Source organism: Triticum aestivum, chromosome 1D (genome assembly GCF_018294505.1).
Source record: "Triticum aestivum cultivar Chinese Spring chromosome 1D, IWGSC CS RefSeq v2.1, whole genome shotgun sequence".
NCBI lineage: Eukaryota > Viridiplantae > Streptophyta > Magnoliopsida > Poales > Poaceae > Triticum > Triticum aestivum.
Genome location: NC_057796.1, coordinates 47,678,043 through 47,749,220, shown reverse-complemented (window position 1 = coordinate 47,749,220; position 71,178 = coordinate 47,678,043). Strand labels below are relative to the sequence as shown.

The 71,178-nt window shown below is 44.5% G+C and overlaps 4 protein-coding genes and 1 long non-coding RNA gene across 10 annotated transcripts in view; 2 read left to right on the top strand and 3 right to left on the bottom strand.

Moving 5' to 3' along the window:
* Positions 1 to 31,395: 31,395 nt before the first annotated feature.
* LOC123180203 (disease resistance protein RPM1) lies at positions 31,396 to 35,241 on the top strand. Of its 3 annotated transcripts, XM_044592180.1 has the most exons (3): positions 31,396 to 34,481; positions 34,571 to 34,637; positions 34,747 to 35,241. In XM_044592180.1, the coding sequence occupies exon 1, from the start codon at positions 31,465 to 31,467 to the stop codon at positions 34,306 to 34,308; it is 2,844 nt and encodes a 947-aa protein (XP_044448115.1). In that variant the 5' UTR covers positions 31,396 to 31,464; the 3' UTR covers positions 34,309 to 34,481; positions 34,571 to 34,637; positions 34,747 to 35,241. The 3 variants fall into 3 exon arrangements, with proteins under 3 accessions (XP_044448115.1, XP_044448114.1, XP_044448116.1); XM_044592179.1 differs by having other exon boundaries at positions 34,571 to 35,241; XM_044592181.1 differs by lacking the exons at positions 34,571 to 34,637; positions 34,747 to 35,241 and having other exon boundaries at positions 31,396 to 33,733; positions 33,840 to 34,151.
* Positions 35,242 to 36,213: 972 nt separating this feature from the next.
* LOC123180200 (uncharacterized) lies at positions 36,214 to 40,176 on the bottom strand. 2 transcript variants are annotated; one of them, XM_044592176.1, is made up of 7 exons: positions 39,890 to 40,176; positions 38,787 to 38,947; positions 38,609 to 38,678; positions 38,417 to 38,522; positions 38,208 to 38,306; positions 37,838 to 37,960; positions 36,214 to 37,764 (listed from the first exon to the last, which is right to left on the bottom strand). In XM_044592176.1, exons 2-7 carry the CDS (start codon positions 38,920 to 38,922, stop codon positions 36,496 to 36,498), a joined length of 1,803 nt encoding a protein of 600 aa, XP_044448111.1. In that variant the 5' UTR covers positions 38,923 to 38,947; positions 39,890 to 40,176; the 3' UTR covers positions 36,214 to 36,495. The 2 variants fall into 2 exon arrangements, with proteins under 2 accessions (XP_044448111.1, XP_044448112.1); XM_044592177.1 differs by having other exon boundaries at positions 36,214 to 37,758.
* A 54-nt stretch (positions 40,177 to 40,230) lies between these two features.
* Positions 40,231 to 42,050, top strand: LOC123180202 (uncharacterized). The gene is made up of 4 exons (XM_044592178.1): positions 40,231 to 40,481; positions 40,561 to 40,651; positions 41,347 to 41,475; positions 41,660 to 42,050. The coding sequence occupies exons 1-4, from the start codon at positions 40,342 to 40,344 to the stop codon at positions 41,762 to 41,764; spliced, it is 465 nt and encodes a 154-aa protein (XP_044448113.1). The 5' UTR covers positions 40,231 to 40,341; the 3' UTR covers positions 41,765 to 42,050.
* An 11,224-nt stretch (positions 42,051 to 53,274) lies between these two features.
* On the bottom strand, positions 53,275 to 54,039 carry LOC123164866 (uncharacterized). Its single transcript, XM_044582471.1, has 2 exons — positions 53,645 to 54,039; positions 53,275 to 53,480 (listed from the first exon to the last, which is right to left on the bottom strand). Exons 1-2 carry the CDS (start codon positions 53,940 to 53,942, stop codon positions 53,455 to 53,457), a joined length of 324 nt encoding a protein of 107 aa, XP_044438406.1. The 5' UTR covers positions 53,943 to 54,039; the 3' UTR covers positions 53,275 to 53,454.
* A 1,410-nt stretch (positions 54,040 to 55,449) lies between these two features.
* LOC123164855 (uncharacterized) overlaps positions 55,450 to 71,178 on the bottom strand; it is a 16,751-nt gene continuing 1,022 nt past the window's right edge. Inside the window, exons 3-16 of one of the 3 annotated variants that reach the window (XR_006482662.1) lie at positions 71,078 to 71,178; positions 70,815 to 70,858; positions 70,212 to 70,316; positions 68,478 to 68,620; positions 68,265 to 68,357; positions 67,698 to 67,800; positions 67,347 to 67,572; positions 60,619 to 60,747; positions 59,933 to 60,068; positions 59,687 to 59,843; positions 58,750 to 58,874; positions 57,106 to 57,442; positions 56,901 to 57,005; positions 55,450 to 55,855 (exon numbers count right to left, since the gene is read on the bottom strand). The exon at positions 71,078 to 71,178 is cut by the window's right edge and continues 77 nt beyond it. This is a non-coding gene — a long non-coding RNA (uncharacterized lncRNA). The remainder of the gene's footprint in view (positions 55,856 to 56,900; positions 57,006 to 57,105; positions 57,443 to 58,749; positions 58,875 to 59,686; positions 59,844 to 59,932; positions 60,069 to 60,618; positions 60,748 to 67,346; positions 67,573 to 67,697; positions 67,801 to 68,264; positions 68,358 to 68,477; positions 68,621 to 70,211; positions 70,317 to 70,814; positions 70,859 to 71,077) is intronic. The other 2 variants (XR_006482659.1, XR_006482660.1) reach the window with 2 other exon arrangements.

The following is a 71,178-nucleotide window of genomic DNA, read 5'->3' as shown; positions in this document are numbered from 1 at the left end:
AGTTGCATAAGGTGGCTAGCGGGTGTCTGTCTCTCCCACTTTAGTCGGAACGGATTCGATGAAAAGGGTCCTTATGAAGGGTAAATAGAAATTGGCATATCACGTTGTGGTTTTACGTAGGTAAGAAACGTTCTTGCTAGAAACCTATACAAGCCACGTAAAAACTTGCAACAACAATTAGAGGACGTCTAACTTGTTTTTGCAGCATGTGCTATGTGATGTGATATGGCCAGAAGATGTGATGAATGATATATGTGATGTATGAGATTGATCATATTCTTGTAATAGGAATCACGACTTGCATGTCGATGAGTATGACAACCGGCAGGAGCCATAGGAGTTGTCTTTATTTTTTGTATGACCTGCGTGTCATTGAATAACGCCATGTAAATTACTTTACTTTATTGCTAAGCGCGTTAGCCATAGAAGTAGAAGTAATCGTTGGCGTGACAACTTCATGAAGACACAATGATGGAGATCATGATGATGGAGATCATGGTGTCATGCCGGTGACAAAGATGATCATGGTGCCCCGAAGATGGAGATCAAAGGAGCAAAATGATATTGGCCATATCATGTCACTATTTGATTGCATGTGATGTTTATCATGTTATGCATCTTATTTGCTTAGAACGACGGTAGTAAGTAAGATGATCCCTCACTAAAATTTCAAGAGACGTGTTCCCCCTAACTGTGCACCGTTGCGAAGGTTCGTTGTTTCGAAGCACCACGTGATGATCGGGTGTGATAGATTCTAACGTTCGAATACAACGGGTGTTGACGAGCCTAGCATGTACAGACATGGCCTCGGAACACATGCGAAACACTTAGGTTGACTTGACGAGCCTAGCATGTACAGACATGGCCTCGGAACACAAGAGACCGAAAGGTCAAACATGAGTTGTATAGCAGAAACGATCAACATGGAGATGTTCACTGATGATGACTAGTCCATCTCACGTGATGAGCGGACACGGCCTAGTTTGACTCGGATCATGTATCACTTAGATGACTAGAGGGATGTCTATCTGAGTGGGAGTTCAATAATCAGATGAACTCAATTATCATGAACATAGTCAAAAGGTCTTTGCAAATTATGTCATACGCTTTAGTTCTACTGTTTAAGATACGTTCCTAGAGAAAATTTAGTTGAAAGTTGGTAGTAGCAATTATGCGGACTGGGTCCGTAAACTGAGGATTGTCCTCATTGCTGCACAGAAGGCTTATGTCCTTAATGCACCGCTCGGTGTGCTGAACCTCAACATCGTCTGTAGATGTTGCGAAACATCTGGCATACACGTTTTGATGACTACGTGATAGTTCAGTGCGTATTGCTAACGGTTTAGAATTGTGGCACCAAAGACGGTTTTGAAACGTCGCAGAACATATGAGATGTTCCGAAGACTGAAATTGGGATTTCAGACTAGTGCCCACGTCAAGAGGTATGAGACCTCTGACAAGTTTCTTAAGCCTGCAAACTAAGGGAGAAAAGCTCAATCGTTGAGCATGTGCTCAGATTGTCTGAGTACCACAATCGCTTGAATCGAGTGGGAGTTAATCTTCCAGATGAGATAGTGATGGTTCTCCATAATCACTGCCACCAAGCTATTAGAGCTTCGTGATGAACTATAACATATCAAGGATAGATGATGATCCTTGAGCAACTCGCGATGTTTGACACCGCGAAAGTAGAAATCAAGAAGGAGCATCAATTGTTGATGGTTAGTAAAACCACTAGTTTCTAGAAGGGCAAGGGCAAAAGGGATACTTCATGAAACAGCAAATCGTTTGCTGCTCTAGTGAAGAATCCCAAGGTTGAACCCAAACCCGAGACTAAGTGCTTCTGTAATGAGGGGAACGGTCACTGAAGCAAAACTACCCTAGATACTTGGTAGATGAGAAGGCAGGCAAGGTCGACAGAAGTATATTGGATATACATTATATGAATGTGTACTTTACTAGTACTCCTAGCAGCACCAGGGTATTAGATACCGGTTCGGTTGCTAAGTGTTAGTAACTCGAAATAAAAGCTGCGGAATAAATGGAGACTGGCTAAAGGTGAGATGACGATGTGTGTTGGAAGTGTTTCCAAGGTTGATGTGATCAAGCATCGCATGCTCCCTCTACCATCGAGATTTGGTGTTTGCGTTGAGCATGATTGGATTATGTTTATCGCAATACGGTTATTCATTTAAGGAGAATAATGGTTACTCTGTTTATTTGAATAATACCTTCAATGGTCTTGCACCTAAAATGAATCTCGATCGTAGTGATACACATGTTCGTGCCAAAAGATATAAAATAGTAATGATAGTTCCACATACTTGTGGCACTGCCATTTGAGTCATATTGGTATAGAACGCATGAAGAAGCTCCATGTAGATGGATCTTTGGACTCACTCGTTTTTGAAAAGATTGAGACATGCGAACCATGTCTATTGGTATATATGCATGAAGAAACTCCATGCAGATGGATCGTTTGGACTCACTTGATTTTGAATCACTTGAGACATGCAAATCATACCACATGGGCAAGATGACTGAAAGCCTCGTTTTCAGTAAGATGGAACAAGAGAGCAACTTGTTGGAAGTAATACATTTTGATGTGTGCAGTCCAATGAGTGCTGAGGCATGCAGTGGATATCGTTATGTTCTTACTTCACAGATGATTTGAGTAGATGCTGAGTGTATTTACTTGATGAAACACAAGTCTGAATTATTGAAAGGTTCAAGTAATTTCAGAGTGAAGTTGAAGATCGTCGTGACAAGAGGATAAAATGTCTGTGATATGATCATAGAGATGAGTATCTGAGTTACGAGTTTGGCACACAATTAAGACATTGTGGAAAGTGTTTCACAATTAATACCGCCTGGAACACCATAGTGTGATGGTGTGTCCGAACATCATAACTGCACCCTATTGGATATGGTGCATACCATGATGTCTCTTATCGAATTACCACTATCGTTTATGGGTTAGGCATTAGAGATAACCGCATTCACTTTAAAAGGGGCACCACGCAATTCCGTTGAGACGACACCGTTTAGAGAAACCTAAGTTGTCGTTTCTTAAAAGTTTGGGGCTGCGATGCTTATGTGAAAAAGTTTCAGGCTGATAAGCTCGAACCCAAAGCGGATAAATGCATCTTCATAGAATACCCAAAACAGTTGGGTATACCTCCTATTTCAGATCTGGAAGCAAAAGTAATTGCTTCTAGAAACGGTCCTTTCTCGAGGAAAAGTTTCTCTCGAAAGAATTGAGTGGGAGGATGGTGGAGACTTGATAAGGTTATTGAACCGTCACTTCAACTAGTGTGTAGCAGGGCACAGGAAGTTGTTCCTGTGGCACCTACACCAATTGAAGTGGAAGCTTATGATAGTGATCATGAAACTTCGGATCAAGTCACCACCAAACCTCGTAGGACGACGAGGATGCGTGCTACTTCAGAGTGGTACGTGATCCTGTCTGAGATATCATGTTGTTGGACAATACTGAACCTACGAGCTATGGAGAAGCGATGGTGGGCCCATATTCCGACAAATGGTTAGAAGCCATGAAATCCGAGATAAATGGATCTTTGAGAAGAAGACGGACGTGGACGGTAATGTTACCGTCTATGAAGCTCGACTTGTGGCAAAGAGTATTTCCACAAGTTCAAGGAGTTGACTACGATGAGATTTTCTCATCCGTAGCGATGCTTAAGTCCGTCGGAATCATGTTAGCATTAGCTGCATTTATGAAATCTGGCAGATGGATGTCAAAACAAGTTTCCTTACCAGTTTTTGTAAGGAAAGGTTGTATGTGATACAATCAGAAAGGTTTTGTCGATCCTAAGGATGCTAAAAGGTATGCTAACTCCAGCGATCCTTCCATGGATTAGAGCAAGCATCTCGGAGTTGGAATGTACGCTTTGATGAGATGATCAAAGTTTTTGGGTTTATACAAAGTTTGTTAGAAACTTGTATTTACAATAAAGTGAGTGGGAGCGCTACAACATTTCTGATAAGTATATGTGAATGACATATTGTTGATCCGAAATGATGTAAAATTTCTGGAAAGCATAAAGGGTTGTTTGAAAGGAGTTTTTTCAAAGGAAGACCTGGATAAAGCTGCTTACATGTTGGGCATCAAGATCTATAGAGATAGATCAAAACGCCCAATGATACTTTCAAAGAACGCACACCTTGACATGATTTTGAAAGAGTTCAAAATAGATCAGCAAAGAAGGAGTTCTTGGCTGTGTTACAAGGTGTGAGTATTGACTAAGACTCAAGACCTGACCACAGCAGAAGAGAGAGAAAGGACGAAGGTCGTCCCCTATGCTTTAGACGTAGGCTCTACAGTATGCTATGTTGTGTACCGCACATGAAGTGTGCCTTGCCATGAGTTGGTCAAGGGTACAATAGTGATCCGGGAATGGATCACGTGACAGCGGTCGAACTTATCCTTAGTATCTAGTGGACTAAGGAATTTTCTCGATTATGGAGGTGAAAAGGAGTTCGTCGTAAAGGGTTACGTCGATGCGAACTTTGACACTAATCCGGATGACTCTGAGTAGTAAACCGGATTCGTATAGTAGAGCAATTATTTGAAATGGCTCCAAATGGCGCGTGGTAGCATCCACAAGATGACATAGATATTCGTAAAGCACACACGGATCTGAAAGGTTCAGACCCGTTGACTAATAACCTCTCTCACAAGCATAACATGATCAAACCAGAACTCATTGAGTGTTAATCACATAGAGATGTGAACTAGATTGTTGACTCTAGTAAACTCTTGGATGTTGGTCACATGGTGATGTGACCTGTCGGTGTTAATCACGTGGTGATGTGAACTAGATTATTGACTCTAGTGCAAGTGGGAGACTGTTGGAAATATGCCCTAGAGGCAATAATAAATTGGTTATTATTATATTTCCTTGTTCACGATAATCGTTTATTATCCATGCTAGAATTGTATTGATAGGAAACTCAGATACATGTGTGGATACATAGACAACACCATGTCCCTAGTAAGCCTCTAGTTGACTAGCTCGTTGATCAATAGATGGTTACGGTTTCCTGACCATGGACATTGGATGTCGTTGATAACGGGATCACATCATTAGGAGAATGATGTGATGGACGAGACCCAATCCTAAGCCTAGCACAAGATCGTGTAGTTCGTTTGCTCAGAGCTTTTCTAATGTCAAGTATCAGTTCCTTAGACCATGAGATTGTGCAACTCCCGGATACCGTAGGAATGCTTTGGGTGTACCAAACGTCACAACGTAACTGGGTGGCTATAAAGGTGCACTACAGGTATCTCCGAAAGTGTCTGTTGGGTTGGCACGAATCGAGACTGGGATTTGTCACTCCGTGTAAACGGAGAGGTATCTCTGGGCCCACTCGGTAGGACATCATCATAATGTGCACAATGTGACCAAGGAGTTGATCACGGGATGATGTGAGTTACGGAACGAGTAAAGAGACTTGCCGGTAACGAGATTGAACAAGGTATCGGGATACCGACGATCGAATCTCGGGCAAGTACCATACCGATTGACAAAGGGAATTGGGTATGGGATTGATTGAATCCTCGACATCGTGGTTCATCTGATGAGTTCATCGAGGAGCATGTGGGAGCCAACATGGGTATCCAGATCCCGCTGTTGGTTATTGACCGGAGAGTCGTCTCGGTCATGTTTGCATGTCTCCCGAACCCGTAGGGTCTACACACTTAAGGTTCGGTGACGCTAGGGTTATAGAGATATTAGTATGCGGTAACCCGAAAGTTGTTCGGAGTCCCGAATGAGATCCCGGACGTCACGAGGAGTTCCGGAATGGTCCGGAGGTAAAGATTTATATATGGGAAGTCTTATTTTGGTCGCCGGAAAAGTTTTGCACTTTATCGGTATTGTACCGGGAGTGCCGAAAGGGGTCCGGGGGTCCACCAAGGGGGTCCACCAGCCCCGGGGGGCCACATGGGCTGCAGGGGGTGCGCCTTGGCCTATATGGGCCAAGGGCACCAGCCCCAAGAGGCCCATGCGCCAAGAGATAAGGAAAAGGGAGAGTCCTAAAGGGGGAAGGCACCTCCGAGGTGCCTTGGGGGGGAAGGACTCCTCCCTGGCCGCACCCTTCCTTGGAGGAAGGGCCAAGGCTGCGCCCCCCCCCCCCCTCTCCCTTGGCCCTATATATAGTGGGGGGAAGGGAGGGCAGCAATCCCTAAGCCCTGGCGCCTCCCTCTCCCTCCCGTGACACCTCTTCCTCCCCGCTTGCGCTTGGCGAAGCCCTGCCGGGATCCCGCTACTTCCACCACCACGCCATCGTGCTGCTGGATCTCCATCAACCTCTCCTTCCCCCTTGCTGGATCAAGAAGGAGGAGACGTTGCTGCTCCGTACGTGTGTTGAACGCGGAGGTGTCGTCCGTTCGGCGCTAGGATCATCGGTGATTTGGATCACGACGAGTACGACTCCATCAACCCCGTTCTCTTGAACGCTTCCGCTCGCGATCTACAAGGGTATGTAGATGCACTCCTCCCCTCTCGTTGCTAGCATCTCCTAGATTGATCTTGGTGACGCGTAGGAAAATTTTGAATTTCTGCTACGTTCCCCAACACCATAGGAGTTGTCTTGATTTATTTATGACCTGCGTGTCAACTGGAACGTCATGTAATTACTTTACTTTATTGCTAACCGTTAGCCATAGTAGTAGAAGTAATAGTTGGCGAGAAAACTTCATGAAGACACGATGATGGAGATCATGATGATGGAGATCATGGTGTCATGCTGGTGACGATGATGAACATGGCGCCCCGAAGATGGAGATCAAAAGGAGCAAAATGATATTGGCCATATCATGTCACTATTTGATTGCATGTGATGTTTATCATGTTTTACATCTTATTTGCTTAGAACGACGGTAGCATAAATAAGATGATCCCTCGCTAGAATTTCAAGAAAGTGTTCCCCCTAACTGTGCACCGTTGCGAAAGTTCGTTGTTCCGAAGCACCACGTGATGATCGGGTGTGATAGGTTCTAACGTTCACATACAACGGGTGTAAGCCAGATTTACACACGCAATACACTTAGGTTGACTTGACGAGCCTAGCATGTACAGACATGGCCTCAGAACACAAGAGACCGAAAGGTCGAACATGAGTCGTATAGCAGATACGATCAACATGAAGATGTTCACCGATGATGACTAGTCCGTCTCACGTGATGATCGGACACGGCCTAGTTGACTCGGATCATGTATCACTTAGATGACTAGAGGGATGTCTGTCTGAGTGGGAGTTCGTTAATAATTTGATTAGATGAACTTAATTATCATGAACTTAGTCTAAAAATCTTTACAATATGTCTTGTAGATCAAATGGCCCACGCTAATGTTGCCCTCAACTTCAACGCGTTCCTAGAGAAAACCAAGCTGAAAGACGATGGTAGCAACTACACGGACTGGGTCCGTAACCTGAGGATTATCCTCATAGCTGCCAAGAAAGCATATGTCCCTGAAGCACCGCTAGGTGATGCACCTGTTTTCCCAGCAACTCAAGATGTTCTGAACGCCTAGCAGTCGCGTAATGATGATTACTCCCTGGTTCAGTGCGGCATGCTTTACAGCTTAGAACCGGGGCTCCAAAAACGTTTTGAGCAGCACGGAGCATATGAGATGTTCCAAGAGCTGAAAATGGTTTTCCAAGCTCATGCCCGGGTCGAGAGATATGAAGTCTCCGACAAGTTCTACAGTTGTAAGATGGAGGAGAATAGTTCCGTCAGCGAACACATACTCAAAATGTTTGGGTTGCACAACCGCTTGTCTCAGCTGGGAGTTAATCTCCCGGATGACGCGGTCGTTGACAGAATCCTTCAGTCGCTCCCACCTAGCTACAAGAGCTTTGTGATGAACTTCAATATGCAGGGGATGGAAAAGACCATTCCTGAGGTATATTCAATGCTGAAATCAGCGGAGGTGGAGATCAAAAAGGAACATAAGTGTTGATGGTGAATAAAACCACTAAGTTCAAGAAAGGCAAGGGTAAGAAGAACTTCAAGAAAGACGGCAAGGGAGTTGCCGCGCCCGGTAAGCAAGCTGCCGGGAAGAAGACAAAGAATGGACCTAAGCCTGAGACTGAGTGCTTTTATTGCAAGGGAAACGGTCACTGGAAGCGAAACTGCCCCAAGTACTTAGCGGATAAGAAGGCCGGCAATACCAAAGGTATATGTGATATACATGTTATTGATGTGTACCTAACCAGCGCTCATAGTAGCTCCTGGGTATTTGATACTGGTGCGGTTGCTCATATTTGTAACTCAAAGCAGGAGCTGCGGAATAAGCGGAGACTGGCGAAGGACGAGGTGACGATGCGCGTCGGGAATGGTTCCAAGGTCGATGTGATCGCCGTCGGCACGCTACCTCTACATTTACCTACGGGATTATTTTTAAACCTCAATAATTGTTATTTAGTGCCAGCTTTGAGCATGAACATTGTATCTGGATCTCGTTTAATGCGAGATGGCTACTCATTTAAATCCGAGAATAATGGTTGTTCTATTTATATGAGAGATATGTTTTATGGTCATGCCCCGCTGGTCAATGGTTTATTCTTAATGAATCTCGAACGTGATGTTACACATATTCATAGTGTGAATGCCAAGAAATGTAAGGTTGATAATGATAGCCCCACATACTTGTGGCACTGCCGCCTTGGTCACATTGGTGTCAAACGCATGAAGAAACTCCATGCAGATGGAATTTTGGAGTCTCTTGATTATGAATCATTTGACACGTGCGAACCATGCCTCATGGGAAAAATGACCAAGACTCCGTTCTCCAGAACAATGGAGCGAGCAACCAACTTATTGGAAATCATACATACTGATGTGTGCGGTCCAATGAGCGTTGAGGCTCGCGGTGGCTATCGTTATGTTCTCACGCTCACTGATGACTTGAGTAGATATGGGTATGTCTACTTAATGAAACACAAGTCTGAGACCTTTGAAAAGTTCAAGGAATTTCAGAGTGAGGTTGAGAATCAACGTGACAGGAAAATAAAGTTCTTACGATCAGATCATGGAGGGGAATATTTGAGTCATGAATTTGGCACACACTTAAGGAAATGTGGAATTGTTTCACAACTCACGCCGCCTGCAACACCTCAGCGTAATGGTGTGTCCGAACGTCGAAATCGCACTCTATTGGATATGGTGCGATCTATGATATCTCTTACCGATCTACCGCTATCATTCTGGGGTTATGCTTTAGAGACTGCCGCATTCACTTTAAATAGGGCTCCGTCGAAATCCGTTGAGACGACACCGTATGAATTATGGTTTGGAAAGAAACCTAAGCTGTCGTTTCTTAAAATTTGGGGATGCGATGCTTATGTCAAGAAACTTCAACCTGAAAAGCTCGAACCCAAGTCGGAAAAATACGTCTTCATAGGATACCCTAAGGAAACCATTGGGTATACCTTCTACCTCAGATCCGAAGGCAAGATCTTCGTTGCCAAGAATGGGCCCTTTCTGGAGAAAGAGTTTCTCTCGAAAGAAGTAAGTGGGAGGAAAGTGGAACTTGATGAGATGACCCCTCTCGAACCAGAAAGTAGCACAGCACAAGAAAATGTTTTTGTGGTGCCTACATCGACTAGAGAGGAAGTTAATGATGACGATCATGATCAAGTTACCACTGAACTTCGTAGGTCCACAAGGACACGTTTCGCACCAGAGTGGTACGGCAACCCTGTTCTCGAAATCATGTTGTTGGACAACGGTGAACCTTCAAACTATGAAGAAGCAATGGCGGGTCCAGATTCCAACAAATGGCTTGAAGCCATGCAGTCCGAGATAGGATCCATGTATGAAAACAAAGTATGGACTTTGACAGACTTGCCCGATGATCGGCGAGCGATAGAAAATAAATGGATCTTTAAGAAGAAGACGGACGCGGATGGAAATGTTACCATCTATAAAGCTCGACTTGTCGCTAAGGGTTATCGACAAGTTCAAGGAGCTGACTACGATGAGACCTTCTCACCCGTAGCGAAGCTGAAGTCCGTCCGAATCATGTTAGCAATTGCCGCATTCTACGATTATGAGATATGGCAAATGGACGTCAAAACGGCATTCCTTAACGGCTTCCTTAAGGAAGAATTGTATATGATGCAGTCGGAAGGTTTTGTCGATCCTAAGAATGCTAACAAAGTATGCAAGCTCCAGTGCTCAATCTATGGGCTGGTGCAGGCATCTCGGAGTTGGAACATTCGCTTTGATGAGATGATCAAAGCGTTTGGGTTTACGCAGACTTATGGAGAAGCCTGTGTTTACAAGAAAGTGAGTGGGAGCTCTGTAGCATTTCTCTTATTATATGTGGATGACATACTATTGATGGGAAATGATATAGAATTCTTGGAAAGTATAAAGGCCTACTTGAATAAGTGTTTTTCAATGAAGGACCTTGGAGAAGCTGCTTACATATTAGGCATCAAGATCTATAGAGATAGATCGAGACGCCTCATAGGTCTTTCACAAAGCACATACCTTGACAAGATATTGAAGAGGTTCAATATGGATCAGTCCAAGAAGGGGTTCTTGCCTGTATTGCAAGGTGCGAGATTGAGCATGGCTCAATGCCCGACCAGGGAAGAAGATAGAGAAAAGATGAGTGTCGTCCCCTATGCCTCGGCCATAGGGTCTATTATGTACGCCATGCTGTGTACCAGACCTGATGTAAACCTTGCCGTAAGTTTGGTAGGAAGGTACCAAAGTAATCCCGGCATGGAACACTGGACAGCGGTCAGGAATATCCTGAAGTACCTGAAAAGGACTAAGGATATGTTTCTCGTTTATGGAGGTGACGAAGAGCTCGTCGTAAAGGGTTACGTCGATGCTAGCTTCGACACAGATCTGGATGACTCTAAGTCACAAACCGGATACGTGTATATTTTGAATGGTGGGGCAGTCAGCTGGTGCAGTTGCAAGCAAAGCGTCGTGGCGGGATCTACATGTGAAGCGCAGTACATGGCAGCCTCGGAGGCAGCACATGAAGCAATCTGGATGAAGGAGTTCATTGCCGACCTAGGAGTTATTCCTGATGCATCGGGGCCGATGACTCTCTTCTGTGACAACACTGGAGCTATTGCCCTTGCCAAGGAGCCCAGGTTTCACAAGAAGACCAGGCACATCAAGCGTCGCTTCAACTCCATTCGCGAAAATGTTCAAAATGGAGACATAGATATTTGTAAAGTGCATACGGATTTGAATGTCGCAGATCTGTTGACTAAACCTCTTCCACGAGCGAAACACGATCAACACCAGAACTCTATGGGTGTACGATTCATCACAATGTAACTAGATTATTGACTCTAGTGCAAGTGGGAGACTGTTGGAAATATGCCCTAGAGGCAATAATAAAATGGTTATTATTATATTTCCTTGTTCATGATAATTGTCTATTGTTCATGCCATAATTGTGTTATCCGGAAATCGTAATACATGTGTGAACACATAGACCATAACATGTCCCTAGTGAGCCTCTACTTGACTAGCTCATTGATCGATAGATGGTTACGGTTTCCTGACCATGGACATTGGATGTCATTGATAACGGGATCACATCATTAGGAGAATGATGTGATGGACAAGACCCAATCCTAAGCATAGCACTAGATCGTGTAGTTCATTTGCTAAAGCTTTTCTAATGTCAAGTATCGTTTCCTTAGACCATGAGATCGTGCAACTCCCGGATACCGTAGGAATGCTTTGGGTGTACCAAACGTCACAACGTAATTGGGTGGCCATAAAGGTGCACTACAGGTATCTCTGAAAGTGTCTGTTGGGTTGGCACAGATCGAGACTGGGATTTGTCACTCCGTAAGACGGAGAGGTATCTCTGGGCCCACTCGGTAATGCATCATCATAATGAGCTCAATGTGACCAAGTGGTTGGTCACGGGATCATGCATTACGGTACGAGTAAAGTGACTTGTCGGTAACGAGATTGAACGAGGTATTGGGATACCGACGATTGAATCTTGGGCAAGTAACGTACCGATTGACAAAGGGATTTTTATACGGGATTACTTGAATCCTCGACATCGTGGTTCATCCGATGAGATCATCGAGGAGCATGTGGGAGCCAACATGGGTGTCCAGATCCCGCTGTTGGTTATTGACCGGAGAGTCGTCTCGGTCATGTCTGCGTGTCTCCCGAACCCATAGGGTCTACACACTTAAGGTTCGGTGACGCTAGGGTTGTAGAGATATTAGTATGCGGTAACCCGAAAGTTGTTCGGAGTCCCGGATGAGATCCCGGACATCATGAGCAGTTCCGGAATGGTCCGGAGGTAAAGATTTATATATAGGAAGTCCAGTTTCGGCCACCGGGAAAGTTTCCGGGGTCACCGGTATTGTACCGGGACCACCAAAAGGGTCCCGGGGGTCCACCGGGTGGGGCCACCTATCCCGGAGGGCCCCATGGGCTGAAGTGGGAAGGGAACCAGCCCCTGGTGGGCTGGTGCGCCCCCCATGGGCCTCCCCCTGCGCCTAGGGTTGGAAACCCTTGGGGTGGGGGCGCCCCACCTGACTTGGGGGGCAAGTCCCCCCCTTGGCCGCCGCCCCCCCCCCCCCTTGAGATTAGATCTCTAGGGGCCGGCGCCCCCCCCCCCAGGGCCCCTATATAAAGGGGGGAGGGCTGCGTACCCAAGCACTGGCGCCTCCCTCTCCCTCTCGCTGAGCTTGGCGAAGCCCTACCGAGATCCCCGCTGCTTCCACCACCACGCTGTCGTCCTGCTGGATCTCCATCAACCTCTCCTTCCCCTTGCTGGATCAAGAAGGAGGAGACGTCTCTCCCAACCATACGTGTGTTGAACGCGGAGGTGCCGTCCGTTCGGCGCTAGGATCATCGGTGATTTGGATCACGATGAGTACGACTCCATCAACCCCGTTCTCTTGAACGCTTCCGCTCGCAATCTACAAGGGTATGTAGATGCACTCCTCTCTCTCGTTGCTAGATGACTCCATAGATTGATCTTGGTGATGCGTAGAAAATTTTAAATTTCTGCTATGATCCCCAACACATTATTCCACCCTTCAAGCTAAACAACACAACACTCAAAATTCCAAAGCTTAGTTGTTCAAATATGATTGTGATATGATACTGATATTAGTTAACAGACACATTTAATTGGTTAGCTAAAGGTCCCACTTGAGTTTTCAAATGCATGTCATGACATATAGAGAGATAGCAGAATTGCATTTCTTTGTCACTTGTTGACTATACTTTCTTGTCCATACCAAATCTTAGTTGTTATTTCAAAGCAAACATCGGTTGCTAACTACCCTTTGCGCGGTTTGCAGCTTCAGATCTGCCATCCCACTGCCACAGTCAACACTATACTCATCATGCTTACGGTTTCCCCATTTTATGATGACCACGATCAGCCTATGTGGTACGTGTCGTAATAGCACTTCTCCACCCATCAAGCTAAACAAACTTAGGTGAACAAATTCAAATCTGATATTATGCTGATATTAGTAAAACTGAGAGATGTTTAATTGGTCAGCTAAATGTTCCTACTTTAGTTTCGAAATGCATGTGAGCCACATATGGAGAGACCGGAAGGAATAGTATTTCTCTGTGCGCTCTGGTTCATCATGGGTGGGCAACCGACATTGTATAGAAAGACTTGTAATATCTTCAATCTGCTTGCTCTTTTGCTGTTCTTTAAGATAATCCTCTTCTCTTCTTTAATAAGTATGTTCCTTGTTGGGAAGAGTAGCAGAGACATTTGCGGTCGACTAGTCAGGTCAGTTGTTCTCCCTTAGTATATTTTGAATCTGTCAGGTTACGTCGACTTGTTCTTCTTTACTATATGTTGAAGCTGTCATCTACGAAATATCATCAATTCTGGAGCTCTCATATTTTGAGTAGTAGGCCACATTATATTAATGCACACACCAAATTATAGCATGCATGGCATCTCTCAGAAGAATTGCAGAGATAGCACAAAGGGGTTTAGAGGGAGGCAGTATTGGATTAGAATCACTTCTGCATTACAAAGATAATCTCACTTGTTTTTATGTTTTCATGCATGTTAGGTATTGAACATTATCAAAATGAATATGAGAATGGGCGCACCAGAGGAATATTGCGGAACAATCCACTTGCTAACAAACTTGGCATGGTGGAGGATGGCATATCTTATTCACCCATCAAGGTGCTTCTCTAACTTGGCAAGGTTGTATTGGTCGCACATATTTTGCGTCTGACCTCTTGCATTACTTCTACTTTGTTACACCATCTGCTTAGTTTAAGCATCATATATGAGTATATGCAATACCTATCCATTTTCTGTACCTATTCCATGTGTCGTCATACTATGTTTTTCCAGTCAAATGTTGTTCTTTCGTAATAGATGTCCAAAAGGAAGAGGGTGAGTGCAGATCCTCAAGGAGTACAAACTAGGTATTTGGAAAAGGTAGTGATACCTGATAAATCAGATAGATCAGCAGCCACAGAAAACACAGGCCCAACTGTACCACACTTTACCCCTACTCCACTGGCCAAACCCCTATTAGAACTGTTGAGAGCCCAGCGTCAGGTACTGTCTATGATATCAATTCAAAATTTGAACTTCTAAATTTCTGCACGTGCCTTACCATCTCTCTTGTATGAAAACTAATTTCAGATGAATCTCCTTGCTCTAAGGATCATAGGATCTCACAACAATACTGGGCTCTGCATTTCTCTTGTTAGTACCTCTTGCCCTTTGTCAGCATACTTACACTCATTGCTGTTTGATTGTGTAGCATCACTGTAAATGTTCGCTTCTTTATCCTCCCTTTGCTTGAAATTATAAGATCTATATTTACTCTACGATAAATGTAGAATTAACACAATGGTTAGGAAGTTTTGGATTGCTCATGTAAGTACCTGTTGTCATGTACTCCCTCTGTACCGAATTAATTGTTGATCAATTGGATGTATTTAGAACTTAATAGTGCTAGATACATCCATTTGAGAGACAAGTAATAACGGACGGTGGTGGTATTACTGTACTTGCATCGCGAGATAGTTGATTGTCTAGCATTACTCTGCATCTTATCTGCCCTTCCCTCCACTTTCTCCTAATTATCATATCTACATTTACTCTTACCAAAATGTTGAATAAAGCCAATGCCACTGCACACGTTGATGTCTGCATTCCGTGTTAACATGTAATGTAAGTTCATCCTTCTCAAGCCTTCAAACTTTGTTCTAGTATAGAGTTGGATAGGCATCATTTCCTCCACTGTTGTTTACTTTGCTGTTTACATCTGATTGGATGTTTGCAACAACTACCAGTTTAAATTGTAGTTGTAAAAACATGTTCCTCATGCAGAACAGATCCATTTATTTGCTTATATAATTTTGAAACCTGTTACGTGTCTCCTTGTTTCTCTTTCAGAGTCGTATCTCTTATGCCAGGCAGAACTTTCGGGAAGATAGTGAGCCAAATCATATTGAGGACAGCGAGATGACCCCAAGGTCTTGTCTTGATGAAGACAGTGAGTTGAAGCTACTCACCAGCAGGTGTGAGACAACCTCAGTGCAGTCACTGCCTCAATCAGTTCGACTGCTTCAGTCTCAACTTAAAGCGGAAAGGCTTGCTTCAGCTCAGCTCCAACTTGAAGTCAAAGATGCAAAGAAGATGTCAGAGGACTGCCATGGGCACTATCGTGCCATACAGCTAGGGATGGAGCATCTATCGTTGACACAACTGAGGTCGCATCAGCTTGTTCGGCTGCTTGTGGGGCCCGTCCTGGCCAGGCCTAGTGCCTTCTGAAGTGCTCTCAGTTTTGTATATTCTTTTGTCGGCGTGTTTATATGCATTGGTGGCGACCTTTGATGCCCAGTGTATGTAGTCCGTGGTCACGTTGCGCTTTATTATCACCGGTAGCGAGCTTTGATTCCCAGTGGATGTAATATGCCGTAATTTCTTTATTGTATAGTCTATGTTTATTCTTTGGTCGGTATGCTGTAATTTGGGCCAGAAGGATCAGTGGATCTCAGTGTTGTCGGTCTTCAGGCCGGCCCATTACTCATATGGGCCAAAACGTGGGCCTATAATCATCTTGGGCCATTAGCAGGTCTAAACCTATAGTAGTTTCCCGCCTTTAACAAGCCGAGTAAAGTTCTAGCCAGCTGGGCCAGAGAATACCATGGGCTTTTAACAGGTGAAAACCTAGATTGGGCCAGCGTTGGACCAAAAAGTTCACGGGCCAATACAGGCCGAAACTGCCTAAGGCCCATGTTTGGCCCAAATAGGACGAGCAGTTAATAGGCCAAAATATATCTCGGGCTTGTTTGGCCCGATAAAATTATGGGCTTTAAGCAGGCCAGTATCCACGCAGGCCATAGGCCCAAAAGTGTCACGGACCATTATCAGATGGGTTGTAAGCAGGCCGGATTCAACACGGGCTGTAATTAGGCCCAACTGTTACATGGGCCATTAACAGGCCAATAGGCCTGTTGGGCTGAAATTTATCCACAAAGACTACGGGCCATTAAGAGGCCTAAAGTTACTTCAGACAAGAAATAGCCCAGTTTCTGCATGGGACGTTAAAGAGCCTAAAGTTAAACTGGGCCCACAACGTCCCAGATGCACCACGGGCCGCTAACAGGCCGAAACTATTATCGGGCCGAACTGGTTAACGGGCATTTAACAGGCTGAAATACAAACCTGTCTTAGAATGGGCCCAAAAGAACAGTGGCCTGTTAACGGGCCTGATCTGATATGGGCCGTAATTTGTCCCAAAACACGGCAGGCTATGAACGGGCCTATCTGCTATGGGCCTCAGTTTGGCCCAAAACATGGCAGGCTGTTAACGGGCCAGCTCACTAGTGTCTGAAAAAACGTGGTGGGCTTTTAGCTAGGCCAGCCTTTTCACCGGAATGGGCCTCTGTTGGGCCGTGCCACGTGTCGACGTATCATAGGCGCCTCTTGTCCAATGAGTGGATGACATCTGTCCCAACGGTGAGCAAACACGTGCTTCCTCTGGCCAATGAGAATTTTACATGTGGAAAATCCCCATTGGTCCGGGTTGTTAACGGGTTATCCGATCAAAAACTGGACCCGATAGCTTAACGGCGACCCGTTACACTCGATGCCACGTGTCGGTCACCCTTGAAGATAGCACTTCTATGACGCGGGATTTATCGTCATGGAAGTGGACACTTCCTTGATGATAATTTTGGTAATGTCATGGAACACTTCTACGACAGCACAGGTATGACTATCTTGATTCTGTCATAAAATCATCATGGATGTACATGCATGACAGAAAACGTGACCTACTGTGACAAACACGTATCATCACGGAAGTGTATTTTTTTTGTAGTGCTGCCTGGTGCATGCTACTTCTTGAGCTTGCGTTGGTTTTTCCCTTCAAGAGGAAAGGGTGATGCACCATAGTAGAGATAAGTATTTCCCTCAGTTAAGAACCAAGGTATCAATCCAGTAGGAGATGAACGCGCAAATCACTAATACATGCACAAACAATCAAGCACTTGCACCCAATGCGATAAAGGAGTTGTCAATCCCTTCACGGTCACTTGCAAAGGTGAAATTTGATAGACATAGATAAATAAAATTAAACAAAATATAAAATATTTTTGGGTTTTTTGGTTCATAGATCTGAAATAAAAGATTGCAAAATAGTACTCCCTCCGTCCCAAAATTCTTGTCTTAGATTTGTCTAAATACGGATGTATCTAGTTACGTTTTAGTGTTAGATACATCCGTATCTAGAAAAATCTAAGATAAGAATTTTGGGACGAAGGGAGTAGATCGGAAACTAATATGATGGAAAATAGACCTCAGGGCCATAGGTTTCACTAGAGGCTTCTCTCTTGAAGGCAGATAATACGGTGGGTGAACAAATTACTATTGAGTAATTGATAGAAAAGCGCAAAGTTATGACGATATCCAAGGCAATGATTATGAAATGTAGGCATCACGTCCATGTCAAGTAGATCGACTCCTGCTTGCATCTACTACTATTACTCCACACATCGACCGCTATCCAGCATGCATCTAGAGTATTAAGTTCATAAAGAACGGAGTAATGCCTTAAGTAAAATGACATGATGTAGAGGAATAAACTCATGCAATATGATGTAAACCCCATCTTTTTATCCTTGATGGAAACAATTCAATACGTGTCTCGCTACCCCTACTTTGTCGCTGGGTGAAATCACGCAAGATTAAACCCAAAGCTAAGCACCTCTCCCATTGCAAGAAAAACCAATCTCGTTGGCCAAACCAAATAGATAATTCGAAGAGAAATACAAAGATATCAAATCATGCATATAAGAATTCAGACAAGATTCAAATAATATTCATAGATAAGCTGATAATAAATCCACAATTCATCGGATCTCGACAAACACACCGCAAAAGAAGATTACATGGGATAGATCCCCAAGACCATCGAGGAGAACATGGTATTGAGAATCAAAGAGGGAGAAGAAGCCATCTAGCTACTAGCTATGGACCCATAGGTCTGAGGTAAACTACTCATGCTTCATTGGAAGGGCAATATGGTTGATGTAGATGCCCTCCATGTTCGAATCCCGCTCCGTCAAGACATCGGAAAAGTCCCCGAGATGGGAACTCACGGGAACAAAAGTTTGCGGCGGTGGATAAGTGTTTTCGCGGATGCTTCTAGTGGTTTGGGAATATATGTGATTGTATAGGAGAAAGAACTAGGTCAGGGGGGTCACAAGGGGCCCACAAGGTAGGGGGTGTGCCCTCCACCCTTGCCGCCGCATCGTGGCTCTTCTGACTTGAACTCCAAGTGTCCTAAGTGTCTTCTGGTCCAAGAAAAATCATCATGAAGTTTTATTCCGTTTGTACTCTATTTGGTATTCCTTTTCTGCGAAGCTCAAAAACAAGGAAAAAAACAGAAAATGGCACTGGGCTCTAGGTTAATAGGTTAGTCCCAAAAATAATATAAAACAGCATATTAATGCATATAAAACATCCAAAACAGATAATATAATAGCATGGAACAATAACAAATTATAGATACGTTGGAGACGTATCAGTGCAGCATTGGGTATGGTCTGAATTTGTATTTTTGCTATTATTGTTCTGATGAAGTATCAATCCAAGGATTGATCCATGGCACCTTGCTGACAATTTTTTTGAAGTGCTTGTCTATTGGAGTTCTAAACAGACGCGTGCAAAACGATCAAGGTTGTCGGAGAAGTTTGGCTGGTATAACTTTCCTCCGCTAAATTGGCATCTCCATGCATGTGGAACAGTTGACAGCCGGGACTTGAAAATTTACCTAACCATGACTTGTGACTGATGTATTCTTGGCGGGAGTGAAAGGATCTGATGCTGAGACAATTATCTGTTGGGGTTACTGACGACCGACTTCCGTGCCGGCTTGCATCAAGTGGTTGCAGCTGAAGAACTCAAGACGTGTATGTGATGCAGCTATTCATGTCTCACGATGGTGACCGATGGCTGAGCAGCTAAGACTGCCAGGATGTTTCACACCTCCTCTGGATGGGAGATCCGACGTCCGAAATCTTGGAGATGGATCATACGCGATGGTGAAGTTGCTTAGGTTAGGCAGTACGTAGAAATGCTTCAACTGAGATGAAGATTTTGTCAAACCTAGTGTTGGAGCTCACGAGGGGGAGAATGGAGTTTTTGTGCCGCGTTTAACCGCATAGCTTTTCTGCTCCATTGCTTCTTATTCAAAGATTACAGGAAAACTAACTGGAAACAAAAAGCTAGGCACGTCTAGGTCGTGAGCACCGCCATCCAAGCGCTCCCCGCACGTCGCCCGCAATGCAGTCGTGACCATCTACTTCGTGCCATCCCACGATTAGGTCAGGGCCGTGAATACAGCTAACAAACTACGACCGAGTCGTATCTCAGCTTATTTCTGCTAACTGATGGAAAACATTCTACTAACGAAACTAATGGAAAGAAAGCAAACAACTAAACCTGACGAAACTGAAACTTGCTTCAGCAGCTGTTAACTAACATTCTCCTCCTTAATCAGCTATGGATGTCGATCATGCCCACCTTCTCGTGCAACTCCTGGAACTTCACCCGTGGCGAAGCCTTGGTCATTATGTTAGCTAGTTGCTCGCCGGTGTGGACGTGGTCGACGGCGATCCTTCCATCCCGCACATGCTCACGGTTGAAGTGAAACCGCGTCTCGATGTGCTTGGTTCTGTTGTGGAAGACATGATTCTTGTAGAGCTGAATCACAGATTCATCGTCGATGAGGAGTGGTGTCCCACTGCCTGGATCTCCCAGCAGATCACTGAGCATCCGCCCGAGCCAGACGACCGTGCACGCGGTTGTGGTCGTCGTGATGTACTCGGCTTCGCATGATGAGAGGGTGATCACTTTCTGCTTCTGCGACTGCCGGCTTATCGCACTCCCCCCAAAGACGAACACCAGCCCGGAGGGGCTCTTCCTGTCATCAACATCACCGGCGAAATCCGCTTTGCTATAACCAACCAGCCGCGGCTCCGGCTCTCCCTTCTTGTATCTGCACCCGTAGTTCAGAGTACCTGCAACATACCTTATCAGGTGCTTGACAGCCGCCCAGTGCTCTGTCGTGGGTACCTCCATGAACCTGCTGACGAAGCCAACTGTGAATGAGATGTCCAGCCTCGTGTGCACCAGATAGCGGAGGTTGCCAACGATGCTGCGGTAAAGCTTCCTGTCGACAAGCGAGCTCGTGCTCTCCTTGCTCAGCTTTAGATGCGGCTCCATCGGATTGTGCACTAGGTTGCACCAAGTCAGCCCGGCCTTGTCCACGATCTTGGCCGCGTAGCTCACCTTGTTGAGGGTGATCGCGTCGGTCCCCTGGTGCACCTCGATACCAAGGTACTAACTTAGCAACACGAGGTCACTCATGGAGAAGACAGACTGCATTTGCTCTTTGAACCGAACGATGACCTCCATGCTCGAACCGATGAAGACGAGATCGTGGACGTACACCCCCAGCAACATTCATTCATCGCTATCGCACTGCATGTACACAGCATGCTCCAATGGGCCCCTCTGGAAACCGAGTGACACCAGTGTGTCGTCTAGCTCGATGTTCCAAGCGCGCAGCGCCTGACAGAGCCCGTATAGAGCTTTGGACAAGAGGGGCACTTTCTCCCCCTTGTCGGCATGCTCAAAGCCAGGCAGCTACACGACATACACCTCCTCCTGCAGCTCTCCATTGAGGAATGTGGATTTAACGTCGATATGATGTACCTGCCAGCTGGCCTGAGTTACGATCGTGAGCAGCAGACGCACAGACTCGAGCCGCGCCATGGGAGCAAAGACCTTGTCATAGTCCACACTTGGTGATGGAAATATGCCCTAGAGGCAATAATAAAGTTTTTATTATTATTATTATTATTATTATATTTCCTTAGTCATGATAAAGGTTCATTATTCATACTAGAATTGTATTGATCGGAAACTTAAATACATGTGTGGATACATAAACAAATACCGTGTCCCAAGTGAGCCTCTACTAGACTAGATCGTTGATCAAAGATGGTTAAGGTTTCCTAACCATAAACATTCATTGTCATTTGATAATGGGATCACATCATTAGGAGAATACCCACACGTTAGCTTAGCATATGATCGTTCAGTTTATTGCTATTGCTTTCTTAATGTCAAATACATATTCCTTCGACAATGAGATCATGCAACTCCCGGATACCGGAGGAGTACCTTGTGTGCTATCAACGTCACAATGTAACTAGGTGATCATAAAGATGCTCTACAGGTATTTCCGAAGGTGTCTGTTGAGTTGGCATGGACCGAGATTAGGATTTCTCACTCCTTGTATCAGAGAGGAATCTTTGGGCCCTCTCGGTTATAAACATCACAAGAAGCTTGCAAGCAAAATGACTAAGGAGTTAGTTACGAGATGATGTATTACGGAACGAGTAAAGAGACTTACCGGTAACGAGATTGAACTAGATATGAATATACCGACGATCGAATCTCGGGCAAGTAACATACCGACAGACAAAGGGAATTACGTATGTTGTCATAACGGTTCGACCGATAAAGATCTTCGTAGAATATGTATGAACCAATATGGGCATCTAGGTTCCGCTATTGGTTATTGACCGGAGAGGTGTCTCGGTCATGTCTACATAGTCTCAAACCCGTAGGGTCCGCACGCTTAATGTTCGTTGACGATATAGTGTTATATGAGTTACGTGATTTGGTGAGCGAATGTTGTTCGGAGTCCCAGATGAGATCACAGACATAACGAGGAGCACTGGAATGATTTGTCGGTAAAGATTAATGTATAGGACGATATTATTCGGACACCGGAAAGGTTTCGGAGTGTATCGGGTAGTCATCGCATCACCGGAAGGGGTTCCGGGAAGCCCCGGGTGGTTAATGGGCCTTATGGGCCAAGAGGGGGAACACACCAGCCCACAAGGGGCTGGCGCGCCCCTTCCCTTGGACACCGGCCCTAGGGATGGAAAGGAGGGAGGGCTAGCCCCTCTTTCCTGCCCTCCAGCTAGGAGGAAGGAAAGGGGGGGCGCCACCTCCTCCTGCCTCCCCCCCCCCCCCAGGCATACAAGGAAAGGGGTCGCTAGAGGGCAGGAGCCCAAGGGGGCCAGCCGGCCACCCGTGGGGCGCCTCCTGGCTGCCTCCCCTCCCCCCACTATATATATACGAGGGAGGTGGCGCCACACAACACCCACGACAATCTCTTAGGTTCGTCGTAAAGGGTTACGTCGATGCAAGTTTTGACACTAATCTAGATGACTCTAAGTCTCGGTCTAGATACATATTGAAAGTGGGAGCAATTAGCTAAGAGTAGCTCCGTGCAGAGCATTGTAAACATAGAAATTTGCAAAATACTTACGGATCTGAATGTGACAGACCCGTTGACTAAAATTATCTCACAATCAAAACATGATCACACCTTAGTACTCTTTGGGTGTTAATCACATAGCGATGTGAACTAGATTATTGACTATAGTAAACCCTTTGAGTGTTGGTCACATAGAGATGTGAACTATGGGTCTTAATCACATGGTGATGTGAATTATTGATGTTAAATCACATGGCGATGTGAACTAGATTATTGACTCTAGTGCAAGTGGAAGACTGAAGGAAATATGCCCTAGAGGCAATAATAAAGTATTATATATTTCCTTATATCATGATAAATGTTTATTATTCATGCTAGAATTGTATTAACCGGAAACATAATACATGTGTGAATACATAGACAAACAAAGTGTCACTAGTATGGCTCTACTTGACTAGCTCGTTAATCAAAGATGGTTATGTTTCCTAGCCATATACATGAGTTGTCATTTGATTAACGGGATCACCTCATTAGGAGAATGACGTGATTGACTTGACCGCTTAGCACCCGATCGTTTAGTATGTTGCTATTGCTTTCTTCATGACTTATACATGTTCCTATGACTATGAGATTATGCAACTCCCGTTTACCGGAGGAACACTTTGTGTGCTACCAAACGTCGCAACGTAAATGGGTGATTATAAAGGTGCTCTACAGGTGTCTCCAAAGGTACTTGTTGGGTTGGCGTATTTCGAGATTAGGATTTGTCACTCCGATTGTCGGAGAGGTATCTCTGGGCCCACTCGGTAATGCACATCACTATAAGCCTTGCAAGCATTGTGACTAATGAGTTAGTTGCGGGATGATGTATTACGGAACGAGTAAAGAGACTTGCCAGTAACGAGATTGAACTCGGTATCGAGATACCGACGATCGAATCTCGGGCAAGTAACATACCGATGACAAAGGGAACAACGTATGTTGTTATGCGGTCTGACCGATAAAGATCTTCGTAGAATATGTGGGAGCCAATATGGGCATCCAGGTCCCGCTATTGGTTATTGATCGGAGAGGTGTCTCGGTCATGTCTACATAGTTCTCGAATCCGAAGGGTCCGCACGCTTAACGTTACGATGACAGTTTTATTGAGTTTTGATGTACCGAAGGAGTTCGGAGTCCCAGATGAGATCGGGGACATGACGAGGAGTCTCGAAATGGCCGAGACGTAAAGATCGATATATTGGACGACTATATTCGGACTTCGGAAAGGTTCCGAGTGATTCGGGTATTTTTCGGAGTACCGGAGAGTTACGGGAATTCGTATTGGGCCTTAATGGGCCATACGGGAAAGGAGAGAAAGGCCTCAAAAGGTGGCCGCGCCCCTCCCCATGATCTGGTCCGAATTGGACTAGGGAAGGGGGGCGCCCCCTTCCTTCTTTCTCCTTCCCCCTTCCCTTCTCCTACTCCCACAAGGAAAGGAGGAGTCCTACTCCCGGTGGGAGTAGGACTCCCCCCTTGGGCGCGCCACCTCCCCTTGGCCGGCCCTCTCCTCCTTGCTCCTTTATATACGGGGGCAGGGGGCACCCCATCGACACACTTGATATACGATATTTTAGCCGTGTGCGGTGCCCCCCTCCACCATATTACACCTCGATAATACCGTTGCGGAGCTTAGGCGAAGCCCTGCGTCGGTGGAACATCATCATCGTCACCACGTCGTCGTGCTGACGAAACTCTCCCTCAACACTCGGCTGGATCGGAGTTCGAGGGACGTCATCGAGCTGAACGTGTGTAGAACTTCGGAGGTGCCGTGCGTTCGGTACTTGATCGGTCGGATCGTGAAGACGTACGACTACATCAACCGCGTTGTGATAACGCTTCCGCTGTCGGTCTACAAGGGTACGTGGACAACACTCTCCCCTCTCGTTGCTATGCATCACCATGATCTTGCGTGTGCGTAGGAAATTTTTTGAAATTACTACGTTCCCCAACATATAGCAGTAGCGCGTCTGAATATAAAAGCGCTACTACTAAAATTCCCACTGCTAAGCCGATAGGCTACACATAGTAGTAGCGATCTAATAGGAACAGCCCTACCGCTACTTGCTTTGTAGCAGCGCGTTTAGGTAGAAAGGCGCTACTGCTAACAGAAATAAAATTAAATGGAAAGCAAATAGAAAAGTAAATAAAAATGAAAGAAATAGAAAAAGGAGAAAAGATAAAATAAAATGTAAAGAAAAATAAATGAAAAGAGGGAAAAAAGAGAAAGGAATAACAGTAGCGCATGTTCGGAAACGCGCTACAGCTAACTTAGCAGTAACGCGCTTCCCGAAACGCGCTACTGCTACTTTTAGCTTAACCGTGTGGTTCGTTCTTCCCCATGGCCACTTCCCCCAATTCCCAACTCCTCCGCTGTCGCCGCCGCCATCGCCCTGCATCGCCATCGGCCGCCGCGTGGTCTCCCGTCGCTCTCCGCACACCCTCGACGCCGCCCCCGACCCCGGATTCGACGCCGCCCCCGACCCCGACCTCGACGCCGCCCCTGACCTCGACACCGCCCCCGATCCCGACCTCGACGCCGCCCTCCGCCGCGCCGCCCGAGCCCCGACCCCGACCTCGACGCCGCCTGCCCCCCCCCCCTCGCCACGGGCACTCGAGGTGAGCACGCCTCCTCCTCCCCCTCCCCTACCTCTGCCTAGGGTTCTTCAAATTTTAGATTGCATCAAATTAGTTAGGGTTCATCTAGGGGTGGAAACGGATCGGATGCGGATCGGATAGTGCTCTTACCACTTCCGTTTTCATATTTACAAAACAAATACGAATGCAAATACAGATGTTATCAGATACGGATGCGGCTCGGATGTTTTCTTGATTCGGAATGGATACGAATAATAGTGACATATTGCTTAAGTATATTAGTCAATAGCTATGTGACATGAAGTATTCAACTTGTGACATACAATAAGTCAATGATAAATAGGTTTATGAATAAACACTATTGTAATGCATAATAATTTCTAAGATTAATCATAAAACGAGTAAAATTTGACCACTTATTTGATTTTTAAGTTGGATAATTGGAATATCCGATCGAATATGAATATCGGATATTTCGGATTATCCGCTACCACTTTCCACCCCTAGGTTCATCAAATTAGATGGTAATTAGGGCAATAGTTCCTAGGTACTAATTAGTTAATAAGAACTAGGTACTAATTAGGTACTAGTTTATTTTTATTTATAGTAAGTTTATTTTTAGTAAGAACTAGTTGAATTAATAAAACTAGTCGTCAACCCGTGCAGCTGCACGGGCTAGCAATATTAGAAGGAGCATGGTGATTCTTTCAAATAAACATTCAAAAAGAAATAAAGGTCAGACATATCTTTTCGATGGCCTTTTATTATTACTGAAAACATTAGAACTCTCTTAAATGCGCATAATGTCAACGGAAAATATGTCCATTGTTGAATTTCTGGATCGATTTTTCTATGTACACATGATTTTCCAATCATGGCATAGTTGTATAAAGGTGTAAAACCATGTGAAGTATGATAATAACATTAATCAAATGAATATTTAATCTCTCACTAAAAGGTGAATGTGAATTATTGATCTAATCCAAGCCAGAAAATTAAAATTAAAAGATACATCCATGGCAAAATCAAATACTCATGACAAAATTCAGTCATACAAAAGAAAATAAATCAGAATACCTTTTTATATATCTATTGCAAAGAAAGCATGAAACCCCAAAGTATTCATTGTGCCCTGCTATACTGCCCACTAAAAGCAACACCAACAGAGCAAAAACAATACCATGCAGAAAAGGGCAAGCTACAATAGAATAAAATTAGTGAAATAAAAAGTTCTAAGCAAAGACAACCGGAGAAAATGAGTGAAGTAGGCAAGTAGTCTACCCCCTCAGGATATAGAACGATACAACATAGTGCTAGTTCCTAAATATGGTACATCAACGATTCCATAAAGGCTAACATCAGCTTCTTATTCACTTTGTATAGCAATCATTATAAAATGAGTCCCTCATATAGGGATTGTAATCACTTGGCAAAAAATAGAGCAAAATCGAAAAGATAGAATACCGCCCACTTTGTCGTAGAAATGCATCTAATGAAAGTGAAGTTAGAATAATATAGATGAACTTATTCTGATAGATGCCCACCTGTCGTGTGGCTCAATTTTGTATGGAGAAATGAAATGGTTTTTTACTGCCAACAATGAATGTTTCTCACACAAAATTGAAGCGTATTTTTGATCACTTTTGATCTATTTCAACAAAAAATGTAAAGATATAATCCATGGAAAAATCATATCGTGTGAGTAGAATAAAAAGACTAAAAATCAAAGATTTTACAAAATCAGCCATACAATAGCGAATATATCGCAATACAATATCATATTTGTATTGCAGAGAATGGATGCAACCCCAAAATATTCGTGATGCCCTCCTATACACCTGCATCAACAGGGCAAGAACACTACCAGATAAAAAAGAGCAAGTTACAGTCGAATAAATTAAGTGAAAGAAGTTCTAAGTAAAGACAACCGGAAAGGATGTGTGAGTCAAGCAAGCAATCTAGCCCTCGAGATACAGAATAGTACCACTTAGAGCGAGTTTCTAAACCTAGTACAACAATGATTACATAAGGACTAACATCAGCTTCTTAAGGACTAACTATAGCAACCTTAGTAAAATGAATCACGTGTATAGGGACTGAACTCAGATCGCAAAAGAAACTGGTTACACTGTTCAAAATGAGTAAATATACGATGCCTATCACTGTGTTGTACAACTATATCTATTGATAGAGAAATTAGAATAAATGAACTTGTTTTCATAGACTCCCACATGCATGGCTGCGACTAAGACAAAGAACTAACTATAAGGCCTTGCAACATCAAAACATCGTTGATTTCCTTTCTCCCTGGCCCCGTTTTCTGCTAGAAAAAACAACAAATTGATTGAAAAACAACATACATGAACATGTAAATTAGATAAGGATACACATGTTTGCTGTAGCTACATTCGCCGAAGGTTTTCCACTCCACGCCCCAGGCCACGGCCAGGTAACCTGGGGCCTGACTACGCCACTGACGCCACACAACGCACACCTACGACCTGACCCGAGTCCGCGGACTCGACCTGACGCTCCTACGCCGGTCTGCACCACGCCGGACTCGACCTGGCACACGCACGCCGGTCGCCACCGTGCCTGCATCACCGCTTATTCCCATCACACATCAACCACATGATAGAGTTTTTCTTCTACATACATGCATCCCATATTAAGCAAGCAGCAAATTGAAACGTGATCAGCTACTTAATGGGATTAGCAAAGGTAGAAACGCAGGCTAGGTGAGATCATTAATCTCTGCTGAATACATGCATAATATCAGGGAAGAAGCACATATCAGAGAAAAAGAAGAGGTAAACCTAGCAAGGCGATAATAGTCAAGGAGTCAATGTTGAAAGGCTGCCTGTACCTTGACCGGAAGTACTGCCCTTGATCTACGAACGCAACTTCCAAAGTGAAACCCTCGGGCATGAGAGGACGTGGCCGAGTAGCGCCGTATATAGACAACTTAAAGGAAGGAGGTCTTGATAGAGGAGGCCATAGGAGGCTTGGACCCGTCGATGAGGGTACCGCGGCAACCAACGGCGCCGACGCAGGTTTATGGGAGAGAGAGAGACAGAGAGGATGGTTAAAAGGAGAGTCAATTATACTACAGGTGCTTAAACTTGACGAGAAAAGTCATTTTAGTACCGTAACTTGCGGCATATATTGAACTGGTGCTACAACTTGGCTCGGGCATGCAAGTACGATACAAAAGGCGATTGTATACGCATGCGATGCTAACCGGGCGGTCTGGGGCTGCTGTAAGTGATCAGACGGTGGCTGTTTTTTTTTGCGAAATCCTCTAATTTTTTATTATTTTCTCAAAAAAAAGCCCTTGACGTGGGCATAGCGCAGGACCCATCTGTCAGTAAAATATAAAACTGCACACAAGAGGATTTAAACCTGGAACTCAAGCTAACCTATGGGCGCTGCTAGCCAACCAACCACGAAAACATTTAATGTGTTGCAACGATGCTCGCTCCTTATATCATTTTTTCAACAACATGAATTAAGAATTTTAATTCCGACACAAAAGATGCGGCCATGCGGGTCGAACATGCGAGATGATGATAAGGCTACCACCCTGAACAAAAACAACTTTGTGGCTTAGTTGGAATGTTATGTTTTATGTCTATAACTGACCTCGCTCATGGGCTAAAACGGACTGCAGTTAGTGTAGGCCATTTTGAACATGTGTTTCGTTTTTCATTTTATTTTCCGAAAATTCTTTAAAAAATCGTAAATCTAAATAATACACATATGATTTTAAATATGTATTCACTTGAGGATCTTCAGATGGCACGGTAGGCTCATATGTTTTTTTCATACATATATTTGTATTTATTTAATTTATTTTTGAAAACACATGAACTTATAAAAAAATTAAAAAAGTCCAGCATGAACACTTTTATATACTACATATTTTATTAAAAACCCTGTAAAAAATGAACATATATGTAACTTTAGATATATATACACATATTATTAAATTACTTTAATGTTTGTAGTTAATATTAAAACACTTTTAAAAATTATATAAACATTTGTATAATTCGTAGTTTTATTGTATAGATTTATGTTAAATTAATAGGTGGAAATTTGGAATTACATGAGCATCTTTTTGTGTAATTTGTTTAATATATTTTTTACACATTTCTAAAAATGAAAAAAATAGTTTGTTTTAGCCCATGAGCGCGATTTCTTACTGACAAAAAGAATAATAATCCACGTAGAAATTAAATGGTTGTGGCTGTAGTGGCGGACACGCCCTATTGTTTGCCCGTGTCGCAGGTTCGAACCGCCACAGCAGCTTGTTTTGGGAAATATTAAAATTCTTAATTTATATGCTTTCTGATCCTCCTAGGTCAACAAACTCTGTCGTGGTAGAGTAGCTAGCCGAGTGAGCTTTACGATTGGAATTAGGAAGTTCGAATCCTCCAGGATGCAATTTGTCATTCTGATATTAAACTTGCTATGTTTTATGACAGGTGGGTCCCGCATCTGCTACATGCGAAAATAGAAATAGCAGTGTTTTTGCAAAAAGAAAAACATGCCACACGCCTGGTCTACACGGTCGGTCACTGATAATGGGCCTCAGGCCACGTTGTCACGTCTGGTCAGCATTACATGTGTATTCAAACGAGTTTTGCACCGTATTTGCACGCTCGAGCCAAGTTGTAACACCAGTTCAATGTATGCCGCAAGTTTAGGCACTAAAGTAATTTTTCTCGCCAAATTTAAAAGGCGGCTGCTAGGCGTCAACCGGCTGATGCCAGGAAGATTTAAGCCGCCTTGCTGGCCGTTTGATCAGTTCCGCCACACCGTTGGATCTCTCCTCTCAACTGGTTTGAATGGTCAACGCCAACACAATCTCTTCCTCACATCGCACAACCGCAGCACTGCATCAGAGCCCAGGTAGCCGCCGGCGACGCTTCACTGCGGCGATAACATCGGTGCGGCGGCGCTCCATCGCAGCACCGGACGCCGCCGGAGATGCTCCATTGAAACACAGCCGCTCCGGTGATGCTTCAGTGCAACTCCGGCGGCCACCGGCGAAGCTCCATTGCAGCAGTGGTGGCCCCCGGCGAAGCTCATTGTAGCACTGGACGGCTCTCGACGGAGCTTCATTGCAGCACCGCCACTGGAATGGTGGTGCTCTACCGCAGCACCCCGACGACCGCCGCAGCGCTTCACTGCAGCTTCCACGTCTTCATTGCAACCTCGCCGGAGCTCCGACGACCGGCGCTTCACTGCAGCTTCGACGGTGCTTCGTTGCAACCTCGCCGGAGCTCCGACGACCGCCGCGGCGCTTCACTGCAGTTTCGACGACGCTTCATTACAACCTCGCCGCACCCGATGGGAGCCGGCGAAGCTTCACTGCAGCACAACGCGACGGCGGCGAGGTGCTGCGACGAATCAGGCGGTGGCGACGAAGATATTGCGACGCAGCACGCGGTGCCGCCGGAGCCCGATGTTGCCCTGCTCCTCTCCTCAGCTTCCCGATTGTAGCATGTGCGACGAGTGGCAACCCATCTCCAACACCGTCGTCATCTGCAGCTCCGGTGGCCACTACCACGCAGCCCCACGGGATTCCGCGCCGCCGCCCCACACCATGCGCACCATCGTCCTCTTTGTTTTCAACATTGACTGGGTTGGGCGGAGGATGCAGCAAGCCAGCCACCGGCAGCAGCCCCTGCTGTTTTTCTAGCTGCTTTGGTGGTGCTCGTCATGGGTACTCTCCTTTGGCTGTGGGGATGAATGGGATTGAAAAGGGGAAGAAAAGAAACATGTGGAGGAGGCAGCTTCCCGTTAGAGATAAGGTTGAGGGAAGCGGTGGGCTGCCTAACGAGGGCCACGTGGCGCACACAGGAGGGGATTTACGAGAAGAAGAAATCAGTCGGTGGATCTAGAGACTTTTCCAATTTAAAAACCGGTGGTGTAATTGACTCAATTTGAACCTCGTACCACCCTACTACGAGCCGAGCCATGGCGGAGCTGATCGCCATATCCCTCTCCGCCAAGGTCGCCGCGGCGCTGCTCCGCACGGGCCGCACCACGGCCGTCTTCCTCGCCTCCTTCATCTCCGTCCGCTCCGGTATCGCCGCCGCCGCGCGCGACCTCGACCTCCTCCGCGCCTTCCTCCGCTTCGCCGACTCCCGCCGCGGCACCGACGAGCTCGTCGACGCATGGGTCAACCAGGTTCGCCACGTCGGCTTCGAGCTCGAGGACGTCACCGACGAGTATACCTTTCTCTCGGGCGTCGGCTTCGTCCGTGCCTGCGCTGACGTAGCGGCCCGGTTCGCCCTCCTGAGGCGCCTGCGGAAGGCAAGGGAGAGGCTCCGCGCCCTGTCCGCCGTGAAGGAGCAGCTTGGCATCCGGCCGGCCGAGGCATCCGCGTCAAGCTCGGCTCCTGCGGCGGCCGCTATCTGCCGGAACATATCGGAGGCGGCGCACTTCGTGCTGGAAGGGGAAATCGTCGGTTTTGCCGAGCACACAAGGTTACTGATGAAATGGCTAACCGGGGACGCCAACCCCCGGCGGATAATAGTGGCCGTCTGCGGGATGGGCGGTGTTGGCAAGACTACTCTTGCCACTAACTTGTACAAGAAAATCGCTGCAAACTGCAATTTCGATTGCACCGCATGGGTTACCGTCTCCAAGAACTTCACGACGGAGGACCTCATGAGGAGAATCATCAAGGAACTTCATCGGGATGTCCGAGACAGTGCGCTGGGGGACACACAGGAGATGGACTACCGGTCACTAGTCGAGGCTCTTCGTGGGCATCTGGCTCACAAGAGGTACTTTCTTTTGCTGGATGATGTCTGGAATGCGGATGCCTGGTTTCAGCTCCGCGGTGCATTGCTTGATAGTGAAACCGGGAGCCGAATAGTCATCACCACACGCAATCAAGAAGTGGCTGCTCTGGCATCATACAGCAGGACCATCATGTTGCAGCCGCTCCGTGAACATGAAGCATGGTCTCTATTTTGTAACACCACATTCAGGGAAGATGCGAACCAGGAGTGCCCATATCACCTGCAGAATTGGGCTTTCAAGATACTGGAGAGATGTTGTGGTCTGCCATTGGCGATCATATCGGTCGGAAACCTCCTTCTGTTGAAGGAGAAAACAGAGTTTGCTTGGAAGAACGTCCATGATAGCCTTGTGTGGGATGAAAGAGATGACCATGGAATTGGGCAAGTGGTGAGCGTACTGAATTTCAGTATTGATGACTTACCATACCGCCTGAAGAGATGTTTCCTCTATTGCAGTGTATACCCTGAGGATTTCTTTATCAAAAGGAAGATTCTTATCAGAGAGTGGATTGCCGAAGGTTTGATAGAGGAAACAGGGCATGGCACGATGGAGGAGGTCGCGGATGGTTACTTGAACGAGCTAGTGCAACGCAACTTGTTGCTTGTCAAGTTGAAAAATGAGTTTGGGCGTGCAAAGCGGTTACACATTCACGACCTGATCAGGGAGATTGCTGCATATAGATCAAAACAAGATGGATTCTTTCAGTTATCTAAGAGTGCAAGGGTGGACTCCAAACAGAAAATCCGTTATCTTACACTTTACCAGTGCCAAAGTGACCGTCAGTCAGCTCCAAATATGCCCTCACTTCGCTCCTTCTATGTGCTTAGATCAGACCTGGATGTTGCACTATTTTCGCGTTTCAGATTGTTAACTGTGCTAAATCTATGGTACGTTAAGGCAAGTAAACTGCCTAGTGCAGTGACCAATCTTCGTAATCTGCGGTACCTTGGCGTACGCTCCACCTACATTGAAGAACTACCGAAAGAACTGGGGAGACTACGTAATTTGCAAACTTTAGATGCCAAATGGTCCAGTATCAAGGTATTACCAAGTAGCATAACCAAACTGAAGAACCTCCGGCACCTGATATTATTTACACGTGGAACCACAGATTTTATGGAACCGGAACCTGGTACAGCAGTTTCTCTTCCAGATGGTCTTGAAAATCTCAAATGCCTGCAGACTCTTAAATATGTTCAAGCTGATCAGAAGGTGGTCAGATCCTTAGAAAGCTTGGAACAGATGAGGAGCTTAGAGCTATCTGGAGTAGACCAGAGAATTCTTATCAATTTGCCCTCAGCACTATCCAAAATGAGCTGCCTTCTGCGCTTGGGAATAACCAATTCTGATGCTAATGTAACATTGGACTTGGAGCCATTTTCTCCAGCACCAGTGAAGCTAAAAACCCTCAACTTAACTGGGAAGTTGGCAAGGGGTAAGCTACCATCGTGGTTCGGTTCTCTTACCAACCTCATACATTTGCATTTGCGTTCATCTGAACTTGGAGAAGATTCAATTGTGCTACTCTCGTCACTTCCCAGGCTGTTACACCTTAGTCTCATCAACGCATGCAACGAGAGAAGCTTGACCTTTGCGGCAGGTTGTTTTCCAGTCCTTAGACAACTAAACCTACAGGGATTGCCTAACCTTACCAGCATAGAATTTCAAAAGGACAGCCTAGCAGATCTACGTCTGCTGACGCTTGGTCTATGTCTTGAACTCACCGAGATACCCCAAAGCATTGAGAACCTCATACATCTGGAAAATGTGGAGTTGTTTCAGATGCCAAGTAAGCTCATAGAGAAGATACCATATGGGAAAGGTTACGGGGCAAATCATCAAGATGGTCAGCGCACTACAGTTGTGAAGAACTTCTTCTGGCATAATGCACGATTGTTGGAGCAAAAAATTTATATCAACCTATCAAATGTTCAAGAGTCATTCAAGACGGATGCAGTCACATTGCCAGTGGGGTCAGTCAACTCGTCAAAGTTTCACAAATGGCTTTAGGGGATATCTGCCCAATGCTTAAGGCGCCATGGTGGTGATTCACTCTAACTAAATATCCTAGAAATGGTCTAAGGCCTACTTTGACTTCAATATGGGGCCCACAGCTTCGAAAAGATTGGGCTACTTGGGGGATACGGCAAAACTCTGCATTTTACTACCTGGTGCAGCATTGGGTACGTTCTGAACTTGTACTTTTGCTATTATTGTTCTGATGCTATTTTCGTCAGCAACGGCAAAAATTTATGGGTTTTTTTTTTTGAAGTGCTTGTCTAATGGATTTCTGATCAGACGCGTGCAAAGCGATCAAGGTTGTCGGAGAAGTTTGGCTGGTACAATTTTCCTCTGCTAAATTGGCATCTCCATGCATGTGGAACAGTTCACAGCCAGGACTAGAAAATTTGCCTAATCATGACTTGTGACTGATGGATTCTTCGCAAGAGCGAAAGGATCTGATGCAGAGACAATGATCTGCTGGGGGTACGACCGACTTCGGTGCAGGTGAAGAACTCACGCCGTGTATGCGACGCAGCTGTTCATGTCTCACGACGGTGACCGATGGGTGAGCAGCTAAGACTGCCAGGACGTTTCACACCTCCTCTGGATGGGACATCTGACGTCGGAAATCTTGGAGATGGATCATACGTGATGGTGAAGTTGCTTAGGTTAGGCAGTACAAAATGCTTCAAGTGAGATGAAGATTTGTTTTCTTTTTTCGCGGATACGCAAAGCTTGTGTATCATTCATTGATAGGTAGAAGAAGAGTACAAGGTGGTGGTGTTACACTCATGAACTCGTACACGCTATGGGGCGAGAGAGAGAACACCTAAGCAGCAGAGAGAAGGGGCTGCTAAAACCCTAGCTAGGCTAATTAACCGGTGTTGATGAAGATGATTTGTTTCCAAAAGAAGAGTATAAATTTGTGCTCTCTCAAAACGTATTGCGTAACCATTAATTTTTTTCGAATAGGCCTAACGTATTGATTCATGTGTTCTTTGTACTGCCATGATATTTGATGAATAGAGATCAAAAGTTTTCCCATAAAAAAAAGGCCTTAGCAGGTAAGCAATCACATGTGTTGCTAGAATTCCGAGGAGGAGGATCCTGGATAGCTTTTTGCACAAATGGAGACTTCTTTGTTGTCACTGTTGAAGAAAATGGTTTTACACTATCAGAGCATGCCGGAATATGGAGCAGGGGTAGAACAAATACTTGCTCCGTCCCAAATTAAAGTGTTCTCAACTTTAGTACAAGAGAGTAGCAGTTACTCTGTTGGCGTTTGGCCTGTGTAACTCACCTAGAACCCGAGGTCTTTACAATGGATGGATGCGCCGTATGGACACCTATGGTAGGGGCAAACCTATTTTTAACAGAATGTGAATATGAACAACATACTTGCAAAGGTTTAACACGAGCAACAAAGCACATGAATAGCAGGAAGTAACCTGTCACTAACACTACAGGCATGCCATAACACTAACACTACAAGCTTCCTTTCATTTTATACGAGATCCCACAGGGACTACCTCCTGCCACCTTGCAGCTTGTCATTTTAGGAAACAATCATTACAAAATTGTTAAGAAAATGAATTGTAACGTGAATAAATATAAACAACGGAAACAAATACAGAACGCACCACTTATCAACAAATATATGGGCTTAGACGGGAACAATAAGCCCTTTTTGCTGTGGAGAAACTATGGGGTTGTAAATGCGAGCTTGCTCACATATACTCCCTCCGTCCCAAAAAGCTTGCTAACATTTACCTAATAGAGTGAAAATTAGATGGCAAGAATGCATAGGTACTGATTTAATAATTTATCGATTTTACTGAACATGCAACTATCCAAGCTATCTTTTTTCCAAATTATTTAGGATATTGGTATTCAAATTGTTAACCAAACTGATTTTAAGAAAGAAAGTAAGCATCACATTAGATAAAAAGAAAGCATCTTTGCTTTCTTGCTTGTTTCTTTTTACATCGTAACCAGGGATAAAAACATAGAAACAGAGTTGCTTCCAATGAGACTAGCTGTTAACACAACCACAACAGTCGCCACATCATAAGGCAATATGAACATCAAAACGTGCACGAGCTGCCCCAAAACACCCTGATTACTAATGGGACATCTTCATCTTCAAAGCCTCTACATGACAGCATCCAATGAAGTCACGTTTATCGGATGGAATCAACTTCGAAGCTTTCCAGCCAACCGTCTCTTCATCAACGATAACCTTGATCTTGAAGGTCCTTTTTCACGTTCATCTGCGCTATCTTCGCTATCTGAAACAATCTCCATCAGCTTTACATTTTGTTTGGTGGAACAATTGCTTTGGCTGACACTTTTGTGTGATTGAACAAGGCCTGGTTCAATGACCTGACATTCGTCTGCACTATCTTCACTGTCTGAAACAACATTTTTCATCGATGTTGCATTCTGTTTGACGGGACGATTGCTTTGGCTGACACTTTTCTGTGAATCAACAAAGCCCAGGTCCCTGGTTCGGCTTATGGCAACTGGACCTGACAATGGCAGTTCACTAGGCTTCCTATCATCCTGTGAACAATTAGGTGGCTTATAACCCTTGTCAATTGTCCTGCCCATCTCAGGCAGCTCAGATTTCAGTGACAGCCTCTTACTTAGTAAGCTCAGCTTCTTTCGACCTTGATTGTATTCTTTATGTATTACCGACTGGGTTTTAGGAAGTACATGCTCGGTATGAGAATTATCTTGAACCAGGTCAGCACATCCAATAGAAATTTCCTTTGAAACATCTGAGGACCTTTTGTGCAGATTATTAAAACCTGACACTGAAGGAAGATGATCTGGAGCCACATATTCATTCCGATCATTGCTCTTGCTTTCAGGCTTTGCCAATTTCAGTTGCATCGTCTGATGAAGTGACCCAACAGTTGTTCTATGGCCTTCTGATGATTTATACACATTATTTGATGATTCACCAATGCTTTTTGTCATACTCTTCACTAAGACATCATCAGAACATTGCTTGACATGATCTTTCGTATTGGATGCTGATACTGGAAGATGATTGGGGAGCTTACCTTCCACACTGCCACTGCTCCTTTGGTTTGGAGCCTCTAATGTAACAGAAGGTCTCCGTCCATGTAACTGGAAGTTCGCTCTATTTACTTCGTATTGTTTCTTTGAAATTACTCCACTATCGGCACTGGCAGAAATGCTTTCGGAAGTAGCATTCTGTCTGACAGAAACATGAGACAAGCATGTATTAGGAACAGTGGATGCTGCCGTCGATCGTATGTGGCCTGCCACCGCATCCTGCTTAAGAGTGCTGGCATTCTTTTCAGATCCTTCTGATTTTAGAGATAACTTTTTACCCAGTAACCGCATCTTCTTTCGACTCCCTTCACAATCTTTGTTAGGAACTTCAAGCAAAGGTTCCAGGTTCTGTGCGTTCTCCATTTGCATGTTCTGTGCCTATCAGAATACACAGTAAGCTCACAACAAGAACACAACAAAGTGGAGATCAAAATTCCAGGCGCTTGTGTACCTGAACTGAAGCATCTAAAGAGCTCCAACCACTTGTGCCAACTACTGAAGGATTAGCATACTTCTCAGTCCATAATTGAGCATTTATGTCAAAAACTTGTCTGTTGTATTTGTACTCTCGACTCTGTAACAAAAATAACAGCACGGTTGAGTTATGAAGACATTTTTTGTTATGATATGATCATTGTTCTGCCTACGATTGTGAAACAAATGCACCTCCGTCTCCTTCCAAAAACAAGTACTCCCTCCGTCCCAAAAATTTTGTCTTAGATTTGTCTAAATACGGATGTATCTAGTTATGTTTTAGTGTTAGATAGATCCGTATCTAGACAAATCTAAGACAAGAATTTTGGGACGGAGGGAGCACTTACTATTTCAGCCATGAGCCCGTCATCAGGATTTGGCTCAGTTAGCAGCAAACCAATGCTTCTCAAAACAGTAGAAATGTTGAGTGATGGTTGCCAGGCACCCTGCACATCAGTATTCGTTATCCATAGAAAAAATTGTTGGGATTGAGGACTACCTTTATGCACACGATAATTCATGTAATCATAAATTAGTTTCAGTTCACATTATTAACCTTTGGAGGTAAATTTAGAATATCAAGGCAAATGCGTCCTCCATTGTCGATGTTGGGGTGATAGATGGGAGTAACAAAAGTCACATTAGGAGGTTGAAAAGGATATCTGCATCTCAGCAAAAGCGTGACTGTCAGAACATTCAAATCGCAAAGGGAAGGGGAGGGCGGGCTTCCATCATAATCTAAACAAACCTCTCAGGAATCTGGATCTTCAGAACGAAAACTCCTTTTGAATAAACTGTTCCCTCAGGCCCCTCAATTCCTTCATTTAATGAGTAGGGAAGTCACATCAAATCAAGGAGAAAATAGTTGGAATGGCAAATATAGATACTGTTTGGGGGGAGAGGGGGGGGGGGGGGGGGTAACATACTGGTCTCAATGCTCGATAAAGACGTCAAGGCACTTTCCTCTTCAGACAGATTAAGAGAAACCCCAGGAGGTGGATCACTAAGCAGAAGTTTAATCTCTTTCTGCATTCTTAGATTCAGCCTTGCAGCTTGAGCCATCTAGTTATTTATGGGAAACTATAGCCTGGCACAAAAGGCAGATTAGCTTTAAATATCAGTATATCTTTGGAACATTTAGCCCAAGCAAATCAGGTAAGAGTAAAACCAAAGCACACATTATTTTGCACAATATTCGTAAGCAATACCACATAATGTAATCTCAAATGTCCTTTTTTTAAGAGAACCAGGTTAGCATGGTCTTACATAAAAAAAAGAGCATCATATAAATTTACAAAGCATTGTGATTATGGTAGTGGTTATCAATTTTGTGCCAGGTAAGATAAAATCATTATCATTATAGTAGATAAAAACAAACCAATTTGTAGGAATTATGTAGAGGATGCAGAGGAGCTATATTATTCATCACGAGTCACCAACCGGGCGTTATAACCGGGTTGGTATATTCCAAAAAACCAAGTAAACCAGGCGTTATAACCAAGTATAACCGGGCGTTAACATCACCAAACAACTCCGAGAAGCCACATTTTGCTGTATTCCATTATCATAATCACCAACATAGGCCAATACATACAACCATCAACCGCCAATACAACCGGGCGCTGCTAACCATTATCATGCTAACTTACAAGCAAAATGTGGCTTCATCTTCTGAATAATTTTGGAAGACTTAAGGTTAGGTTAATCTGGCTACTGAAGAAGGCTCGTTTTCTTCAAATCTCGAATTGAGTAAGATTAGTGAGTTCGATGCAAAATAAGCAGCTATGTAAACCTAGAGTGCAGCAGCTATGTAATGCAACAGGCTGTTTCAACAGTCAAAGTTCCCATGGATACAATGCTAAATGGGTGTTAAATAATACTATCATTATCATGAAACAATCATGTCATCAAAACTAGGATCATCCTTGTAGTTTTATCATGATCATGTATTAACATGTGGGTAGCGAGCGCATAATGCATCCCACCGGGAATGGCATTGGGGAGGAAGGGAAAGCAGCGAGGTACCCACCTTGCAGCTTGCGCGCGGGCAGGGCGAGGGCGGGCTCCTCCCCGGCGTAGATGTGCAGGAGGCGGTGCGCCCGCGGCCCCCGGGCGTGGCGGCGGCGGCCGGTTCCCGCTCGATGATGTGGAGCCCGGTTGCTCCGTAGGCGGCCTTCAGCGGGAGTAGCTGGGGAAGGAAGGGACGCGCTTGGCAGTAGATCTGGAGCGGCGCCGCCGCCGTCGGGAAGCAGTGCGGAGATAGGCGGGAGTGGTGGGTGATTGTGGCTGGAAGGAGGAGGACGGCGGAAGCAAATTCACCTAAGACGAGGGACTTCTTTGCATAGAAGCACTCCCTCCCTCCCTCATTTCTGTACAGATACCAGCACTGCAATCTGTGCCGTTCATCTTTAATCCCACGGTCCAGCTTCGCTTCTTCTATTTCTGCGTCCTCAATCCAATCCAGTAGCCACCGGCCGGCCGATGGCGACGACGGCTGCGGCGTACGGCTGCTCGGCGGCGCCGGCGCTTTCGCTCCCGGGGAGCCCCTTCGCCCGTCGCTCGCCCCCGTCCCGCGTTCACCTCGCCTCCTCCAATCCCAAGCTCGGGAAGCCCGTTCCCAGGTGCTTCTTCTTGCCCCAGTCGGATTCAGCTCCCCCAGCGATTGCGAGCTAATAAGGTTGGTTGTGTGCTCTCTTGCAGCAGCCTGAGGGCTTCATATCGTCGTAGGCGACCGTATGTCTGCGCGTGCTCCGGCGAGGTTGGTCCAGACGCCTCGGCGGCGTCACCGGCGGTGAGAACGCCGCCCCCCCTCCCTCGGCTATGGATGAACGGAACTGGTTTGCGTGTTGCCTGCCTTTTGTGCTCGCGGTGTTTAGGTTAATGAAAATTGGGCTAGCTAATTACGGCAAGCGATTCTGCAAATGTTTGTGCATTTGGCAGCAATATGAACTATACTTAGCTGCTTCAAATATCTACTTTGGGAAGGAGGGAGTAGTTAACTGATTACTAGGACTCTTTTTTTAATCTGGAATAAAAATTACCAATGTATTGCTTAATAACACAGAGAAGCTTGTGAGGTTATTAGAATGAGGTGTGGTTTGCCTTTTATGCACCGGTTCAGATCACCTGTTGAATACGCTTGTGCAATCCTAGTCCAGTTCAAATACAAATGCTAAACATATCGTAGATGATGTACCTTTTGCGTTCTTTCAGTCTTGTACTTTTAGGCATCTTCATTATGCAGCCCCCACACAATACTCATGCAGCAATGTGCCCTTCAAAACTCACAAACCATAGCTTTTGAACTGGGTAGGCTGAAAAGCTTAATGATGTAGATATTTATCCTTATATCATACTCCTATATATACTAACATAGGAAATTGTATTGTATGAAATCACACTTTGAAATTGAATCATCATACTGTGGATTAACCTGTTGTCTAGAATGGCTTTAAAACAACATGTGTTTCTTATGTGATATTGCAGGAAGCTAGTTTTGATATAAAGCTTCCTAGAAGAAGCTTGCTTGTTCAGTTTACATGTACTAAATGTGATGCAAGGACAGAGCGTTTGATAAACAGGGTGGCCTATGAAAGAGGAACCGTTTTTCTTCAGGTAAATTGTTCAGCGTGTTTATTTACTTATTACATTGTACATCCAGCAGCTTTGCTTATATTAGTACTGACCTTATCTGCCTACCGCGCTCTCTTTTTTTTAATATTAAACAAGTCCATGTCTATTCTCATTTATTTTCTGAGATATGCTGTTCATTACTTTCTAACATGCACTGCACACACAGTGCGCTGGGTGCCAGGTGTATCACAAGTTTGTTGACAATCTTGGCCTAATTGTCGAGTATGACCTACGAGAAGAAAATGGGGTGAACACTTGTACTGAAGACTGATTTGGAATGTGCGAAGCCAGGCATGCTAGGTTTCCTCTAGTTTTGACAACATTGATTATTGGAACCTTGTAGACTGCTTATATTGAACGATATTTGTGCATTGAAATAACTTACTCAGTTCATAACTGAGCTTACATGCACTCAATAGTATCACAGTGCACAGTACCAGATTATCTTATTGTTATCAAAATTGATCTCTTATTATAGCAAAATGATACATAGTTGCTGGAAGTTCCTGGCACTAACTGTATGATATTCACACTATATACACATCATTCTTTGCTCCCATCTTGCTGGTTATCTTGATTGTCTGGGACATCATTTTTTGTCATCATCTCTATCTCTTGTTCTTCCTCCTTGGCCACCTGGTCCACATTTTCTGTTTTGCCAGCACCATCTTTCTTTCTCTTGAGGAACTGGATAAGTAAGACCTTCAAGTGCGATGTCTGTCACTTCGTTCCTCATGAGCACCTCTGCTACCTCTGCTGGAGACTGCTTATATTTCAATGCACAAATACTTGTAGACTGATTATTTGAACCTTGTAGACTGCTTATATTGAACATTATTTGTGCATTCAAATAGCTTACTCAGTTCATAACTGAGTTTATATGCACTCAAATGGTATCACAGTTCACAATAGCAGATTATCTTATTGTTACCAAAATTGATCTCATATTATAGTAAAATGATATATTGTTGCTGGAAGTTCTTCGATTTAGTTGTATGATATTCACACTGTATACACATCAATCATTTTTTGTCTGGGACATCACTTTCCGTCCTCATCTCTTTCTCTTGTTCTTCCTCGCTCCTTAGGCATAGAAATAATATGCAGCCATTAGGCTTTATTTTAGGACAAATGAGAATGACGCTGATAATTATTTAGTTGTCTCACATATTGCATATGTCTAACGAAAGTAGACAAAAGCTTCACATCTGACACAAGTATATACTTAATAAGCAGTTATTATCCTACCGAGTTGCACTACTATTAATGTTCATAATAAATTCACTATCACTAACGAACATAATCAGCTTTATTGAAGCAATATGCATATCCTATTATAATACTCCCTCCGTCCAAACATACTTGTCTTTACAATGAATAAAAAGGGATGTATCTAGAACTAAAATACGTCTACATCTCCTTTTATTCATCTTGATGACAAGTACTTCCGGACGGAGGGAGTATTTGGCAACCGATCATAAACAGTAAGGAGCAAAGCAAGTGCGCACCAGTCCTTTTTAGTACAGAAAATCATGCATGGTAGCATTAGAAGCCTAGCTCTTATTTTCACATGCCTAAAACTCTTTGCAGTTCATGTATAAACCTAAAACAATACAACGATATGTTCCTAAAACTCTTAGCAGTTCATGTATAAACCCAAAACAATGTAATGATACAATCCTAAAACCCTTTGCAGTTCATGTAGAAACCTAACTTGAAGGACTATTGTAGCTTTTTCCTAAGTCGGACTATTGTAGCTTTTTCCTAAGTCCTTGTATATAGTAGCCCCAAAAGGTTTGACTGATGCATCCCTGAACCATGTTGCCAACTATGACCTGAAAGGAACTAAAACCTGAAGAATAAGAATGGTACCATCATGCAATCTCAAATGTGATCATCCCTAATTGTTGCAACCTTGAAGTGTGCACCAATTGGTCAAAGTGCTTCACATGTTGACAGAAGTATGGCACTGACATGCTCAACCGCGTGCATGTAAAATGTAGGCTGCCACATCTTCGGTTCTACCTTTACCATCAGCACAACCCAGTGAATTAGAAAAGCTGTTATACCAAAGATTAAGAAAAAAACCTTTGCTGCACTAAAAGAACAAACAGACACAGGCCCATAAAAATGTTCATTGCTGAACCAAGGGATCAAAGGCCATACAGGGCAAGGTCTAAAAAGAAGATCATAGAGGGCAACGAAGATGCTTGTTTTTTTCATCAGCCACCACGACATGCTCAAGCCTTAATAAAAGAAGATAGATGAGTGAATGCTGCAACTGTGAAGGCCAGGACTTTCAGTATCAACCCCTACCGGGGGAAAATGACGGTGTGTCATTGAAGAACTTACAGTGAAGGTGTCGTTGAAGGAGGCAGAGACATGAACGATGCTGAAGGCATGCTCTCCCTCGCGGTGGCTGGACTGAGTGTCACATTCTCTCTCTTTCTCTTTTTTTTGTTGCGGGGAAGCGTCGCGTTCTCCTCCATGGGTTCTCAGATCTTCTTCCTCTTTGGACTTGTACAAAGTACGGTTAGCTGGAAATGAAAACACACATCTCTAAAAATGTTCTGTCTGATATGTGCGAAGGTGGAGGCATTCCAATATTCCATCACGATCCTCCATCCGATCCAGCAGAAATCTGAAACAGCGAAACTAATACTCCCTCCGTTCCAAATTAGTTGACTCAGATTTGTCTAGATATGGATATATCTAGATATGTTTGCAGAATTAATCAATGGAGGGAGTATTAATCAACGTTTGCAGAATTTACTGTAAAGCACACATGCCTTTGATAAAATATTCAAAGGTTACATTAGGAAAAGCAACACAACTGAAAATGAAATGTAAAGATTGCCTCACTCAGTTTCAACTGAGTGGATAATAACATACTATAAATAATATTGCTAACACACTAAGGCGGGGGCACAGAACTGAAAATAAAACATGAACACGGCCTCACTCACAATCATGAACAAGAAACAAGATGAATCATGAACTATACTTAGCACGCGACGTTCGCCCAGTATGGCGCGTCCTTACTCAAAGTATAATGTCAGTATTTTGTTATGTCATACGATGGCTTCGTATAAATAGTGAAGGAGGGTTCCCTAAAAAAAAAGTGAAGGAGGGGGTAGCCATGTGGCATATGAGGGCTTCACGTTCAATTCATGCGTGTGCCAAACTAGAAGAGTTTGAGATGAATACGACATGGAAACTAACCAGGAAAGCTACTCCTGGTATCACGTCTGCACACGGAAGTATTTAAGAGGTTCTTTTTGCCTCTCAAGCAACCCGCGGCGAACGTGCTTTTCGTCCATGTCGTCTCGATCCATTGCCCGCCGCCGGCGGCGGCGCAGCAGCAGCAGATCTCTGGTGGCGCGTGCCCCCCTGCCGGACAACGACGATCTCCTCGAGGAGATCCTTCTCCGTCTCCGGCCGTCCTCCCTGCCACGCGCCTCCGCAGTCTGCAAGCGGTGGCGGCGCCTCGCAGCCGACCCTAGGTTCCTCAACCGTTTCTGCGCGCACCACCGGAAGCCGCCGCTCCTTGGATTCTTCGAGTGTCTCGATAAGATCGTGTTCACCCCTGCGCCTCCCTACCGCATCCCTCCCGAGCGCTTCTCGCTTGAAAGCTGCAGGGGACACCGCAGCAAGGACGACGAGCTCGTTCGTGGCCATGGCCGCGTCCTCGTCAAGGACCGGGTGCGGAAGGAGATCATCGTATGGACCCCCATGACCGGCAAGCAGCGATGCTTGGCCGTTCCTCCATTGTTCAAGAGGAGCTTCCTCAACGGGGCGGTGCTCTGCACCGACAAGGGCCACGTCCATGGTGCTTGGTGTGCAAGTACCGAAAGGAAAAGAAGCTACTTGCCTTTGTTTACTCCTCGGATACTGGTGTATGGGGCGATCTTATTTCAAATCTCATATCCGTGACACATGCACTCATGGGTCACTTGTTGGTAATGCATTTTATTGGTTGTTGTCTATCAGGGATGGCATACTTATGTTTGATTTGGATATGCAAAGGCTAGCTCTGATTAAGGGGCCTCCCGTTGTAAATAGTTTTTGCCGTGACAGACGCCAGATCATTCAAGCAGAGAATGGTGTTGTTGGCCTTGCCATATTGTATTACCCTCGCCTGGAAATATGGCAGAGGAATGTCGATTTTCATGGTGTTGCCACATGGTTGTTACAGAAGACTGTTGAAATGTGTACCATTCTTGGGCTGCCTCCTCAGCTTGAGGGAGGCGTGACACAAAAAATATTGGCATATTCTGAAGAGATTGATGCAATTTTTATATACGTGAACACCGATGTATGCATGGTTCAACTTAAGTCGATGCAATCCAAAAGACTTCACGAATCATGTCATATCAATAACTATCATCCTTTCACGAGTTTCTACACACCAGGTTATTACTCATGCTTAGCCTTTATATTGTAGGAGTGACCCAATTTGGTGGTGTTCTACACATATTGATAGAATATACTATTATTGTGATTCTTATATGTTTATTCAAAACTAAAAAGTATTCAATAGTTCCCGGTAAAAGGAATTAGTTAAGACATTTCCCCTTGGCTACATGGAGTAGTTGTCTCTTGTCTTCGAGGATACTAAACCCAACATCAAATGAATAACTTAGTAGGCATGTTTGCAATCTCAAAGTTAGTTTTATTTTTTTATCCATGATTATTTGGTTTAATCTTGGTATTTATCATAAAATCATTAAAAAAAACTTCCGTTGAATCAAGCCTTATAAAATAACAGTGTTTTTGTCATTTGTTCATGACACCTTCTACAGGTGATGGTACATTTTGTAGCACATAGAAATATATTTGAACTCCTTGTCTCAGGATTCATTTATTTAAGGCAAAATACCCAAGATCACATTGTTGATAGAGTTTATTATCTTGGTATTATTTTCTCCTATTAACATGTCGAGGAATGGCTTTACACGAGAAAAAAAATCTAGTCCAATTCATATGTTTCATTCTTACTACCTAAATTATCTATTATGAATTAGCTAATTCTATAATTTTAATTTAATGAATATTCCTTGCATGGCTTTGTTTATTGATAGCATAAAGAGTTAGTTATAAAACATCAATACGAATGAGGTATTTTGATGTAGCTGTATTTGTCAGCCCATCTTTGTAATTATCTCAATATTGCCTTCTCTTAATCATTTAACCTTTTTCTCCATCGAAACTGTTCTTAATGATCTGACTTCTTATGCTTCTAGGCACAGCCATTACCGATGTTTGTAGTGGAACAGAGATGTTGCAAGATACATAGATGCTTGTTTGGTTTTATGTGCCAACGTGCTAATCTGGTTCAGTGGGTAAGAATATACGTCCACCCCAAGGAGTAAGTTGGAGACAATATACTGTATATTAGTAGTGAAAGCTGAATAAAACTATTGCTTATTGATTGATTTGGTGCGGCATACAAGAGTATATAAGAGGGTACAAACCGACTTGGGGTAGGGGTACAAAACTGACTTGGACTAGAAGTCGTATACCATAATGACTACTCTAACATCCCCCCGCAGTATCAACGGCAGACTCGACGACGTTGAGACTGAAACAGATATCTTGAAACGGCTTAGTAGGCAGTGCCTTGGTGAAAATGTCAGCAAACTGAGCCGTAGAGGGAACATGAAGCACCCGAACCTGACCAAGAGCAACCTTTTCACGAACAAAATGAATATCAATCTCAATGTGCTTTGTGCGTCGGTGTTGAACTGGATTGCTGGTCATGTAGACTGCTGATATGTTGTCACAGTAGACAATAGTGGCCTGCTCAATAGGCCTGTGTAGCTCGGAGAGTAACTGCCGAATCCAGATTGTATCTGCAACGGCATGTGCCACAGCGCGATACTCAGCCTCGGCCGACGAACGTGAGACTGTAACCTGTCTTTTCGAAGACCAAGAAATCAAATTGTTACCAAGAAAAACACAAAAACCGGAAGTGGACCTTCGAGTGTCAGGACAACCAGCCCAGTCTGCATCAGAGTATGCGGTAAGCGAGTTTGGAGAAGAATTATTGAGGTGGAGACCATGATTGAGAGTTCCTTTTAAATACCGAAGAATGCGTTTAACATGATTATAGTGAGGAACCCGGGGATCATGCATATAGAGACATGCTTGTTGAACAGCAAAAGAGATTTCAGGACGAGTAATGGTGAGATATTGGAGAGCACCTGTTAGGCTACGATAGAGAGTAGGATCGGAAAAGGGTTCACCGGTAGCCGAAAGTTTAAAACTAGTATCGACAGGAGTGCGAGATGATTGACAGTCAAGCATACCAGCACGATTAAGAAGATCAAGAATATACTGGCGTTGGGAAAGAAAAAGGCTGGAGGAATCTCGAACAACAGCAATGCCTAAGAAATGATGAAGGAGTCCTAGGTCAGTCATAGAAAATTCAGATCTAAGAAGAGAGACAATATGATCTAAGAACTTTTGAGAGGAGGCGGTAAGAATGATATCATCTACATAGAGAAGTAAATAGGCAGTGTCAGAAGTTTGATGATACACAAAAAGAGAGGTGTCGGAGAGAGATGGAGTGAAGCCTATTGTTTGAATGAAGGAGGAGAAGCGTTGAAACCAAGCTCGTGGGGCCTGTTTAAGACCGTAGAGAGATTTCTGAAGAAGACATACATGAGTTGGAAAGGATGGATTTTCAAAACCCAGAGGTTGCTGGCAGTAGACAGTTTCTTGAAGGGAACCATGGAGGAAAGCATTTTTAACATCAAGTTGGTGAATGGGCCATGAAGAGGAGACAGCAACACTAAGAACGGTGCGAATGGTGCTAGGTTTAACAACAGGAGAGAAGGTTTCTTCGTAATCAATTCCTTGTTGCTGAGAAAAGCCACGACAAACCCACCTGGCTTTATATCGTGAGAGGCTCCCATCGGAGTGGAACTTTTGGCGAAAAATCCATTTGCCAGAAACAATATTTGTATTGGGAGGACGAGGAACAAGTTGCCAGGTGTTGTTTTGAAGTAAAGCATTATATTCTTCTTGCATGGCAGCGGCCCAATTGGGATCAAGTAGAGCAGTTTTGTAATTCTTTGGAAGAGAAGTGAGAGATACGGAGGTATGAAGGTTTAGGCGGTCTTGGGGTTGATGAAATCCTGATTTGGCCCTAGTACGCATGCGATGATCATTAATCGGGGCTGCTGTAGGAATAGCACGAGGGGGTAAGGTGGGTACTGGTGAGTCCGGCGCAGCGGAAGAGTCGGACGAAGGAGTAGGGCTGGGTGGTGGAGTGGGAGCAGGGCTGGGTGGTGGAGTGGGAGTAGGGGCCGGGGGTGTTGGGGAGGGAGCAGGGGTCCGGGGTGTTGGGGACGTCTCGGGTGGGGTGAGTGTATGGTTGGGATTGGCTATGGTGGGTGTTAATGGTGGTGGTGATAAGTTGTGTTCGGCAGGTAGGGGAGTATATAGTTGGAAAGGACGGGGAGAGGGGGTGTTTGCGGAGCTAGGGGTGTTGGATGGTGTAGTAGTGCGTTGTGAGAAAGGAAAAATGTGCTCAGCAAACGTGACATGACGAGAGACATGAACGTGTCCGGTGTGAAGGTCGAGACAGCGATAGCCTTTGTGCTCGTCAGAGAAGCCGAGAAAAGCACATGGGATAGAGCGTGGTGACAATTTATTTGCAGAAGTGGCGTAGGCATTGGGAAAACAGAGACAGCCGAAAACACGAACCGCGGAGTAGTCGGGGTGGGAAAGAAAGAGGGAATAATAGGGAGTAGTGTTGGGTTTAGTTTTAGAAGGTCGAATATTTAGAAGGAAGGTGGCCATGTGTAGGGCTTCAGCCCAAAACTTGGGAGGCATAGATGATTGAATGAGGAGAGTGCGAACTATATCATTGAGGGTGCGAAGAGAGCGTTCTGCTTTACCATTTTGAGGGGAGGTGTAGGGACATGAGAACCTAAGCAGGATGCCATGTTGTAAGAAGAAAGTACGATTTTTAATGTTATCAAACTCGCGACCATTGTCACATTGGATAAAGCGAATTGGGAGGAAGAAGTGAACAGACACATAGCGTTGAAAATTAAGGAAAAGAGAATGGACCTCGGATTTGTTGCGTAGAGGAAAAGTCCAGACAAAGTGGGTGAAATCATCTAGGATAACAAGGTAGTATTTAAAACCCGAAACACTTGCAATGGGAGAGGTCCATAAATCACAATGTATTAATTCAAAGGGATAAGTGCTACAAGAACTAGAGGAACTAAAGGGAAGACGCACATGTTTGCCTAATTGACAAGACTCGCAAAACACAGAATTATGAGAGTCCCTATTACATGGTATGGTAAATTCACTAAGCATAGAAGCTAAGACGGCGGGGTTGGGATGGCCCAAGCGACGATGCCAGAGATCGACGGAGGCCAGCATGGATGTTGGAGGGGTGGCGGCAGGAACTCCATTAAGAGAATAAAGATCACCGGAGCTATTGAAGCGAGCGATCTCGGCCTTGGTCAGGTAATCCTTCACAGATAAACCAAAAGGGTCAAATTCAGCCGAAACTAGATTGTCGCAAGTAAATTGGCGAACAGAGATAAGATTTTTAATGAGGGCGGGTGCAACTAGAACATCGCGAAGTAAAAGAGGTTTGGTGGAAGAGGGAAGTTGAGCCTGACCAACACAATATATAGGAATAGATGATCCATCTCCAAGGATAATGGAAGGGAAAGGAGATTTAGTGCAAGAAGATAACCAATTACTAGATGCAGACATATGACTAGAGGCCCCTGAATCAAAGATCCAATCCGTACCTGAGTTTCCTTGTGCAGCAAAGTTATTCATGGCCTGGAGAAAGGCAGCTTGATCCCAGCTCGGCGTCGCAGGTGAGGGTGGCGTCGGAAGCAGTGCCGGCGGATACGATGGTGAAGGCAGTAGGGCCGGCTGGGGAGTGTAGTAGGCATTGGCCGGCTGTGGTGGGGGTGGCGTCGGGAGCAGGGCCGGCTGAGGTGTGTAGTAGGCGCCGCCGTCGGTGGTGTAATGACCATAAGGAGCATACGTCGGGGCGGCGTGATAGGCATTGGCCGGCTGTCGGGGGTTGAGAACCCCGGGAGCACCAGTAGGCGGCCGAAGGCCGGGTTGCCAGGCACCTGAGTATGCCGGCGGAGCACCGAGGGTGGACGGAGCGGACCAGGGCATGGGCCATGCTTGAACAAGCCCCGTCCAAGGATCATGAGGAGGCCGCCATGCAACCGCAGATGGAGCACTGGTGGGTGGTGCAGGACTCGGTGCTGGTGATGTCGTAGGCGGAACCGAACGAGTCGACGGCGGCCTGTAGATAGGGTTTTTGCCGCGGTAGTTCGGACTAGGACGCCAGCCTGGGGGCGGTTGAACAGATGACGATGCGGACGGCCCGGCGGCAGGAGCCGGCCTGGAAGGCGGCGCTGGTGTAGACGACAGAGGAGGACGAGCCGCAGCATGAAAGACCTTGGGGCGAGAGTCCTTGCGAGCTTGTGTTTCCGCCGCGAGTTGTAGCAAGGAACGAACTTCAGCGAAGGTAGGAGGGGGCCGTATCATCGGTATGAACGAGGCTTGCTTGTCAAAGTCTTCGCTGAGGCCGACGACGACGATATTGATTAGCTGTGAGTCGCTAACTGTATCGCCGAGTTCGCGGAGCTCATCACCAATGGTCTTAACGCGCTGGCAGAACAGGTTCACCGGGGCGTCTCCTTGCACCATATTGCGAAGCTCGGTGTGGAGAGCGTTTTTCCGAGCGTCGGTGTTGCTTTGGAAGAGCTGACGGAGGGAGTGCCAGATGTTGGCAGCGGTGGCGCCGTCGTGATCGAGCATGTTGAAGATCTCGGTGGTGATGCGGGTGTAGAACCACTGGACGATCGCGAGATCGTCTTTCAACCATTGCGGATCGTCGGGGCGGGGAAGACAGTTGGCGGCGACATGCGAGCGCAGGTTGCAGCGGCCGAGGTGGAGATCGAAGAGATGTCTCCAATGGTAGTAGTTGTGGGCGGCGAGATCAAGAACTATGGGGATGTAGGGGCTGACGTCGGAGATTGTGTCAGCAAGAGATATTGGTGCGGCGAGGATGGGTGCAGGGTAGTTTTGTGGAGCTATGGTGAGGGCCGAGAGAGAAGCGGCCGCGGCGTTGGCAGCCTTGGCGATGAGTGCGGCCCGGCGCTCGAAGTAGCCGGGCGGCGGCGGCGGCGGTGGCGTTGGCGGAGCCATACCCTAAACCCTGGAACCGGTATCTGATACCATGAAAGCTGAATAAAACTATTGCTTATTGATTGATTTGGTGCGGCATACAAGAGTATATAAGAGGGTACAAACCGACTTGGGGTAGGGGTACAAAACTGACTTGGACTAGAAGTCGTATACCATAATGACTACTCTAACAAGTAGCACCCTTATTCTTGTGATAAACAGCCATACCTCCACCCCAAGGGATTAGTGTCCAAAGGCTTCAAGGATTCAGTTTGTTGCTTGTTCTCATCGTTATTCCTAGGAGATATAGCTATGAATATGATATCTATTACAAAGATCTTTTTTAATTATGTTGCTAAGCTGATTGCACGCACATCTTGTTCATGCATCGGTACATGTGTGCTACTATTAGGTTCTGAGAGTATCTTTATATAAGGTGACTAATGGATTTACAGTTTTGTTTTCTGTAGGTGAAGGCAAAGACAGGCTGTTTGAAGTTCTCACTGAAATTTGTCACATCGTATTAATGTTGGTGAGCGTGTACCTTAGTCTATGCGAGTTTTAATTGTAATAAGATGTTTCTGAATACCTACTTATCCAAGTAATATTTTAAGTCGGATTCCGTTGTATGTTGCTTTTTTTAGCAACAAATATTGAGAGGGGAGACCCCTACCTGTTTTTCTTTAATCTTTAATGAAACAAGGGCCGAACCTCGTTCAAAACAGAACCGGACCCAGAAGTTACACGCATCCTGATTCCACTTCCAAAATGGGATTGATGAACAAGGAAAAAAAACAGGAGGGTGGTACATCGGGAGGAGAGGAAAACTGAACCGAAAGGAACAAACTTAGCCATCCGTTGATCCAACATTGAATTGAAATCAGATCATTCCGGTTTACCATAGTCGTATGTTGTTTGTTTTTGCATGATTGTGCTTGGCAGTTCTCCTCTTCAGCCATTAGAGAGTTTTGGAGTGTATTTCTGATTTGGTCAACCATTACGGAAAAGGAAGAAGAATGCCTGCAAGGAAAAATGGATAAACAAGACTGGTTTTTATTCCACGAATCTTGGAAGACATAAACAGAGTTCAACCGTTGTAGCCAAATATATTCATCTCGCCTTCTGGCCCATGAGTGCATGTTAGCTTCGATAATTTCCCTGATTCCTACACATTAGATGTAGCCATACACATCTATGTTTATTCTGGTACTATAGTTTTACTAGTCAGGGTAGACACCGTGACCCTCGGTGAAGGTGAGACACATCATTCATTAGTCTAGCTCAAGTAGGGTCCATCAATATAGTTTTCTTAGCCAGAAAATATTTTGTTGTGGTGCCTCAGGAAATCAAGTCGTGATGAGACCATCACATTTTTAGCTTTTGAAATGACTTTTTAGAAGTTCCTTATCTCATCATGACATGATTCCGACGTAGTTTATGAAATCACATTTCAAAGGCCCCGATCTCATCCTGGCATATCTTTCAGACTTTTTTTTAATCTCTACCACATATGCATAATCTGATGGTTTTTCTCCCGTTGCAATGCACGGGCGTATTTTCTAGTAGAACCAAAATATGATATATGAACAAACATAATTTAGACAATTTGAGGAGAAGGCTTTATTAGTTTCACAAACATTCTCATACAAAGTGCTTAACATAAATTTTTCTGAGCACAGCCTCACGAATTACAGATCTGAAAGGAAATCTATTGTGAGGCCAGGCACATGGAATGTAAAAACCAACGCTTCTCCTCCCGCAACTATACTAGGGTCACTACGCCAGAGGGGGGAATGTGTAACCTGCAAGACCATTCAATTTGACCCAACATATGATCAGAATAGCACAAGAAGCATATAAAATGCATAACTAAAATGAAAATCGTGTGAATCCGAAGAATAACAAATATCAAAACTGCATGTGTGCAATACCGATCATCATAATTCCCTTAATACATTTCACTTACTTCCGCACTTGTAGCCATGTGGGAATGGCTTCTTGCAGAAATTGGCAACGTAGGCAACCTTCTCCATACAATATATCTTCTCTTTCTCCTTGGTGACACCAGCGCAAAGGCATGGGATGTTTGCCTTCTGCCACACGGCGCAGCATGCGTCCGACGGATCTAGCTTCGGGTTTGCTGGCCATTGTTGATACTTAGCACACTCCTTGATCATGGCCTGTCGGTCACCCTCACATTCGTCAGCCGACACGGCTACCACAATAGTGAGGATGATGAAACATAAGCACATCAGTTTCGCCATGGCTATGTCTTTTGTATCTGCTACACTAGAGCCTTCTCTATCTCTTTGATGTTATAATTGTTTGTGTGGCTTTTCTGTGAATGTGTGGGATACACAACTTCGTTAGCTATGGCTTGGTTTATATAGCCTTGTTTGAGATGATGATATGGGCGCATGCATCAGTTGTATATCTTGAAGATATGGCACCATGTCAAACAATTAATATGTACATTAATTGCACTCTAGAGGCTCCATCATACATTAGTTCTATATCTTGAAGATACGATATTGTATCAAACAATAAATGTGCACATTAACTCTATATCTACAAGCTATACCATAAAAAAATGAATATATGCATTAGTTGCACATCTACATGCTACAATATGACATTAATTATATATATCTTGAAGATATGAAGATATGGTACTGCATCGAAAAATGAACGTGTACATTAATTGCACATCTACATGCTAAAACATTACACTAATTATACATATCTTGAAGGTATTGTACTGCATCAAAAAAAATGAATGTGTACATTAATTGCATATCTACAGGCTACAACATTACATTAATTATATATATATATATATATATATATATATATATATATATATATATATATATATACATCATCCAGGGTGCAGAATAAGTTATTCTTCACCCGAGGTAATCTTACGATCATATCATAATTAAATTACGTTTGGAATTCAAATAGTTACATTCCTGTTGATTCACTACGTAAAATTTGGCATAAAAAATAAAAATATAGGTCATAAGGCAATAAAATTTGCAGTTTATGTGTATTTTACACTATGTTTTTACGTTTGTAATTTCACATAACATGAAATATTTTTTACGACAATTATATATATATTATTACGGTCTCTTTTTATGTCGAAAATAAGACAAAACTTACGGAACGTAAAATTACGGTGCATTGATGGTAAAATAGAGGGGGTGAAGAATAAATATTCCTCACCCAGGGTGACGAATAGTCAATCCCTATAGGTAAATTATCTGGGACACCTAGGTGCTCAGGCACCTTGCTTGTTTTAGATAGGTATCGCTGCACAATGATTGTTTGATTTCTTTCCTAACTATTCTTCATGCAAGGCTTTCCATTCTTACATTTTGTTTCCATTTTTAAATATTAGGCATGTAAGACTTGCCATACAATAAATCGTATTATTGTTTATTTTTTCTGACCTACTATCGGTATCTAATACACGTATTTTTGTCTCCTAACTATCTAATACAGGTATCAAATACTTACTAACGAAATTATGCACATAAGCGGGTATTATATACCCAATAAATTATTTTCTGAACTACTATGTTCTTTTTTGTTTCCTAACAATTCAATATGAGTATCTAATACGCGGGTATGTATATAATAAATTATTCTATGTTCTAGCTAGTAACGAAATTATATACATACGCGGGTATGCATATACCTACTAACAAAATTATATACATACGTGGGTATGCATATACCTACTAAAAAATTTATTTACATACGTGGTTTGAATGGCATTATAACTGATATACCACGTATGAGAGTAGAAATACAACTTGTGTGCTTTGTCTCCTCCTATACCATCAATACCAGGATGGTTGATTTCTAAGGGCTACTACCTACTCCTATGCATCACACAACTACAATTCTGAAAACAACAAGACAAACTAACAAATCTTGACGACAACGAACAGTTCCCACCCATCGTCATGACCTCAGGCTTCATCACGAAGACGTCTGTTTGTCCTTCTTCAGTTACACCACAGCTAATGCATCAGTCATGCCCTTGCCCCCAGAGCTGATGATCCACACCACCAGACATCACATTCAGCAGCAACCAATACACCAGGACAAACTCAGTTTTACACCACCCGTTCGTCTTCTCGCCCTCCTGTGGCTGCGGTCCAGGCCCCTAAATAGGCAGAGAGTGAGAGCAAGATTGTTATTACTTACAAAGTTACAAGAAGTTCCTATGAAAATGAAGAATGTACAATTTTTTCTACCATGGCCATGAAGAAAGAATAAGGGGAATGGTTTTGGAATCCAATCTGTAACCAACCCACCCTATCTATGCAAACTACCAAAGCAACCCACAAAAGGACTCCTGGAGGCCAACGAAGTCCTACTTCACAACCAAACCATTTCACTTAAATGATTTGAACCCATATTGACCAGCCACATTCCCATAGCGGCTAGCATGCACCCCCAGGCTGTGTACATGCCTCGTCCATGTACACTTCTACTGCTTACAACTCAAACCATTCAACCCGGATTTATATCCTGAATGCTTGCCAGCAGCAGTCACATGGGTAATATAGAATCTTTGCTAGAAATTTTGGCAGCATAACCATGAACATGTCTTACTAGACGTCTATACCAGGCCAACTCAGGAAATAAATAAGTTACCAAGACCAAGTATACTGGTCTTGTTCTTATCAAAATCACTCCATATCAATAAACAAAAGCATGCCAATTGATTATTCTCATACCAGCAACCAGTTTCCATTTATAAACTGAAACCATGATGATAGAGTGAGGAAATCAACTAACTAATCATTGTATATGACAACACTAGCTAGCAGCCAGCAAAACAAGAACACATCCAGGCACTCGCCGGAACTGACCCACACCACCAGAACAACATCACATTCAATAGTAACCCAAAACGACTAGCTCAGGTTTATACTTTTTGGGGGTAACCACATCATCATCATCATCTTAAAGTTGCACTAAGTCTGCAACAATTAATATGGATCGGAGGGGGTACTAGAAATTATATGCAGCATCTGCTATTTCCACCATAACAGTGATTCAATAACTGCATGTGCTCTATGGTATGGCATCTAAATTTAAAACAGTAATAGTGATGCTATAAACCCACGACTTATAGAACTGGTTGCAAAATTTGCAATAGATGCAAGCGTTCTGCAATAAGAAATGCAGAGTTTGGAAAGTACTTTTCTGCGAGCCACTTGGCCACTGTGAGCGACTACTGTAGCTAGAAGATGGCCTGCTACCAAATGGTAGCACAGTAGAGGATGAACCAGAAGATTGAGGCGTGTCTAGACACATGAAAATGTGTTAATAATAACATAACAAAAGATAACCAAACTATGGGTTACTGGTTCCAACTGGAGAAAGTGTTTGTATATATACATGTACCTTTCGGAAGTGTTGATGCATCATCAGAAACCACCATATATTCACCTGCTCACCGCTTCTGACAGCATGATTGCTGGCCACAATCTCACCACCATGACTGTGGGCTTGAAGGGGCGGTGCAAGCAGTGGGTCTGAAACAGAACTACCCACTCCTAGCGCCTGATATGATGAGTGGTTTACATGTGAACCTAAATCCAAGACAACCTCTTCTGGGGTATCCTTAAGATCTGCCAGTCCTTTTGAATCTGAAGGTGGAAAATGACAAGTAGCCTGCGAATATTTCGCCATGGGAGCAAGAGATTGTGATGCACCATCATTGGATAAGCCACCTGACAAACTGTTAAAAAGTCAGTTGTGTTCTTAAACAGCTGCAGCAGGACTCAGGTGCACGTGCTCTGTTTGTAAAGCCTGCTTGTAAAATTTCAAAATAGGGAAAATGCACACATGTGCATTGTATGATTGATACTAGTCATGCTTATCTTATTTCCTGTGTATAAACTCGCAAACGATCATGCCTTTGCGCAAAAATTGCTAGTACAATATAAATGTCCTACGCTTCTCTACATACAAAGTGATCCAAGAAACCTTAGAAAAAATGATCAAGATACTAAGTTGCAATATCTAACCCCACAACCTATTCTCAAATGCAGTGACACTACTTTTGAAAGGGTATTGTAGTAAGACTAATGAATCCTCCGATAACCAACATGTCATTTCGAAGAAAAAAAAGCAGTTCTGCCCAACATACATGTATTTATTGTCATGAATTTCAAAATATTAACTGGCCACACTAAGAAAAGCACAGAGTACCAATAAGAGCATTTCTCCCGGTGCCATCTACAATAACAGGAAATTGGACTATATGTAAAGGATTCATTGTAATAATTTAGTTTTCACTTCTGGGCTACTTTGAAATGGATACAGGAAGATAGATGGGCTCATCATACAAAAGGACTCCTAGAGGCCAACCCGCCCCACTCCAAGTCCTACTTCACAACCAAACCATTTGACTTAAAATGATTTGAACCCATATGGGCCAACCACACTCCCATAGCGGATAGCATGCACCCCAGGCTGTGTACATGCCTCGGCCATGTAAACTTCTACTGCTTACAACTCAAACTGTTCAACCTGAATTTATATCTTGACATGCTTGCCACCATCAGTCACATGGGTAATATAGAATCTTTGCTAGAAATTTTCGCAACATAACAATGAACATGTCGTTAATATACCAGGCCAACTCAGGAAATAAATAAGCTAATACCAAGACCTAGTACATTGGCCTTGCTTTTAACAAAATTACTCCATATCAATAAACAAAAGCATGCCAATTGATTAATCTCATAAACAACACTAGCTAGCACCCAACAAAACAAGAAAACATCCAGGCACTTGCCGGAACTGATCCACACCACCAAAACAATATCACGTTCAACAGTAACCCAAAACGACTAGCCCAGGTTTATACTTGTGGGGGGGGGGGGGGGGGGGGGGGGGTGGTAACCAAATCATCATCATCAATCAATCTCTATGGAACCAACACCAAGCGATGGGCCAAACGAAGGCCCGATGGCCGGCAGATAGAGCGGCCATAGCTCGAAGGCCAAATCCAAGAGCAAGTTGGACAGAATCAGGAATTACCAGAATGGATGCCTGGGGCACGCCATCGGATCAAAGAAGAAGAACCCAAGTTGATGAATGCAGACATGTCCTTGCTTGCCCATCCTGTTATACTCTCCATCCCCATGGCCATGCCACCGGAGGTGCTGTTCAACAATAAAGTAAAGAATTGTTCAAATCGGGGCAATGATTAAACCATGACGAACAATCAAGGAAGAAGGTATGCCTTGAACAACCTGTAGCAACGTCACATATATTCATAGAAACATTTACTAATTAACCGAAATAATCATTCATATGCGAGAAACAGTAATTCAAAGTGTGTGTTTTACAATTCAATGAAGTTCTGTGCAGAAAAAGAAAGAACTTAAATTGGTCAAATGATTTCAACTTTTCATGGCCATATTTTTTCTGGTAGATATGCACCTTATAGACCACAACATGCACAATACGATTCAGGTTCCAAAGAAACTCCTCTAAAGAAAAGCTCAAGAGCTGATAGTTTTCTCTCCTATCTATCTGTCTAGCACACTTCTACCAGGTTATGTGAATATCCAAAAAAGAAGGGCAGCCCGGTGCATGTAGCTCCCGCTTGCGCAGGGTCCAGGGAAGGGTCCGACCACTTGGGTCTATTGTACGCAGCCTTTCCCTACATTTCATATCCAAAAAAGAAACATGTGGGAATATAGAAGCCAAATCCGTTCAAATTTCACATCTCGAGTTTCACCAAAACATAGCTTTATGGTGTTTTTCGCTCATGTTTCATGGTGATTTCTTGTAGTTGAACAGAAGGTACTCACTCAATATTCGAAGTGGCTCCGAGAACCCAAACAAAGTATACATATTGGAAAGTTGAGTATGCACAGAAGATGCACACTCGATCTTACAACTTGAGAAACAGTGGGCAACAACGAACCATGTCACAATGTCCCGAGCTGAGTAGAGAGATCTATTTTACCTGTAGCTCCTGCCAATCCAGCCAGCAAGCATAAGAGCCACAGGAGAGCCTGGAGGGTGCTTCTGTTGGATCTATGAGCCAAGGTGAGAAGGAGCTACCGCCATGGCACCTTGTCGTGGCTGAAACCATGTCCTTCCAGCCAAAGGACCTCAAGAGACTATACATATTAAAATAATCTAGGTTCATGAACGGGTATTGGCGATTCATTACGATGAGAAAACTGAAATGAATGAATTAAGCAGCTACCTCTTCAAGCTCTATGGTGTGCCTCGAACTGCGTATGGGCTGGCCGTCAAAGAGTCAGCAGAATAAGCATCAACGCCCGGATCAGCCCATTCCAAGCACTGCTCCCTGAGAAATCGCACAAGGCAAGAGGAACATCCTACATTTCCCAAAAGCAGATAGTAAGCAAACAAGGCAAGCATGTGACTCCAAGATCGCCAGAACATCCTGCATTACCCAAAAATACAATATCTTTCTTTCTCACTGTAAACATCCCTACACTGATATACAAGTTCCAGCCTTTACTCCAACAAACATGTTATGGACCAAGTTGTGGTGCAAAACCCAGAATTAAATCCGCTCAATGTTGACTTAAACTATCAAGTTGCAGCCAACAACACCTAACTGAACCCTAGAGCAAGTGCGGTAAAAAGACTTGTTCCTTTTGTATCAAGTTCTACAACATAAAAAGTAGCATGCCAAGATCCTAAATAAATATCAAACCCCGAGAATTAGTATATACAGTAGCACAAGGGCCTAACCAGCATAGGAACCAATTTCAACAGCAAGCTCATCACAGTCACGAGATTGTGGTGGCCAGAAGAGCACCACTACATACAGCAAGGTCACATAGGTGAACCCTAAATCATTGGTTCGATGACCGGACCATCTCAGGGCACAGGGAGAGAGGAAGGAGATCAGGCACTCACCAGAACCCCCATAGCCGGCCATGAAGGTTACGATGCAGCCACCTTCATCCCGTAGGTGTCGGGTTAGTATACACTGAAAACACATACACTTATGCTATGCCTTGCATGACCTCTCAGCTCGTCAATTTTCTGGAAAAAAAAAACCACAGTTAGATACCATATGTAATTTTGTTAGCAGACATGAAGTACTTGATTGACATATACTCTTAGCTCTAGATCAACACATTCAACAATATGGAAAGATCCAGATCAAGAGATGTAAAGTTAACGATGCTGCTGGTAGAATATCAAGTGAGCAACAACAACAGATAAATAAAAACACGCACAAACTACTTCCCGATGCTCCAACTAGATTAATTGTTATAGTTCCTGGAAATAATGCTACAGTAAATCACATCTCATTTCTGAACTAGCATTATGGTCTTTTAACTCTTCTTCAAGAGTTCACCAGACAAAATGTTCAACAGCCAAAGAATGCCGAAGACACTATACCATTGTAATTATTTAGCAGTAAACATAAATCAACATTACAATGCTTGCTAAACAACAGTGCTACTTGACAGGGCTAGTTGAATCATCAAGAAACATATAAAAATCCTCATCCTATATTCAGCGTAAGGATCACGATTAAGCGAGACTGATAGCATCTCACGTGGAGGGTACACCCATACAAAGTGCATCGTTATTCTGACCTAATTAATGCACACCAACGGTGAACAAAACATAATGTGTGTACTGCTTGTTAGAGTTATAATATAGGTCATGTACCCCTTTGTATTTATCCCGTTGTATAAGGGGTTTCCTGCATATGTTCCACACCTGTACATGTATATATATATCGGCATATGGCCTCATGGGAATACAAGTTGCTTATTCCTAACATGGTATTAGAGCTTTAGGTCTCTTTTTTCGCACGCGCAACTCGTGCTACGATCCAATCTCGCCTCGGTGCCGCTGCTGCGTCTCGTCTCCTCCCGCCCGGCGCTGCCAGGACGGCTCCTCCCGCCCGGCGCTGCAGCTTGCGGTCGCGCCGTCCGTCCCTCCAGTCCGGCTCGTCTTCCCTCCCGCTCGAGGCTGCTCCTCGCTCCCTCCCGCTCGAGTCCGTCGCTGCAGCTGCTCTCGGACCGCCCCGACGACTGGACGCAGTTCAGGCAGGAGACCACGATCCGTCGCCGCCCGCTCACCCAGCTCTCCGCCGTCGCCGCGAAGGTCAGGACCCGCTGTGCCGAGCGGTTCCTGCAGAACAGCGCCACGGGGAGGGACGAGGCCGAGGCCGCCGGCGCCGCACCTTCCGCTCCCCAACCGGTCTCGTTCCCTGCTGATTGACGCCTGCCCGACTGCCTCGATCGATCTCTCTGCCCAGATCGAGCATCCCGTTCCCGATTGGAAGGTCTGATCTCTGCTAAAAAAAATGTCTGCTGCATCGGGCTATGTTGCTGTCCCTCGCTGTCCGGTGATCTTCGATGGTACTAACTACACCGAGTTCGCTGGCTTCATGCGCATTCACATGCGTGGCATCCGTCTCTGGGGTGTTCTTTCTGGCGAGGTCTGCTGTCCGCCACGTCCGGTTCCTCCGGTGGCCCCTACTCCGCCGACTCCACTGGTTCTTCCTACGGATGCTAATCAGGCCGCCAAGGATGCAGCTAAGATTGCTGATGAGGCTGCTGATCGTGCCTATGATGAGAGGGCTTTGGCTTATGAGGAGGCTCTTCAGACGTATCATGGTGCTTTGTCTGTTTACACCCAGTGGCTTGATGATGATGCTCGTGCTGCAACTGTTCTCACTGCTAGTGTTCTGCCTCAATTTGCTTCTGAGTTTCTGGGTCTTCCTACTGTCTTCCAGATGTGGACCTGTCTTCGTCAGCGCTATGAGCCCTCTGGTGATGCCTTATACCTTTCTGTGGTTCGTCAGGAGCATGCTCTTCAGCAGGGTGACTCTACTGTTGATGACTTTTATGCACAGAGTTCTGCTATCTGGCGCCAGCTTGATTCTCTCCGCAGTGCTGGTTGTCGTACTTGCCCCTGCTGCCAGGCTGTCCAGGCCGATTTGGAGTTTCATCGCGTCTACAAGTTCATGTCTCGGCTCCGTAAGGAGTTTGAGCCCCGGCGTGCTCAGTTGCTTGCTCGTGGCCGTATTTCTCTCATGGAGGCGCTTTCAGAGATTCGTGCTGAGGAGACTCGCCTACGTGGTGCTGGTTTGCTGGAGGTTCCCTCTGTGCTCGCTACTCGGGTTTCTTCCACTCCACCTGCTGCACCGCCCCATTCTCGCTCGAGTGCTCCGCCGCTCTTGCCCACTCCTTCTGGAGGCTCAGGTCGCCCCCGTTCACATTGTGACTACTGCAACAATGATGGTCATATTGAGTCCCAGTGCTACACAAAGCGGAAACACATGCGCAAGGCGCGATCATCCTCCTTAGGGACTTCGTCATCTCCCTCGCCAGCTTCAGCCATTGCTTTGACTGAGCAGGATATTCTGAGACTTAAGCGTCTGCTCGCGGCTTCAGGTTCTTCCTCGACAGGTACTGCTGGTTCTGTGACTGATGCTTCCCGCACTGAGCACCCGCCCTCTACACAGTCAGGTACATTCCCATGGGTTCTGGACTCTGGAGCTTCTTTTCATATGTCTTCTCATTCTTCCGCTTTGTCCTCTCTTCGCTCGCTGGATTCTCCTATTCATGTCTTCACTGCTGATGGTACTCCACTTTCTGTTGCTAGTAGAGGCCATCTTTCCACTCCTTATTCTCTTCCTGATGTTGCTCATGTTCCTCGACTTACCATGAATCTGTTTTCTGCCGGTCAACTTACTGATTCTGGTTGTCGTGTCATCCTTAATGTTGACTCTTGTTCTGTCCAGGATCGTCGCACGTACACTCTGGTTGGGGCTGGCCATCGCCGCCGTGATTCTCAGGGTCTTTGGGAGTTGGACTGGCTTCATGTTCCTTCCGCTGCCACCACCATCGCCAGTCCCTCCGCTGTTGTCGCCTCTGTTACTGGTTCCTTCAAGCAATGGCATCATCGACTTGGTCATCTGTGTGGTTCTCGGTTATCGTCTTTAGTTCGTCGAGGTCTTCTAGGGTCTGTCTCAGGAGATGTCTCTTTAGAGTGTCAGGGTTGTCGTCTTGGCAAGCAGACTCAGTTACCATATTCTCATAGTGAGTCAGTGTCTAAGCGTCCTTTCGATTTAGTCCATTCTGATTGGGGTCCGGCTCCTTCCGCTTCGAAAGGTGGTCATAAATACTATATTATTTTCATCGATGATTTTTCTCGTTACACATGGCTTTATTTCATGACTTCACGTAGTGAGGTGTTGTCTATTTATAAGCGTTTTGCTGCCATGGTTCATACTCAGTTCTCTTCACCCATTCGTGTTTTTCGTGCTGACTCCGCTGGTGAGTATATCTCTACGATGTTGCGTGGTGTTCTTGCTGAGCAGGGTACTCTTGCCCAGTTCTCTTGTCCTGGTGCTCATGCTCAGAATGGCGTGTCTGAGCGCAAGCATCGTCACCTTCTTGAGACGGCTCGTGCTATGATGATCGCCGCCTCTCTTCCGCCTCATTTTTGGGCCGAGGCTATCTCCACTTCTGTCTATCTCATCAACCTTCAGCCATCTGCTGCTTTGCAGGGTGGTGTTCCTTTTGAGCGTCTGTTTGATCGTTCTCCTGATTATTCGATGCTTCGCTTGTTTGGTTGTGTTTGCTATGTTCTTCTTGCCCCTCGCGAACGCACCAAACTGACCGCTCAGTCTGTTGAGTGTGTCTTCTTAGGCTACAGTGATGAGCATAAGGGCTATCGTTGTTGGGATCCTGTCGGTCGTCGGATGCGTATCTCTCGAGACGTGACTTTTGATGAGTCTCGTCCTTTTTACCCACGCCCATCTTCCTCGTTTTTTTCAGTGGAGGATATCTCTTTCCTCACTTTTCCTGACTCCCCTATCACTCCCGTCGCGCCTGTGCCTATTCGTTCCACTCCCTCTGCTTCTCCACCCCTCGTCGATTCGCCGCCACCATCTTCCCCGGTCTCCTCACCTAGCATGTCACCGGATTCTCCACCTTCATCTCCGGTGACTTCTTCGTCGCCACCCCCTGATTCTACCTTGGTGCTTCCTCCTTCTCTTGTTCCATCTCTTCCTCAGCATTACACTCGTCGTTCACGACCTGTGGATGCTTCCTTGGATGAGTCGTCCTCTTCTCTCAGCCTACTTATGGCTTGCATTCCCGTCCTCGTCCGCCTATTGATCGCTTTGGATTTCCCACCGCTGGTGCTGCTATTCTTGAGCCAACTTCTTACCGTCAGGCTGTTGTTCATCCTGAATGGCAGTTTGCGATGGCAGAGGAGATTGCTGCTCTTGAACGCACTGGTACCTGGGATCTTGTTTCTCTTCCTCCCAGAGTCCGTCCTATCACTTGTAAGTGGGTCTACAAGGTTAAGACTCGCTCCGATGGTACTCTTGAGCGTCACAAAGCTCGTCTCGTGGCTCGTGGTTTTCAGCAGGAGCATGGTCGTGATTATGACGAGACTTTTGCTCCTGTGGCCCATATGACCACTATTCATACACTTCTTGTTGTTGCCTCTGCACGCCACTGGTCTATATCTCAGCTTGATGTTAAGAATGCCTTTCTTAATGGTGAGCTGCGTGAGGAGGTGTACATGCAGCCACCACCTGGGTATTCTGTTCCTGATGGCATGGTGTGTCGTCTTCGTCGCTCTCTCTATGGCCTTAAGCAAGCCCCTCGCGCCTGGTTTGAGCGTTTTGCTTCTGTGGTCACTACTGCTGGTTTTTCAGCGAGTGCTCATGATCCCGCATTGTTTATTCACCTTTCTCCTCGTGGCCGGACTCTTCTTCTCTATGTTGATGATATGGTCATCACTGGGGATGACCCCGAGTATATTGCCTTTGTAAAGGCCCATCTTAGTGAGCAGTTTCTTATGTCTGATCTTGGACCTCTTCGCTACTTTCTTGGGATTGAAGTCTCTTCTACCTCTGATGGCTTTTTTATATCCCAGGAAAAGTATATCCAGGATCTTCTTGCTCGTGCTGCTCTTTCTGACGAGCGCACTGTTGAGACTCCTATGGAGCTCAATGTTCACCTCCGTGCTACTGATGGTAATCCTCTCCCTGATCCGACGCGTTATCGTCATCTCATTGGCAGTCTTGTTTATCTAGCTGTCACTCGTCCGGACATCTCTTATCCGGTTCATATTCTGAGTCAGTTTGTCTCTGCTCCCACATCGGTTCATTATAGTCATCTCCTTCGTGTTCTCCGATATCTTCGGGGCACGATCTCTCACCGTCTCTTCTTTCCTAGCTCCAGTTCTTTACAGCTTCAGGCCTATGCGGATGCTACATGGGCTAGTGATCCTTCTGATCGCCGTTCACTTTCTGCTTACTGTGTTTTTCTTGGTGGTTCTCTCATTGCCTGGAAGACGAAGAAACAGATTGCAGTTTCCCATTCGAGTGCTGAGGCTGAGTTGCGAGCTATGGCTCTTTTGACGGCAGAGGTGACTTGGTTACGGTGGTTACTTCAGGATTTTGGTGTTTCTGTCACTACACCGACTATGCTCTTATCTAACAGTACAGGTGCTATTAGCATTGCGCGCGATCCTGTGAAGCATGAGCTCACCAAGCATATTGGTGTTGATGCTTTCTATGTGCGCGCTGCTGTGCAGGATCAGGTTATTGCTCTTCAGTATGTGCCTTCCGAGTTACAGTTGGCGGATTTCCTGACGAAGGCCCAGACTAGAGCGCAACATGGCTTTTATCTCTCCAAACTCAGTGTTGTTCCTCCACCATGAGTTTGAGGGGGGGTGTTAGAGTTATAATATAGGTCATGTACCCCTTTGTATTTATCCCGTTGTATAAGGGGTTTCCTGCATATGTTCCACACCTGTACATGTATATATATATCGGCCTATGGCCTCATGGGAATACAAGTTGCTTATTCCTAACACTGCTAACTTCCTGTACAATATCTCAAGGCTCAGAACAGTACCTACTAACCGGATAAATTCACAACAACAAAGATAAGCTATAACATAGACCAGGGTCACTTTTGCTCTACTCCGCCGGCCACATAGTTATTGAATGATAGCTGGGATATAGCCAGGTGCTCAAAGGGATGCATCATCATAAAACAACAAATCATTGATGGCATGGATGATTCCTCGACAACGACACTTCATTACCCGAGTAATTACAGTCACTTTCAGCACCGCAAAAAAGGCCACTACAGTTATTACTTGAGAGTTGCGACACTTTCAGCCCAAGAAAATTGTGAGCAACGTCACTAGTTAATAGCGTGCAAATGAACCACAGCTAAGCAAGAATCACTAGTTTCACATCAAGTGCATTTTCAAGCACCACTAACTACAACTACAGAACCTGGATAAAGATCAACATTCATATTACTTCCAGCTACTAGTGTTGCCTCAAGTAGTCGATTTGGAAGAAAACAGATTTGAATTAACTATACTAATGCAGCAACTTATCTGTGTGGCATTAATTAGTCTAGTTCTTTCGCTAACACCATAACTTACGATACAGTACCAAGATGCCAACATGGAGGAACATATCATTCACCAAACTACAAACAGTAATAAATACACAGAAGTCAGTAACGATGTGGGAACACTAACATTGACATGACATGGTGCCCAGCATAAAATTTTCTATGCCTCGATGACTGTAGGGACAGAGAACATGAGAGGGCAGAGGGGAACCAACAGCTTACTTGTGCCGGAGGTGAAGAAGCAGACCCCAGAGCAGCAGGGTGGGAGGCGTCGGAGTGAGCGCCAGAGCAGGCAGAACTGCTTCGCCGACCAAACTTGTGCCAAACGGCGTCGTCTCCGCGCCGTGGTATGCCCAGCAACAAGGCTGCTCCTTTCGCTGCTGGCTGGCGTGACAAATTAGCCAATGATGAAGGGAATGCGCCAGACAGGGTGTTGCCATTAAGCCTCCTGTTAGGAGCACAATAAACAGTGTGAACATCTACTGATATCATGGCTCGTGTGGAACATGCCATGAATGGGAAGCATTCAGAATATAGTTCTTTCATGGTACAGTAGAACAGCAATGCACTTACAAGCTGGAGATTTCACCACAGAAGTGGTCAATGGAGAGACCAGGCGTCCTAAGCCTTGTTCGCTTGCCAAGGCTGCTGGGGTTCACCCATTGATGTTGTAGTTCTGCAGTAGATTGTAACCAAGAGGAGAGGGAGAAGAAAAGGTAAGATTTCGGTTTGTTTAAATCATGCAGTTAATTTACTCTTTCGAAATCACAAGCAAGCATGTATAAAGGTCTCAGTTTGTTTAAATCATGAAAGTTGCCGATGGTATAGTTGAACAAAATTCAGACAAACTTAGCTTTAAGCTAGCTGCGCAAGAGTAATTCAGTGTGTATAGTACCCTGTTATGGAAAGCTATGCTACCCTACCCGCCTGCTAAGATTTCATTTAGTTTCTTCCCTGTCTGTTGCAACTTAGTATCAAATTTTTCTATACTTTGGTTGGGTGTGCTGTACATGACATGAACATGAGCTATATATACTCTACAGTATCAGTTGCTGCTCAAAGAGCTTCATATATATTCAGCAAGTTTGTATCAGGCAGACTAATGCTATATTCAGAAAGGCAGGAAGGAGAGGCGCTCACCATGGCTATTATGGCTCAGAGGAAGAAGAGCCTATCACCGCGCACCTTGATGAACCGCTTGTACTCTGCTGTACCGATGTAATCCTGTTGCTGCTGGACAAGGACAAGAAAAAACATAACAAATGTTGAGCTCAAATCAAAAAAGGAAAAAAAAGAAAGAAATCATGTCCTCGGAAGGGATCCAGAAGCAAAAGGAGCAGCTTTGTAGCTCACCTTCCTGTCCTCGACGCTGGAGCAGGGAGGGCGTGATCCAAAAAATGGCGTGGTCCATTGTGGCATTGCAGGAAAGAACGACATGCTCAAACCGACCATCCACCGGCACATCCGTTTTGACCACCAATGGATATCTTCCACACCTGTGTATATAACAGCAAAAAAATTGTTTATGACAATATAGGAAGTTTGGGAGAAACAGTTCTGAAGAAAGCACAGCATGTTAAATAGTTTTAGGCATCAGTGAACAGTAGTATGGGCTGTAGATACTAGGGAATGGAGAGGAATCAGAATCCACTAGCATAATATTATATCTACTTCTGAAATTTAAGGTGAAGTGATCTACTAGCATAATAGAGATGAAAACTTCAATTTGATGTGAAGTGATCCAATTGCATAAACTTTCATAAAAATTATAGAAAATGGAAAAGCAGTTTATAGCTGCAGTTGGTTTACAAAGAAAAATCGCATGTCTTGGGTGAACAGAACGATTATGCTCCTTAACTAAAGTGAGATATGTGGTGATCTAAGGGGAAAAACCTAAACCTTTACGCTCTGTTTTAACTGAATATATATGTGCAGAAAAACTGAACCTCTGCACTTTGTTCCTATGTGTGAAAATCTGCTCTGGATAGGTGGAAGAACAAATCATATTCAGTGCATAAACTGAACCTTTTCACTTTGTTTTAACTGAATTTATATGTGGAAAAAAACTGAATATTTACTCTTTGTTCCTATGTGTGAAAATCTGCGCTGTATAGGTGGAAGAACAGATCATGTTCAGTGCAAAGGACTGAACCTTTACACTCTGTTTGAACTGGAAAAAATGAACATCTACTAAAAAAACTGAATATTTGCCTATATTCAGTGAATAGACTGAATATACTCCCTCTGTTCCAAAATAGATGACCCAACCTTGTACTAACTTTGTACTAAAGCTAGTACAAAGTTGGGTCATCTATTTTGGAATGGAGGGAGTATATGCCATATTCAGTATATAAACTGAATGTATATGCTCATAATCAGTGAAGAAATTGAACACTTAGTGCTTAAAGTGAATATATATGTCATCTTTGTGTCTAAAGTCTGAACCTTTACTTTCTCTTAACTGAAAAAACTGAATATTTGTTCAAATTCAATGCAAAAATAGAATGTAGGCTATGTTTAAGTGCTGCTTCAAACATGACAGATGATGTCCCAAGAGCAAGCACGGAGAGCCCAAGAAGTGAAGTGTGTACAAGAATGTATTGTGTCGTGTCGTGTGCTATTGTTAGCATTTGTTCACCAAGAAACTTTTATGTCGTTCAATAAAAAATCAAGAGATGATGCATTTGAGTACAAGGAGGTAAGTGATAGCAGACATCCTATGGATGGGCGGAAAGTACTACTATTTGCAATGTGCAGTTCAAATTGCTAGCATCGTTAATATGGTAATATATCTCACAGCAGAACTATGGTTCTATAACTGCTTCATCCAAGCTATATTCCCCAATTCGAATTGAACCGCTGAAATTCCAAGCAAAGTTGTGGTTATAGTAACTGTATTTATCAGGTGTTAACTGAAGACGGTCATGCAAAGTATTCAGATATTCGAAAGGTTTGCAAGTTAACACACTAGAACAATTAAGCTGCTCCAAATTGGGACCGCACATCCATCTCCAGTTAAGAAAATAAAACTAAACTGAAATTGAAAAGCATGTAATTCATTCTTTCTCCAAAGTAATGCAAGCTTACCACTGGAGTTGCTTAGTTGGCGTGAAGAATAATTCCCACGGCCACCTTTTCCACCTTGCCCTGCGTCCCAGGTCTTCATCGGGGTTCAACAGATTTTTTGTTGCACTGTAACATAAAGAAAAGGATATGTTAACCTTCACAAAAGAAAAGGGTACTCATGTATAGTAACTATGTCAATATGTTACTCCCTCTGTAAAGAAATATAAGAGCGTTTAGATTATAAAGTAGTGATCTAAACGTTCTTATATTTCTTTACGGAGGGACTATATGACATTTTATATGCCCATCTTAGTCCTGTGATAGCTGTTATAAACCAATACATTTGACTTGGTTAAAGTTAAACAAGTTTGAATTAGGACAGAGCTAGAACTTTGATTACATTGGAATGGAGGGAGGATCACCGATGAAATGAGCCAAACATCCCATGTTAGCTCATGCCACAATAATACTTATCCGAAAATATTTTTTATCACTATTATATTGCAATGACATGACAACTAATAGTCGAAGCTTGATTGTGCAAACAGATTAAGACCAGATAAAGATGTGGGAAAGTATGGCTCACTAGCAATATGAGCATCAAAATAGGGGGAGTCCTCTTACCTCCTTTTTATTGTCACACTTTCTTTTCTCCTTATGGAAGGTACCTGAAATAATCAGAGATTTTGTCAAGGTACAATTATACAAAAAGATCTAGCATCAAATGTGCGACAATAAATACAATAAAACGGTGGTCATATGACATGCAGCGAAGCAATAAAGGGATGGCTGCTCCAGGATCTCTCTCTTTCAAAATAACTCCATACTACAAGTGATTCTGTACGAAGGATCCGGAGGCAGGGAGCAGAGGAAGAGGAGGAGCTCACCATGGTTGTTATGTAGCGGATGCCGAAAAGGCAACGGGTCCGCCCAACGGAACACCCTAGCACCGCGCACCTCGATGAACCACTTGTCCTCTTTCTTCTGT

Coding starts and splice junctions, on each gene's coding strand:
- LOC123180203 (XM_044592180.1), top strand. CDS start 31,465: ATGGCGGAGCTGATCGCCATATCCCTCTCCGCCAAGGTCGCCGCGGCG.
- LOC123180200 (XM_044592176.1), bottom strand. CDS start 38,922: ATGGCTCAAGCTGCAAGGCTGAATCTAAGAATGCAGAAAGAGATTAAA. Junction 38,523..38,608: donor AAGATCCAGATTCCTGAGAG/GTTTGTTTAGAT, acceptor GCTGAGATGCAG/ATATCCTTTTCAACCTCCTA. Junction 38,307..38,416: donor TTCTAAATTTACCTCCAAAG/GTTAATAATGTG, acceptor ACTGATGTGCAG/GGTGCCTGGCAACCATCACT.
- LOC123180202 (XM_044592178.1), top strand. CDS start 40,342: ATGGCGACGACGGCTGCGGCGTACGGCTGCTCGGCGGCGCCGGCGCTT. Junction 40,652..41,346: donor CCTCGGCGGCGTCACCGGCG/GTGAGAACGCCG, acceptor GTGATATTGCAG/GAAGCTAGTTTTGATATAAA. Junction 41,476..41,659: donor GAGGAACCGTTTTTCTTCAG/GTAAATTGTTCA, acceptor CTGCACACACAG/TGCGCTGGGTGCCAGGTGTA.
- LOC123164866 (XM_044582471.1), bottom strand. CDS start 53,942: ATGGCGAAACTGATGTGCTTATGTTTCATCATCCTCACTATTGTGGTA. Junction 53,481..53,644: donor ACATGGCTACAAGTGCGGAA/GTAAGTGAAATG, acceptor ATGGTCTTGCAG/GTTACACATTCCCCCCTCTG.